At 38.6% G+C, this 50,592-nt stretch overlaps 1 protein-coding gene and 1 long non-coding RNA gene across 3 annotated transcripts; one reads left to right on the forward strand and one right to left on the reverse strand.

Annotated features, from left to right (window-relative positions):
• Positions 1-401: 401 nt before the first annotated feature.
• Positions 402-23,628, reverse strand: LOC113545541 (uncharacterized). 2 transcript variants are annotated; one of them, XR_008304122.1, is made up of 4 exons: positions 23,280-23,628; positions 11,021-11,094; positions 1,491-1,618; positions 402-854 (listed from the first exon to the last, which is right to left on the reverse strand). It is a non-coding gene; the product is annotated as an uncharacterized LOC113545541 (long non-coding RNA). The 2 variants fall into 2 exon arrangements; XR_008304123.1 differs by having other exon boundaries at positions 1,491-1,726.
• A 2,328-nt stretch (positions 23,629-25,956) lies between these two features.
• On the forward strand, positions 25,957-30,498 carry mafba (v-maf avian musculoaponeurotic fibrosarcoma oncogene homolog Ba). Its single transcript, XM_026945078.3, has 2 exons — positions 25,957-28,035; positions 28,617-30,498. Exons 1-2 carry the CDS (start codon positions 26,825-26,827, stop codon positions 28,675-28,677), a joined length of 1,272 nt encoding a protein of 423 aa, XP_026800879.2. The 5' UTR covers positions 25,957-26,824; the 3' UTR covers positions 28,678-30,498.
• Positions 30,499-50,592: the final 20,094 nt, after the last annotated feature.

The following is a 50,592-nucleotide window of genomic DNA, read 5'->3' on the forward strand; positions in this document are numbered from 1 at the left end:
TTAGGTGGCTAAGAACCTTTAATTATTCAGTGAACCCTCGAATGACCCTTGAAGAACTTTTTTTTTAATCAAGATGCTTGACAGATCATTTAGAGTTTGTACCTCACTTGACCAAATACTACATACAGTCTTAGAAAAAAAAGGTTCTTCAAGGTTTCACTGGATAATAATTAGTTCTTAGCATCCAAAAATGGTTCTACTTGGAAAACATTTTGTTGTAGGATTATACATAGAACCTTTAAGAGTGCCTTTGTACTATTTTTTAAGTTGTGAGCCCCAAAAGGTTCTATGTAAACCCTACAACAAAGTGTTTCCCTATGAGAACAGTTTCTAAGTAGAACCCTTTAAGAAAGCTAAGAACCCTTAATTATCAGAGAACCCTTAAACATCCTTTAAGAGTGTACCAAGTAGTAAGAGAAAAATGTTAAACTCCTGACAGGTTCTAGATATTGAGAAGTATAATGAATAATGAGCAATAATTTGGAGCTTGTACCACAAACTTACCCAGTTAGAAACAAAAGGTTCTTCAAGAGTTCTTTAAGGATTCATTGGATAATTAAAGGCTCTTATCTTCCAGAAAAGGTTCTACTTGGAACACAGATAAGAAATCACTAGGATGTAGGGTATTTACACAGAAACTTCCCTCAGATGGAAAACTGAAGAACTCTTAACGGTTCGAACGTTTTAACCGTGTGGTATTATTGCATCTCTAATTCCTACAAAGCCAGTCTGCCAGCTCGAGTCTTCTCAGCTCCAGCTCAGAGTGATCTCATGGTTCCTCATGGTTCCTAATGGTTCTTGATCTAAAGAACCTCCCAGCATGCCAGCAGTGTGTTCACCTCTGACAGCTTCCACTGGAAAGAGAGAAAGAGAAGTGAAACGGAAAATGCACAGTGACAGGAAGCAAATTGATGTGAAGTGGGCGGGGCAAGCAATGGAATAAATTAGCATAATTTGTAATAATGAGCATAAAAATATGAACTGCAACAAAGTTGAGACTACCAGAGAGAAGGCAAATCTTCGCCAGTCCACTCATCGCCCACATGGTTAGAGTCATGAGAACACTGTTGTTACGCAACAAACTAGCTAATAATTGAATTATTGAGGATAATGATTATTTAGCTAGCTAATATCTTTTATTTCCACAATGTAACTGCAGAAGGACTTTGGAAATGAGATCATCAGGAACATCAACATTTCTCTCAGATGTTTTGATAAATGACTAAGATACAATTTTGTAAGACTAAAATGACACTGTAGTCACACTTAGCGTCAACAGCAGCCCAACTTTTCAAATTCCAAAAAGGAGAATACCATAAGAGTGGAGCGTTTATGTATGAATTTTATTGTCTTTGGGATGACTGCTGCTTTGATCCATAATTCAACAACAACAACAACAACAACAACAACAGGGCATTAATTTGAATGTCTCAACAAAGACTCCATCATTGTCCCGTCAGAACACATACAGTCAAAAAGGGTTAACTTACAGCAATCATCCCCTCTGCCTTTCACATGTCTGCTTCTGCCATTTCTGCTCTGTTTCCTCCTCCTCCTCCTCCTCCTCCTGAGGTCGGTCTTTTCATTCCTGTTCCACGGCAAGGTCTTTTGAGGGAACCTAGAGCCAAAAATTACTCCTCTGGTTTAATTGGCATTATCATTTTAGCTTTCTGACAGAGATGGATCGCTGCTAGCCCACCAGACCGCCGCTGTCAGGAAGGGGGGTCTAAAGAGGTGTGAGGGAGAGACAGAAAGAGCGAAAGATGAGATGAATCTGTCTACAGGTGAGAGATTCAGGGAGCAACGAACCAGAAAGCAGAACTTTACTACAAAGTTTTAATTCAAAGTGAAATCTGTCGAATCGTCTACAGTTACACCATGTGTAGCTAAACATATAATATTTTCAAATTATTTGACAAATTTCCAAAATATTTACACATTCAGAGACAAAAAAAGTATTTTAATGTCATTAGAAACACGTTTCTTGATAACACCTTCTTAAAGTTAGTGTTCATAGAGCTACATAACACCTACATAAGCACTTCATAAACACTGACCTACATGTAAACACACATCTGCTGCATATCCAACAGGCATCAGCTGTCTTAAAGACTGCTTTTTGTGAATTTGTGATGTTTTGTGGATTTTGATGTTGATAATGCCTGAGTTAATGTTGACATAAGGCTGTTATGACACTTTCGGGGTTGACTTACGGTTGAACCTCATTCGTAGCTTCATTTTTTGGTCATGAAGCAGCCCAAGAGAAAGAGAACCACAGTGGAAGCTGAAGAGTGAATGAAGAGCAAACAAGTTAGGAAGGAAGAGAGAGTTAGTGAGAAAGATGGAGTGAAAGTGAAAGAGGCAGGGATTAAGCAAGGGAATTAAGAGAGAGATAGAGAACGATGTGAGAGGAACGAGAGAAACATGGCTTGAGAGAGAGAGAGAGAGAGAGATAAGGATGGACAGAGGGATGGTGAGTTGAATGGAGAGAGAGAAGAAACAAGAGATAGAAAAGAGAGGGACAGTGAGAAAAAGTAGAGACGGATGGATGGATAGGGAGAGAGATAGAGAGAGATGAAAAAGTCAGTATGATGGGGTAAAAGAAAATGGAGAGAGGGATGGAAAGATGAATGGTGGGAGAACTGGAAAGAGATAGAAGGGAGAACAGGAAGTGCTGCATTAACGTAGCACCATAGCGCCGTATCGTAGCGCAGTAGCATCGTAGCAGCGTGTGAAGCTTCAGTGAGTGCTAACGAGGCGACTCGACCGCACTCTGCTCTATAAGTCAGCGTGTGAGTGGAATAAACAGGACCCCGTTATAGCTGCCCTTCCTGCCGCCTGAGCTCAATTACAGCCATGCAGAGCAGCGAGCCTCCCCAGAGCCTCCGAGCCCAGGGACAACTTTACCACATCATCACTCAGAAAAGCTGCTTTTACTCACTTTCATTACACAAACCTGAATCTGTCGTCTGTCCCCCACCCCATCTGTCTCACCCCCCACACCTGTCTCACTCCCTCACCTGTCTCACCCCCTCACCTGCCCCACTCACTGCTCCCTGCCTTCACACTCGCTTACAGAGTCTGATTTCATTTCCCATGAGTCACAGTGCAGTACCAATGTACAAGTTAACTGTGATTTTACAGAACGTGAGAAGTGAGAGAGAGATAGGGAAGTCACAGAAAGAAAGAAAGAAAGAAAGACTGAAAAGTGAAAAGGGGATGGAGAGATGGAAAAAAATGCAGAAAGAAAGAAAGAAAGACAGAAGAGGAAACAAATGAAGAGAAAAGGAGAGATATGAAAAATGGAGTGAAAGTAAAAGAGAGTAAAAAAAATATTTTAAAAACCTGCCAAATTAAGATGTTTAGAAATAAAATGCAACAAAAAGAAAAGAAAGCCAATAAGAAAGAATAAAAGAGACAGAGAAACAAAAAGAAAGACAGAGAGAGAGAGAGAGAGAGAGGAAAGACAGCAAAGAAGTGAGGAAGAGGAAGGGAGAGATAGAGAAAAAATACTGAGTGAAAGTGAAAGAGAGTAAAAAACATCTGCTAAATGGACATCATTTAGTATCTCGTGATATTCTCCAGAGAGAGAGAGAGAGAGAGAGAGAATGAAAGAGAGAGTGCTTAGAGAATGAGCGACTGATACAGATGTGGACAAACAGGCCGAGTGTGAGAGATGACAGAAGGATGAGGGGAGACGAGAGAGAACGGAGAGAGAGAAAGATGGAGGGATGAGGAGAGAGATTTGCTCTGTTCATGTCCTCTACTCCTTTACACCCAGTCGTCATTTGTTTGTGTGAATGGAATAAGAAAAATGAAAGCTGTTTGAGAGAGAAAGAGAGAGGGAGATAGGAAGAGATGGATAATAAAAATAGCGGAGTGCAGAGTGGACAGCAGTGAGTCGGGCATTACTCACTGGCTCTCGGAAAAATGCGCTGCTCGCTGCAAGACCATGCATCACCACCGGCCCAAAACTAATGGGCTGTCTCTCGCGTATTTACCTCCGACTGTTCACACACACACACACACTCACATTTATACTCGCATACTGTATCTGAAATCAAACACTCTGAATCTGTCTGCAATCTCCTGGTGTAAAATTACTCAGAGAGAGAAAACGAATCTGAAACAAACCGCCCTGCAAACATCTTCTTACTCCAGGAGGCCCATTCTGAATCTGAAGACAAGCTCCAACTGGAAGGCTTTGATCTTGTCAGTTTCATGGTCCACAAGAAACATGGCATCGCCACAAACACTAAGCAAAGGCAAGGCATCCAACCTAAAGTTCTTAACCATGCTCCAGAGAACTCCATCATTCAACAGTTGATTATAGAAGCTCTGGACCTTTTGCAAAGTCTACAATCCCCCTCCTGTTGAACTGGAAATGCCATCTCTCCACTTCATTGCTGCAAAATATTTGTATGTGGGGCTACTCTAACATGGACCAGAATAATCTTGCCATGAGAAACTGGGCTGAGGCTCAAAACCTCCACCTGCTCTTTGACAACAAAAATCCTTGTACCTTCTATACTGGTAGACATGGCACCTGGACCTGCTCAGACCTATTCTTTGTGTCCAACAACATCAGCAACCATTGCTCAAGACTGGTTCCCACTAAGTGCATCACCAACTACATCACGGTTGCACATCATCTCCATCTTCTACATCTCCAACCTCTGCTAAGACGAGGTAACTTTAGGAAGGCCAACTGTTCACTGAACTTAGCTGCAAGCTCACATTACGCTTTTGCCCCATGATCCATCAGGCAGTGAAGAACTCCATTCCAAGAGGCTGAAGAAACCCATATGCCCCTTGCTGAGACAAAGACTGTGATGAGCTCTACGAAGTGTACGAGAGCATCAACCATCATCAACTGCACTCAACGATCATCAACTGATGCTCAGTGCCTGAACCTCTTAGGCCAAAACAGACAACAGAGATGGGAGGAAGAAGTCAACAATATGGATTTCACCCATTCTAGCTGAAAGACCTGGAACACACTCAATAGTCCTGCCAGCAGAAGCAGTCCAGCTAAGCCCTAGTCAGTCTCTGCCAACTCCATCAACTCAGTTATGGTCAACAATGGCAGGTGGAAAGACCACACCCCAGAGTCAAAGGCTTTCACCTGAGTCAACAAGTCAATGTTGTGATCAATGAGCTGATCAACACTCTACCAACACTCTAACCCAGCCCCCTGTCACAACCGTTATCTCTTGACAAGCTAGTGGAGATCATCAAGGCCTTCAAAAATGATAAAGCCTTACAGATCCATACTGACTTCCTGAAAAATATGAGCTCTGACACCATGAAGTGGCTTCAGACCTTCCTCAGCATTTGCCTTGAAACCAGCACTATTCCTTCAAGATGGAATAACATTATCATCACCTGACGATCCCAAGAGGTGCCGTCCCATCTCGCTCTTGATAGGAATTCCCACGCAGAGCCTGGGTCAACCTTAACCGCCTGAGATCCTGCACTGGCAGTACCCAGCAGTACCAATACCTTATGATTGGTACTGTCTTATCTTACTCTGACTCAGCTGTTTGGACATCTAGGGGAAGTTCTTTCCATCATCTAGGTGCCAGAACAGAGAAGAGCCTTGATGCAGGCCTTCCTTGTACCCTAATACTAGAAGATCAGAAGGAGTGTGCTGCAGTGTGGGGTGTGGTAAGTGCTTTAAGATAGGTGGGTACTGGTCCATTTTTTGCTTTGTAGGCAGTAGGTTGTCCATGGTTACCCCAAGGTTGCGTGCAGTGACAGAAGGTGAGATCTGAGAGTTGTCCAGGGAGATCACAAGATCCTGACATGGGGATGAATCACCTGGAATGAGCAGCAGTGCAGTTTTACTGGGATTAAGTTTCAGTTGATGAGCTGCCATCCATGATGAGATATCTGCCAGACATTCTGAGATCTGAGCGGAAACATGAGAGTCTGAGGGAGAGAATGAGTTGAGTGTCGTCTGCATAGCAGTGGTATGAAAACCCATGTGAGGATATGACCTCACAAAGAGATGGAGTTTAGAGGGAGAACAGAAGAGGAACAGGTACTGAGCCTTGTGGGACACCAGTGGAGATTCTGTATGGAGCAGATGTAGATCCCCTCCATGTCACCTGATAAGACCGACCCTCCAGGTAGGAAGCAAACCATTGCCATGCTGTGCCACCAATTCCAAGACTCACGAGGATGGACAAGACGGTCTTGTGGTTGACTTTGTCAAACACTGCTGAAAGGTCGAGGAGGATGAGAACTGATGACAGTCAAACAAAATTTAATAGAAGAAGGCTGAATAAAGACAAAACATTTTTAAATGAGGATTTCATTAATCGAAGGAAAAATGTTTTGCAGCACCTGTACCACCCATGTGAAAAACGAATTGCCCTTAAACTTAATAACTAGTTGTGACTTTAGCAGCAACAACTGAATAACCAAACGCTTCTGATAACCGGTAATCTCTCTAAGATGGAGAGATCGTTTATTAAGAAAATGTTTCCCCTTAATGCACTAGACGATGCTAATATTTAAATGTGGAACGCTAAAAACGTGGCCGCAACAGTGAGAAAGGAGGAGGGATGGAAAAAGAGAGAAAGAAAGAAAGAAAGTAGGAAAAAAAGAAAGAGAGGGAGCGAATGTTTAAAACAAGAGAGCACAGATAGAAGCGACTTGTCTAATTTATGTGGCCCGCAGGCGGAGGTGGCAGTGATACATGAGTTTGTTAGCCAATTGATAAAAGAGAGGAAATTTTTAAAAAGCATTCATCACAGCAGGATACGGGCGCCATACATCACCTATTTACAAATAACACAGCTAATATTTATCCTCAGAGCCGGGCAGTGTTCACTTCGAGCTAATTAGGACGACTGAAAAGCTTTCTTTAAAGAAAAAAAGAGCGAGAGAAAGAGAAAGAGAAAGAGAGAGAGTCTCAACTAAACAAAACATGCTAACACAAAGTAAAACAAAACGATGGCGATCTCTCTTCCTCCCTCGGCTCGCCGCTTTATTAAGTACTCGTCATGGATAAACGTTCTACTCTCGCAGGCCTTTTAGAGCTGCGCGTTCGCCGTAATGGACTCCTCCGAGCTGCAGGGGATTCTGGGTAATGCTAATGGGAAGCTTGCTGTTGAGTGCCGGCTTCCGAGAAAAGTGCAACGATCTCAGTGTTAATAAGTAGATAACAGTAATGAGCTGTGTGTGTGTGTGTTTACTGTTGTACGTTAAGTATTGATGTGTGTGTAGATGATGTAGGCAGTAATGTGAGATGTTGTCTGTTTATAATGTGTGTATGTGTGTGTGTGTGTGTGTGTGTGTGTGTGGTTGCACTTGCCTGGTGTAATACCTCACATTTAGTCTTTCAGGTTTGAAACATTGTGTGTCTTTTTTGTGCGACTTTCTTTACATATATAATCGTTTTTAGTATTGTAGGTAAAGATGTTTTTTGTTTGTTTAGTTGTTTTTATTGATTTTTTACAATTTCCTTACATATGGCATTTAGTCATTTTTGGGTTGTTGTTTTTTTTTAAATCTTTTTAATCTTGTACCCATAAGTTTTTTATTTGTTTGCTTGTTTTTTTAAATTTTATTTTATTTAATTGTTTTTTTTCACAAATTTCATTACATATTTAATTAGTTTTGGTGTTTAACCAACATGTTTGTAATTTTTAGTGTTGTACAAAGATATGATTTTTAATATAATTTAAATCTATTATTTTTTAAATTCCCTTTTTTGGAGTTTTACCGATATGTTGCACTTTTTTTCAATTTTCTTGCATCATTTTTTGTGTTGGAACCTGTTTTTTATTTTATTTTATTTTTCAGAATTTATATACATATTTAGTTGTTTGTTGTTTTTTTAATCACATATATTTTTGCTCAGGTTTTTTTTTGGCTTTGGAATTTCCTTGCATATTTATTAATCTTTTTCCTGTTGTACACATGCTGTCTTTTCTTTTCTTTTCTTTTCTTTTTTCCCCCTTACATAATCAGTTGTTTACATAATCAGTTTACCCACTTTTTTTTAACTTTTTTTTAGTTTTTAACATTTATTTACATTATTTAAATTTATTTACATATGTAATCTTTTTTAGTGTTGCACCTAGTGTGTGTGTTTTTTTTAAATGAATTTCCTTAAATAATTGAAAAATTACTCCGCTTGTATGTGGCATGTTAGTTAGCATTTTTATTAAACCATAAAACATTTTTCTAAACTAAACTGTTTTGAAACTTGCTTTATATTAATTAAGAAGAAGTGAAGAAGACAGAATTAATACGACACAAACGACTCGATCATCAGAACATTTAAACCCCTTCGAATACTTCACGTACTTGGTCTGTTATTCTTATTATCCTTTAATTAGTTCGTCTTTTTATCCATTGTTACCTGATTTTTCTAAAAACTTTTACAGTGAAATAAAAATGTTATTTTGTCTGGTGTGGAGTTGTTCCATTGTGTTTTAGTGTATTTAGACTTTTTCAGTTATACATTCAGGTATCTTTTCTTTTAAATTTTGTCTCCTCGAACAGGAATGTTTTTTCTTCTGCGGTATTTTATCTTCTCAGGCGTAACAACAAGTACTTTGTCTTACTTTGGTGTCATTTCCAGATGTTTTTGTCTTTTGTAATGATTATTCTGGCATTCTGTCATATATTTAGCTATTTTTTTGGTAGAAAATCTCAATCATTTTGTTATTTTTTAGATTTTATTCCCAGAGTAATAGCACATTTTATCTTATTTTGATCATATAACACCTCAGGCATGTTTGTCTTTTCAGCCTTATTTTTCTCTTTTTCCTCTGACGCTCCAGATATTTCCATTTTCTATTTTTTTTGGTGTTCTATCCAGACATTATGTCTATTTTGTGTCCCGAGTCTTCCGGAGGATTCCCTCTGTAATCCTGTGGAACGCCCAAACACCCCCCCCCCCCCCCCCACCACCCCTCCCTCCCTCCCTGTGATGCGGCGGTGCTTTAATTCATGCTTGCTTTAAGCAATCCTCATGTTTCACGGATCTTTTATCTTTTTCATTTTGCGTTAGCTACTCCGATCACACGTGTGGGACGTTTTGAACCGAGCGGTTGATATTTGATTATCAATTCCCATTTGAGCAGCTTTTACTCCTCACACCTCACACACTCCATCAACATGCTGCTTAAAAGTGAAAAAAAAAATCACCTTTCGTTTAGAAAACCAATAAAAAATTCCCATCAGTAAATTGTAAACAGCTTGCAAACAAATGAGTGTATAAGCGTAAGAAATGAGGAAATACAGAGGCTCGGGGTTGTGTGTGTGTGTGTGTGTGTGTGTGTGTGTGTGTGTGTGTGTGTGTGTGTGTGTAGCGATTGCTATCCCAGACGGATGGTCCGTACGGTGCTGTGTGTTTATTTAGCGACGGCAGCGACGCAGGAAGATTTGTTATCCCTCGGCGTTCCAGAGTTTTTCACATTGCTCCACATCCTGGGGAACATACTTCATCTCCGCATCCCGCAATTCCCAAACACATTTATTTACCGGCCTTATTCTCCGACAAGTCACACACACACACACACACACACACACACACACACACACACACACAAACATGCTCTTTCATTCTCATACAGTTCATAGTTATGGTAGAATACATAATATCACCATACATGAAGATGTTTTCTGTTTTCATTTGTTCCTTCTGTTTTTCTTTCTTTCTTTCTTTCTCATCTTCTCTCTATATTCTATTTCTTCCTTTTTAATGTCTTGAATTTTTTATTCTTTCTTTCTTTCTTCTGTTTCTCTGACTCTTTTTTACTCTTGCTTTCTCTCTTTCATGTTCTCTCTTCTTTTTTCTCTCAGTTTTTCTGTCTGTTTTTCCAATTTTTTCATTCTCTTCTTTGTTTCATTTGTTCTGTTTTTGTTTGTTTGTTTCTTTCTTTCTTTCTTATGTCACTCACTTATTCTCCATCTCTCCCTCTCCGTTTACTTTTCTGTCTCTCTCATATGTTCCCCATCTCTCTTTCTTTCTTTCTTTCTCTCATTCCCTTTATTAGATAGATAATATCACGATACACAATATGACAATATTTAGTTTGGAGCAAAAAGCTCACACATAAAATGATTATTCAAATCTGTTTGGTCTTTTTAATTATGATCATCATAATTATTATGATTAATTAATTAATTATTATGATTCTTGTATAATTATTTGCCGCCTCTTTGTGGTTTGTCTGAATCTCTTTTATAAATCTTAGATGAACTTTAAGGAATAAAACACTCGGTGTCGGGATGTTTCAGTAAAGCACTGAGTGGTGTGATGGGGCGGAGTTACTCTTACCACCCTGAGGTTGATTATTTTCCTGTAACAGCACGTCCCCAAGTGTTTTATTCCTCTTACACCGCAGCAGTTATCATTTTTAATAATTAAAGAATATGTTTAACGTTGTGTGAGTTTTATAAATTGAAAATTAATCAACATTTTCTGACCAATCACTATCCAGAATTCAACACTCCACCTCTCTCTCTCTCTCTCTCTCTCTCTCTATCTTTCTCTCTGTCTCTCTCTCTCTCTCTCTTTCTCTCTGTCTCTCTCTCTCTCTTACTCTTTCTCTCTCTCTCTCTGTCTCTCGCTCTCCCGTTCTGTTATTCTTCAAATCTAAATTGAGCTTGGCAGAAACTCAGCTACTTAAAGTAAACTGAGAGCTCTGTTCGCACCCTAACCTCACTTGTCAAAGTGTTAATGTCCCCACACACACACACACACACACACACACACACACACACACACACACACACACGCATCCATCCTGTCGACTTCCATCTCCCTGTGTGTATATGTGTATTATAATTCTGTCAGGCGTGTTAGGGCAGTTTGCAGACGTGAGCAGTTAGTGTGACTCGCACGTCCTCAGGGCTTCTGTTCGTCACACCTCGTGGCAGTGTGTGTTTGTGTGTATGTGTGTGTGTGTTTGTGTATGTGTATATGTGTGTGTGTGTGTGTGTGTGTGTGTATGACAGGGAGAAAGAGAGAGAAACAGACGTAATTCACTTCCCCTACCTTCTTCTCTAAGATGTCTTCTTGTGTCTTCTTGAGACGGATGAAGGAGAGAAGACAGAGAGATAACGGTGTCTCTGAGAGAGAGAGAGAGAGAGAGAGAGAGAGAGAGATCCCAGTGTCAGCATTCACATCACTCTTTAGGTTGCATTTCTTTCTTTCTTTCTTTCTTTCTTTCTTTCTTTCTCCCTATATTCTATATCTTCCCTTTTTGTCATTATCTTGCCATTTTCATTCCTACTTTTGTCATTCTTTCTCTTTCTTTCTCTTTATCTTTCTTTATTTTATTTCTCTGACATTCACTCTCTTTTTCACTCTTTCTTATGTTCTTATTACTATTCTCTTTTCTCTCATTTTTTTCACTGTTTTTGTCTTTCTCCTTTCTATTTTCTCATTCCTTCTGTTTTTTTTTCTTTATTTCTTTCTGTCTTTCTTTGTATTTTTATTTCTTTATCTTCCATTCATAACGTCTTGCGATTTTTCATTCTTTCTATCTACTTTTGTCCGTCTTTCTTTTTCTTTGTTTTTCATTTGTTCTTAATGTTTTTGTTTGTTTGATTGTTCCCTTCTTTCTTTCTTTCTTTCTTTCTTTCTCTCTATGTGGCAATTAAACACAGAAATCACATATATTTTTAGTTAAAAATAGAGGAGGGCTCAGACAGCGATATCTTCCCTGCAGAGATGAAAGAAAGAAACTCGTCTGACTGTCTGCGTCTGACTTGCACACAACACGCACGCACGCACACAACACACACACACACACACACACACAGTGAACATGAGTATGAGTATGAGAAGTATCCGTGCCAGTGAGGACTCAGTGGAGTGGATTGTGTAAGAGCAGCGATATGAAGAATGAAACCACTGAAGTCATTAAATAAACAGCTAACATCCATGCATCAGAGACTCTTTTAACTGTAAAATACATTTCAACAACCCCTTCCGAACATAATCCAGTATTTCAAATATAAATTCAAATGTATAAAGACAACGATTCAATATTTGACGTTACTACTATTATGATACAATACAAAACAATTTTTGATTATTAAGGCAATGAATCGACATTAATATCACTGAATCTGCTACAGTACAATCCAATATGATATGACACAATGTGATACGTTATGATATGATATGATACGATAAGATACAATACAGTACAATGCGATATGATAGAGTACGATATGATACAATTTGATATGATACAATACGATATGTTACGATATGATACAATGTGATACGATACAATGTGATACGATACAATACAATACGATAAAATATGGTATGATATGATACGATACAATACGATATGATTGCAATACGATATAGTATGATATGATAAAATATAATATGATACAATATGATACGTTACAATATGATATAATGCGATATGATACAAGATGATACAATACGATACAGTACGATATGATAAAATATTATACGATACGTTACGATACGATCCAATACAATATGATACAATTTGATATGATAAAATATAATATGATACGATACGATACGTTACGTTACAATACGATCCAATACGATACAATACGATATGATATAAAACGATATAATACGATATGATACAATACGTTACAATTTGATATGATAAAATATGATATGATACAATATGATACGTTAAAATACGATACAATACGATATGATATAAAACGATATGATATAAAGCGATATGATGTGATACACTACGATACGATACAATGCGATACGACACAAAACGTTTTTGATTATTAAGGCAATGAATCGACATTTGACATCGCTGAATCTGCTAAGACATGACATGTGACCAACTAAGCTCAGAATCAGAGGTACCATTAATTCATGAATGATGATGGCGTAGAGCAGGATTATTTTATAGTCGCAGAGTTACGGCCAAATCAGTTTACTGGCCTGTTAAATTATTTACATATTTACATATAAAAATATTTTTCACACACCAGTTATCTGTTCGTTTCCAATAATAATCTGATTATAATTAATTATATTGAATAATAATTGATTAATGATTGTTGCCTATTAAATCGTCGGACCGTGTCATTTATACGCGACTTGTATTTGAGTTATCGAGTTTTGGATTAAACTTATTCAACTCAAGTAACCAGTCAAACAAGCTAATCGTATAATAAATATAACAACTCAGTAAATACACATTATAAGTTTGATAATAACGGGTTGTGATTTTCACCGCGGTTCCTCAAACAGCAGATCGACCAAACCACAAATACCCCACAACATCCCCCCGACCCTCAAACTCCCCACCTCCTCCACCTCCTCCTCCTCCTCCACCCCCAGCCTGGGGTCATCCATCATGGCCGCCGTGGAGCCCGAGGCCTGCAGGACGCCAGCGGCTCTTTGTGCGAACGAGTGTCGGATCAGCAAAAGTCTATTAAAGGCTGGTGGGCTTTTCACCAGCTATTGGCAGCGGGTCAGTGACTCGGGCTCTGTGCTCTCCTCCACTCTCCCTCGCTCTCCTCCGCTCTCCCTCGCTCCACTCTTTGTGCCCTGACACAGATCCCAGCAAGATTAATGATTTTTAGCAGCCATTCTCCCTCTCCCTCTCTCTCTCTGTCTCTCTCTCTCCCTCTATCTCACTCTCTCTCTCTATAACCTCCATTTCACATCTGTTATCAGCCAACTCGCTGTTTATCCCTCCGTCTGTTTTTTTTTTATCGCCATATTTCACTTACGCTCTTCCAGAATGTTTGGTGCTCATTTATTTTGCTCTATATCCTTTCTTCCTTTCTTTCTTTCTTTCTTTCTTTTCAGACATGTTATGAGCTCACTTGTCATACCTGCACCCTTTTGGCTGTTCTCACACCTATTTGTCTGAATTAGAGGGAAATTTAGCGCAGTTTGGGTTTCGAGCTGCACGTAATTCAGTGAATGAAAAACCAAGAAAGTGATCTGAGATGTGTGTAGGGCTGAAAACATCTTCTTAAAACTCTTTACCAAAACAAACCTTTACCAACGAAGTGTGTAGAAATCATTAAATTCAGCTGAGCATGTAACCGACGTTCAATAAATGAGTAGATTTTATATCAATATATTTTTAAAAAGATTTTATGTATCACATACAGAGTTTATTTACTCAACTCTCCAGAACACACAGCATTTCTGCAGCGCTACAGATCTGTCCTCTGGCTCAGTTTAGCAGGAAAGTTTCACTTGGAAAACAATCAACAAAAAATCAACGCAACGAAAAACACACATCATGTTTGATTTACTTCCTGTACTCGAGTTGGAATCACTTTCTCACTACAGTTCGCTTGTGTGGCCACCTCGCTCAGACGCTCTCGGACCCGAGTGTGTTGTCACCTGCCTATAGAACCGCACTGTGTGAGGGAACACACCAGGGTTCTGTATACACACACACTAAACACGGCATCTGCAAAAGCAACATACAAACCCTTTATCTCGCTTGGTGTGTTTTAATTGTATGTATATAATTGTTATATAATTGCAAGGCATCTCACTACATAGGCAGCACTTTTGGTCACAAATTGTATTTTCTCACAGTTAAAACTTTCAGAAGCCAGTTATCCCTTATTTGATGATATCATTTGTGACACGGAAAATCAAACCATCGGTCCAACCAAAGCTCTTAGCTAAGTAACAGTTATACTTGTTTTTATAGATCACATAATGCCGAACCAATTTAAAACTTGACCAACTAATTTAAGTTTCTAATTTAACTCTCACAGTATCATAGCTTATGTAGCTACAAGTAGCAATAATACGAGCTAATTTTTTTTAGTAGCTACATTTTTAATTAAAGCTCATAACTCCGATTTTCCGAACTTCAAACCAAGAAAACATCCCCTCATTTTGAACTTCCTACGCAGAAAGTCTCCTCCACCCTGAGTTCAGTACATGAAATCATATCAACATGGCCGTTCACATCATCAATAGTTAAAAATAAAAAAAAAAAAAATCACTTCACTATTTTAAATGGGTTTATCGTAGTATTTACTTTAGATCAGTTAACATAGACGTAGTAGTGGTTAAATCTATAACACGGATTATGCAGTTCACTGTCTGAGAAATTAAACGTACGTTAGCTGGCTAGCTTGTAGCTAACAAACACACGTTTTTATTGATGCTCCATGTTTTTCCTCTACTTCATTGTTTGAAAACGCAGAGCTTGAAACTTCCCACTTCTGAGTTAAAGTCAAATGCAGCATAAATAGCATGACAGTAGCTGAGCTATTTCTTTTGTAGAAAAAAATAAAGCAGCTTGTATAGTTGATAGCTACATATTTTTAAAAACCCAACAGCAGTGTAGCATGACAAAAATAGCTAGCTAGATATTTTCAGAAATTAACTGAAGAGTAGTGAAGTGAGTCTCTGTATCTGTCTTTTTTTAACAATATTCTTTTAACGATGTTCTTTGTTTCTAAAGGCATACACTTTAGAAAACATGTACCTATTCATTTTGTGTAATAAAGTAGCTGCACAATAAAATTTAAATATCACAGTTGCTCAGTTTGACAAACTAGCTTCCTTGTAGTTAGCTACTTTTTTTTAGTAGCTTTTAGCATAGCTAGCTGCATATTCCAAGCTAATTTGGCTGTAGTTTAGCTACTTTATTTTATAGCTTGACAAGTTATAATTTCAAAGTAGCAATTGCTCAAAGTTGTACCATGTTTAAACTTGACCAACTAATACAGTTGTGACATCACAGCTTATAGCGAGCCACTAATGCTAACTTGCTAGTTTAATTAGGCTTAATTTAGTTAGCTATGTTAACCAGGAAATAGCTACCACTGGTTCAGAAACCATCATCTGAAACTTCTAGACTGTGAGATCGAAGACTACTTTCTCCATCCTAGATCACATTAAAGAGAACCATTTTAATCAAAATCTATAAATAATATTGCTCTGTCTCTTCTTTGCTAATCCATTCGCTAATGTTTATGTGACGTGACACAAAAACCATGCCTTTAGTTTCCCTTTAATCTTGAGCCAAAAAATTTATTCTCTGAAACACAAGCTTCTGAGCAGACGTCCACCATAAACTCAAAAATAATTTCTGCACCATAAAAGGGATGTTTTTCTCCCAAATAACTTCCACTACATGATGTACAACCAGAGATAGCAGCAGGACTGTTTTCATGTTTTCATGATTCCAAGCATTCATGAGTTATTTCTTTAATTTCTTATTAATCTGTATCTATAAAGCAAATAAAGAGATTGTTGTCTCTTTGCAACGTCGAGAGCATATGACTCTTATTCCAGCACCACAGAGGGAAACACTAACGGCAGCTTAATGTTGCGCTACATCATCGCTGAGTTGCGTGATGCAGAGGTTCTCATGTGAAATTCCACCGAGCTCAGGCAATGGAAAACTGGGCCATGTGTAGAGAAAATGCGTTTTAGATGAGCTAAGGTAAAGTAATGGAAAACTGGGTCATGTAAAGTAGAGATTTAAAGTGGTAGTGTGTCGAAAAATGAAATGTACGCGTGTGGATTTCCCGATTAGCTCAAATGAACAAGCGCTAAATCACACGTCTAACTCACAACACACTCGTCTAGAAGTGGTTCAGTACCTTAAACAAATATTTATGAAATGTTTTTCTTCTTCAGAAGATTATTCAGACAGGGGGCGTGGCCTGACGTTTGAAGGCGTAACCATATTAGTAATTTGATTCACACATTTATCATTAATACAGATTAATTCGGTTATTCCGAGGCATGTGTTTCTCGAGGTTTGTTTCTTGTTGCTGAATTCTTACTGCCACATTCGCATCTTGTTCATTTGTGTGTGTTTTAAAACAGTTTATTGTAAAATGGAAACCCGACTACTTAGTGTATAAGGAAGCTGGTTCGCTCTGGGGTTGATTCCATTTAATTACGTTTCTCTGCTTGGGGGCGGAGCTACAAGAGCCTTGCGGTAAAATAGTGAATTTTCCAGGCCTTGGTCTTCCAGCCTGGTCGCACTTGCTGTGTGTTTGTTCTCGGCTCTTGGCGCTGTGTGTTCCGCTGCTGCTGTTGAGACTTCCTTGCCAATCACAATGCCCAGTGGCATTATGTATGGGTGTAGATTGTGGATGGGGCAGTGACATCAGCATAGTGGCATCAGTTTGGTGGTTGTATCACCATTGTGGCTTTCGCTTGGTTTCATCAATGTAGTGGGATTAGCTTGGTGGCTTCAGCTTAGTGGCATTGGAGTGGTAGCATTGGGTCAGTGGCATTGGCATGATAACACTGGATTGGTGGCATCACTGTGGTACCAAGAGTTTGGTGGCATCGGCTTGCTGGCATCAACATGGTGACATCAGCGTGGTGGCATCGGCTTGGCGGTATCAACTTGGTAATATCACCATGGTGGCATTGTGTAATGGTATCGGCTTGGCGGTATCAGCTTGGTAGTATCGGCTTGGTGGCATTGTGTGGAGGCATCAGCTTAGCAGTATTTGCTTGGTGGCATTGTATAGTGGCATCGGCTTGGTAGTATTGGCTTGGTGGCATTAGTGTGACATCAGTCAGGTGGCATTGGCTTGGTGGCATTAGTGTGACATTAGTGTGGTGGCATCGGATTTGTGGCATCAACATGGTGACATCACTGTGGTGGCATTGGCTTGGCGGTATCACCTTGGTAATATCACCATGGTGGCATTGTGTAATGGTATCGGCTTGGCGGTATCAGCTTGGTAGTATCGGCTTGGTGGCATTGTGTGGTGGCATCAGCTTGGTAGTATTTTCTTTGTGGCATTGTATAGTGGCATCGGCTTGGTAGTATTGGCTTGGTGGCATCAACATGGTGACATCACTGTGGTGGTATCACCTTGGTAATATCACCATGGTGGCATTGTGTAATGGTATCGGCTTGGAGGCCTCTGTTGATGGCATCAGCTTGGCATCAGTGTGGTGGTATTGTCTTGATGGCATTGATGTAGAGGCATTGTTGTGGTGGTATGAGTGTGGTGACATTGGCATGTTGGCATCTTCTTGATGGCATCCACTTAGTGGTGTTGGCTTGGTAGTACTGGCTGGTGGCATCAGTGCGGTGGCCTTTTGGAATCTCTACTAACATTTCTGTCTTCGTTGGTTGCATTTGTGTTGTTTTTGTGTTGACTCAAATCAATAAAACTCATAATTATTACCAGTACATGCAGCTGTTTATGCACAAATAGTGTGTGATTGTTCCAGCATGCAGATTACGCAATGCTAACCTCAAGGCTTGATCTTGTCTCAGCTGTTAGCTACACTAGCTTTGTGTTAGCTCCAGAGCAAAACCACAGAAGCGAACTTCAGACGCTGAACATGTCTCGGCTGCTAGATTACATTTGTGGCTAAGAGGAAAGCGATTCTAGAAACATGAAAGTGATTTTGAAAGGGACTCATATTGAGTTTGTGTTTTCCATTTAGAAAAAGCTAAACTGCTCCTGGTTTATACGTGCATAATCGGCCGCTCGTTTTTTCATCCATTTGTTCAGCATGTGTGTGTTTAACGCATTGCACAGATCGAGATGCTCTGATGTGGCCATTTCTGTTCCTGAGCCTCTCGCTGCATGTGAAAGTTGTGGCTTCAAAGTTAGCGAGTGTAAAATGAATAGAGGACAGATGTGAGGAAAAACCCACGAAATGTTCTCGCTCTCCGTCTCTCGACTTATTCATCGACCTTTGTCTTTCTCAAGGAAATGTACTGAAATAATAGTCCTTATTTTTAATATGATAATAATTCTTTTTGAGTAAACTCTAATAAAGGCTTGTTAAGCTCCAATAAAATGCTGTAATTATCTGCTCAGAAAAATTGCATATTTATTCGTAAATCATTCGCAGGAGCGCTTACGCAAGAAACATGGTGTTCATGAACATCCAGTTAGCTGGGAAAAACCTTCCTATCCCACATTTCGCTCCTGTGTTTGTGTTAATTGTGTAAATTTGTTTAAAGTCTCACTAACATCGATAAATCGCCCGCAAATCGTATAATTGTTGGTGAGTTACTGCGATTTTATATACGGCTTAAGCTGTCCAGTTACTTATCATTTATTTATTTACATTACAAACCAATTTAATGATCAATTGCTTCATGTTAATGACGTGTCATTGAAGAAATCAATTCAATATCATTGGAGAAAGCAATTCCAAAACAAATCTTTACATTAAGACAAATAAGACTAAAAGTAATGGCGCCCTATAAAGTTAGTGTGTGTCTATGGTAGCTGATTCGCTGCAGTGGATGAGCTGCATTACTGGAAGCTTTAGTTCACACACCGTGCTCAGGAGGCGCTGTTTCTCCATTTAGTCGCCATTTTGTCGTTTTCAGCTCTCTTTGCCTTTTATGGAGGTTTGTAGATGTGGCTAAATAAGTAAATGCTGTAAACACGCTTGGTGATTTACAGCTGATCGGCATTTATCATCTAACAACATACAACATACAGCATACGCAGGTGTGTATGAAGAAAATCAGCTAAACGTTCTGTAAATCTGACAGGATCTGACAGAAATGTCAATGCCACTACATGAATAGCAACAAAGCAGCTTTACTGAAAACATGTAATGAGACGGTGATGTGAAAAATCCCGTGTAAGAGTGTTAAGAAAAAAAACAAAACAAAACGATGTGAGGCTCAAAAAATGGAAACCCAACCTGTTCTGGTGAACTCCATTAATATTCAATTTCTCTAGAAGGAGTTTGGAGTAGAGGACGAGTGTTAAGACTTTGAATAAAACTGTTTTGACATAAACAGAATAATAGATGAATACGAGAACGTTGAAGATAAGTATCACTGTCACATCCTCTGGCATCTGAACTGTGTGTTTTACACAAAATGACCACTAGGGGCGCTGGACTCTAGCAAATACCATTCAACATACACTTGTCCTGTGTTTTGGGTTTATGTGTGTGTGTGTGTGTGTGTGTGTGTGTGTTTTGGTCTCTTATTGATTTCCTTTTTTCATATTTATGAGGCGCTTTATTTGCACTTATCTTAGCCCCGGTTTTAAACACTTCCTGATCGATCCATGCCTGTTCGATGCTCTTAAAGGTAGATGCAGTTTACGCAATATTTTAATAATGGATGATTCAGCTGGAAGATCGATCCTATTCGAGTAAACAAGAATGTCTGAGCTGGCCGGTAAATATTCAGGCGCAAATTAAAGACTGTTCTGGATGGTTTATGGGAGGGATTTGTGTTTATTTTAACCTTCAGGATGAACTTTAAGAGTCGACATGAAGTTTGTTGGCACAGTCATTTCATCATTGTATTCAATCAGTGTTTTATTTTCCTTTCTTTTCTTTCTTTTCTAATTATTTAACATATGTATCAGTCTTTATACTTGCAGAATGAAAAGCTGCTCCGTGCATCCACTTTAACTCTATAAACACTCCATTATCCATATTATCACCTCAATATCTTAATTAAATTTAATATTAATCATTTCTCGTTCCTAGCTCATGGAGACGGCAGAGAAATATCCTCAGTAAGTTGATTCTCCTTTCACATTCACTCGATCCTGCATCTATGTTCGTATTTTTAAGCTAATTTATTAAAATTGTAAAAGATATCTGTGTTGCGTGTTTTCATTTGATCACACGTTTGTGTTTGTAAGTTACATCCAGGAGGAAAAATTCTTAATGTCTGTTCTTTCTGAAGAGACAAAAAAACAAGTAAAATCTTGTGGTTTAAACAGCTCCAATTGAATAAAAATATGAAAATGCATCTTGAAATGATTTTAATAAAATATTTCATGCACATTGAAACATCAGTCGTGTTTATAGTTCAGTTTAGTGTCGAAGAAATTGTGCTTTTTGAGCTAAATTGATCAAGAAAACCTCCAGAAAGGTCTAAGGCCTATTAAATGTTGTTGATTTATTGAACTCGAGTGCTTTTTGTGATTATTAATATCTTTAAAAAGCTTTTTTCTTGCCAATAAAGTGTAACTGAATTCTTTGCTTTTATTACAAATTGTACGTTATTTATTAAAGATTCATACACTGACATAAAGTTATTCACGAAAACCCAATTCTTGCATTTTTAATTATTTATATTTAGAAATATCCGTTCTTGTGCCCTTTGACCTCATCACTGAAAAACACTTCAGGAAAATAGACATAATCCTTCTTTTGTAATAATTTTATAAAAAATAAAACGTGCATGTTTGTTGTTTGTCTTTGTATTTGAAAGTATCTGTTTGGTTTAACTGGAATAAAATATAAAATATGAGAAAAACAAACAAACAAACAAACAAATATGAGAACAGAAAATAGGCCAGAAAACCTAAACCTCAACCATTTACATGAAATTTTAAAAATAAATTTATTATTTAAGTAACTCGACACAACAAGACGACTCGATTAACTCGATTAAATCATGTTTAACTTGCATTAAGCAGATTTATCTTGTGCTTTTTTTTTTTTTTTTTTTTTTTTTACATTTGTATAAACATCATTATGACATCATTAAACTCCTCTCGGTGTTAAAAACTCTCTTTTTCCTATTTACAGTAAAAAAAAAAAACATTTATTAATGAGAGGAAAGAGAAATTTTCAGTCTTACTTTTTAAACATCTCATTTTTTAAAAAAAAAAAAGAATGAAAGCATTACACATTATTTAGCTTTTTAAAAACCTTTCCATGAGTAAATCCAGCTAGCGGAGTGTGTCTGATCTGACGACAGCGCAGATTCTCCTGAGAGATGAAATACGTAGCGATCTGTGCATAATTTATGATTACAGTTATTCACATGCTTTTATCCAAAGTGAATTATACGTGAGGCAGAAGCGTATGCGTTGGAGCTCGGGGCTGTTAAAGGAGCAACGGTGAGACAAAAAGAAATAAATAAATAAAAATAAACGACACTAATAAGTGCTTGTAGTAAATAATTCAATTAATTTACTTCTTGTTGTGGGAAATAAGCTGAAATAAACGTTACGGTACTGATGTATGTTCTGTTTTTATATATGTTTTGTATATATTTTCCTATTTGCTTATATATATTTTAAACTATTACTTAAAATTACTTAATTTTTTTTTCTTTTGTAAACATTAATGCCACTTTATATCAAAGCACACAGAAATTTTATTGATTTCAGATATTTCATGTTTTCAATAAAAAATATATATATAAATAAAAATATTTTATTTTGCTACAGAGATTATTTGTATATTATTCAGCTTCAGGGATATCAGTGTTTCAAACACTTAATGTTGCCATAAATTGATAAAAACAAACAAACAAACAAACAAACAAACAGAAACGATATATTGTGCAAACTGAAGTCTGGAGGAACCTGAGCTCTGGGTGATGAGGATAAAAAAATTTATAAAAGAAATAATAATAATATAAAATCATAAAAATAAATAGATCACAAATTTGGAGTTCTAAAAGTGCTGAAAGTATTTAAAAAAATATTAGAAGCAATATCAAGAGAAAAAAATCTGACTCATGTGTAAGCAAGCAAACAAACAAACAAACAAATAAATAAAAATAAACAAATAAATAAGTGATGAAATATATAAATAAATAAAAAACAAATAAAAAGATAGATAATTAAATAAATAAATGTATTATCTAATGATTAAACAAATAATTAGACAACCAAACAACAAAACAACAAATAAACAGATAGATAAATAAATTTGTGAATAAATAAAGGAGTTGTTAACAAGCAAACAAAAAAATAAACAAATGATTAAATAGAGAAATAAACAAAGAAGCAAACAAACAGATCAGTAGATAAATGGATAAATACATAAATGAATGAGTAAATGAGTGAATAAATGAACATAAATAAACAAAATAAAGCAAATATGGTTAAATAATAGAAAAGAAGAAGAATTATTTTAATTAGGGGTTTTTAAAGGGAAAAAAAATAGATGCAGGAGAGATTAAAAATATAGATTGTATATGCAAATTTCAATTTTAATCTCTTATTTTTATTTTATTTTATTTTATTTTGAATATTTTTGGCACGAAACAAGACACTAACTGTAGCTCTGTTGTTCTCTCTCTCTCTCTCTTTCTCTCTCTCTCTCTCTCTCTCTCACACACACACACACACACACACACTCCTCTCATCTCCCTACGGTTTGATGAATGATCTGCTGAAGCTGTTCCTGTTAATCATTAGGCCTCTCTAAAGGGACACAAAGGGAAAAGGAGGAAAAGGAGGAAGCACTACATGATGTCAATCAGCTTTAAAAAAAAAAAAAATCTAATAAACACTTTGACGTTGCAGAAAGACGAATAAACTTTTTTTTTTTTTTTGTAGATCTTGAGAAAGTCTCTGGTTCTTACCTTCATGTCCAGGATTTAAACTGCTATATCCAACATTCAGGGGGGAAAAAAATCCACAATCCAGCGTCCTGTCCTGCGTGTGTTATAAATGAGTGAATAAAGAGAGTGTATGTGAGTGAGTGTGTGAGTGTGTGTGTGTGAGCGTGTGTGTGTGTGTGTGTGTGTGTGTATAAGGCCCGAGCCTGTACGCTGACGCCGCTGCAGTAACACAGCGCTACGTCGTCCTGCAGCAGGTCCACCCGGCGAGCGACTGCTCCATGCAGAAGTGCTGCAGCCGATTTTATTCCCGTTATCCATTCCTAAAAATTCGTAGGATGTGGAATCTCATTAGGAGAAGAAGCAACATCAACACTTTTCCTGCCCTGTCCATAAGCAACGCTAAGCAACGCACGCATCACTTAATAGATCATTAACCAGCAACGTGCTGCTGACACAGGGCTTTCCTTTACACATCTCCTCTCTCTGCTCCAGCCGACGCAGGACAATACCGACCCCGCGGTAATGCGTTCCTTTATTACTGCACTATTATTATCGCATTTATTACTGCACTATTATTATCTCATTTATTACTGCACTATTATTATCTCATTTATTACTGCACTATTATTATCGCGTTTATTACTGCACTATTATCGCATTTATTACTGTGTTATTATTATCGCATTTATTACTGTGTTATTATTATCACATTTATTACTCCACTATTATTATCTCGTTTATTACGGCACTATTATTATTGCATTTATTACTGTTATTATTATCGCATTTATTACTGTGTTATTATTATCACGTTTATTACTGCATTATTATTATCGCATTTATTACTGCATCACGCCTGCATTTATTACTACATTATTTTATCTCATTTATTACTGCACTATTATTATCGCATTTATTACTGCATCACTACTGTGATTATTCCTGGATTACACCTTCAGCATTGCTGCCTTTATTACTGCATTATTATGACATTATTCCTCCATCACTACTGTGTTTATTACTGCGTTATTATTGCGTTACTCCTACTACACTATACTGTATATTACTGTTATTACCACATGATTTCTGCATCTATTACTGTGTTTATTACTGCGTTTATTACTGCGTTACTCCTACTACACAGCTGCATTTATTACTAATCCTGTATTTGACAGAGTTAGTGTGAATAGATATAAACAATAAATAGTTAATCATTTGGAATAAATATGTGATTAACTTTTGATAATCATCACTCTGCATAATTAATGAAAATAATAACGATGGAGATTTATGAAGAACGCCTTTTATGGACGCTACATTTTCCTTCTGAAGGTTTGGAGTAAATTATTCTGTAATTTATTCGCTTTGTCTTTCTCGTTGATCTGTTAATCCTTATAAGGAAATGTTGGTTAACGTGTAGCGCGCACACACACACACACACACACACACACACTCACACACTAACACACACACATCCAACAACATATTTATCAGTTCGTATTAAAATTATTGTTGTGATTATTTTTTGTCCTTTTTAGTGTGCAGCTATGAAATGTAATAGCTATAACTTACTTTCTGACTTAATAACAGATTTTATTTATTTTCTCTTATAACTTTATTGCATAATGGAACCCGAACATTCCTATAGATACACACATTAAAAGAGAGAGAGAGAGAGAGAGAGAGAGAGAGAGAGGCTGAAAGTGTCCACATGGGGGCAGAGTGTGGTGTGTTTTCGCCTTTTTCAGACCTCTTTAAAGCTCCGATAATAAACAAGGCGCGCGCGTGCACACACACACACACACACACACACACACACACACACACACGCACACACACACACACACACACGCACACACACACGCACACACACACACACACACACACACACACACACAGCGTGCCATCATCATGAAACGGAGCTTGTAGCGCTTTTACACATGCAAAGAGGTAAAGAAGACAAAAACATAATAATAATAATAATAATAATAATAATAATAATAATAATAATAATAATAGCACGTGCACGCTTATTAATTACCTTAATTATAGATAACATATAAAAATAATAAATCAAATGAACATTCAGGCGACTTTGTAGGTATAGCTCATAAATCTTAGACTAGTTGGTGCTTGTGTGTGTGTGTGTGTGTGTGTGTGTGTGTTGATTGTGATCTGATGATTAATTATTTATTCATGTTGTTATTTTATCACCTACAGGCATGAAAGAATGTAAAAAGCTGCTGAATGCGAAAGGAAAGGTCTTCATTTAGGGGGGGAAACTAATATTTTTTAATCATTTCTATCCTTCTTGTACATTTTTTTTTACTTTTTAGTGGAAAAGCAAAACGTGCAGCTACAGAGAGACAGAAAGGTAAATAAATATGCATTATATATTTAGATTGTAGTCTAGTGCCTAAAGTGTGTTTAGAAATCTTTTTTTCTCGACAGTACAAAGTAAAACCAGTCCCGTTAAAGCCGAGAGAAAGAGAGAGAGAGAAAGAAAGAGAGAGAGAGAAAGAGAGAAAGAAAGAGAGAAGCTCTGAAGCAGGAGCCGTAAGCACACAGAGAGAGGGAAAAGTGGGAGTGGTTATGTAAATCAGGCGCTGTGTCGTGTCTCTGATAGGTCTGGAACGCGCTCTGGGGACACGCCTACCGCGCTGACGTCACAGGCACTGTGAGTATAAAAAGCGGGGCCAGCATTCGGGCCGAACAAGAGTCTCGCGCACGAGAGCGCACAGAGCTGACACAGGAGTAACAGCAGCAGCAGGAGGAGGAGGAGGAGGAGGAGCGCGCGCGCGCGAACGAGAGCCAGAGAGCGAGAGCGCGAGAGCCCCGTTCCAAATAACACACACACACACACTAGAGCACGCGACATCATCAGCAGCAGAAGCAGCAGCAGCAGGAGGAGGAGGAGGAGGAGGAGGAGCGCGCGAGCCGAGTTCAGCTCATAAGCAGGCACGCGGAGGAGGAGCAGGCGCGCGCCCGCCGAGTTCTCCCTCTGTCTCTCTGCGGTGCAGAGCTGGAACACAAGAAGAACTGCTTCTTCTTTTTTTAAATCCTTTTCATTTTTTCTTTCTTTCTTTCTTTTCGGATTCGCTGGCACACCGGAGGGACTGGAGCCCTTTGTGTTTTTTGCTGTTGTTGTTTGTTTTTTTTTTTCCCCGCGCGCATTTTTTTTTTTTTTTTAATTTTTAAAAAAAATCCTATTTATGATTCAAGTTCAACTTTGCGAAAGGACCTGAGATTTGTGCACTGACTTTTTTTTTTTTTTTTCCTCTACCTCTGTTTTTTTTCTTTCTTTTCTTTCTCCTTTCTCCTTTTTCTCGCCGCCCTGCTGTAATAGCAGACTGTAAATGCGAAAAGAAAGTCGGCAAACCATGCAACTCGTGCACCTCGCGACGTCTGGTCTCGTGCATTAATCTCTGAAACAAACAAACAAAGTTTATTCGTGCTGTTTTTTTTTTTTTTTTTTAAGCAAAAGTTTTTTTTTCTTCTGAAACATTCCCCCGTGTCGGTGCACGCTGCACGGTGTAAAGTGGAGGACTTAGACAGACTCTTCTTGCATGCGATTTGAGAAGGAAGAAGAGCAGAAGCAGCAGCAGAAGCAGCAGCAGAAGCAGAGGTGCGTTTTTGCCACGCTCACGTACGCGCACAGCAGCGGAGACGCGATGAGCGCCGAGGTGCTGCCCACAAGCCCGCTCGCCCTGGTGGACTACGTCAACGACTTCGACCTGCTCAAGTTCGACGTGAAGAAAGAGGCGCTTCACGGAGTAGTGAACGGCGGCGGCGGCGCGCGCGCGTGCCCCTCGCGCGTGCAGCAGCCCCAGGGCTCGGTGTCGTCGACTCCGCTCAGCACGCCGTGCAGCTCCGTGCCCTCGTCGCCCAGCTTCAGCCCCACGGAGGAGCACAAGAGCAACCTGGAGGAGCTCTACTGGATGCCCGGTGGCGGCTACCCGCAGCACGTCGACCCTCACGCGCTCGGCCTGACGCCCGAGGACGCCGTGGAGGCCCTGATCGGGCATGCTCCGCCACCGCACGTGCAGCAACAGCAGCAACAGCAGTTGCAGCAAGGAGGCGGTTTTGAGGGTTACCGACCTGCCATGCCTCATCACCATCATCACCACCATCCTCACGCGCAGCACCATCCTCATGCGTACGCTGCGCTTCAGCAGCACGCGGATGACCTGCACCCTCACACGCAGCAGCAGCAGCAGCAGCAGCATCCTCATCAGCACCACAGCCAAGATCCGGACAGCCCGTCTCCGACCTCTCCTCAGCTCCATCACCACCGCCATCACGCGCAACACACCAACCATCACGGCCACCACGCTCACCAACACCACCACCATCACGCGCAGCAGCAGCAGCATCACGGCAGCGCGCTGAGCATCCTGGGCATGGAGGAGCGCTTCTCCGACGAGCAGCTCGTCTCCATGTCCGTACGCGAGCTCAACCGGCACCTGCGCGGCTTCTCCAAGGACGAGGTGGTGCGCCTGAAGCAGAAGAGGCGCACGCTCAAGAACCGTGGCTACGCGCAGTCCTGCCGCTTCAAGCGCGTACAGCAGAAGCACGTCCTCGAGAGCGAGAAGACGCAGCTCCTCAACCAGGTGGAGCAGCTCAAGCAGGAGATCGGACGCCTGGCGCGAGAGCGGGACGCCTACAAACTCAAGTGCGAGAAGCTGACATCAGCGGCTGCGGGTTCGAGCGCCGGAGCGGGCGGGTTCCGCGAGGCGGGTTCCACCAGCGACAACCCGTCTTCACCAGAGTTCTTCATGTGAGTTCCTTCTCCACTTCCGTCTCCGTCCTCTCCTGTGCTGAAGAGACTACGATACTAATCGACATTATATCATTATTATACTAATAACTTACAACAGCAGCTGTATTCTTCATATTAGAAAGAAAAATAACCCAAAATAATAATAATAATAATAATAACAACAATAATAATAATAATAATAATATTACTATTCTAATCATCTCCATCCATGAGCAAGTTTTTAAAAAAATGACATTGTTTTTGTTTTAGATCAGAATTAGAGGTAGAGGGGTTTTTAAAAACGTGTGGATTTGTTTTGTTTTTAAACCAGAATTGTGCAAGTACAATGCAAGTTTTTTGTTTCTTCTTTCTTTGGAAAGTAGCGGCTTTTAGATAAACAGCACACACACACACACACAAGCCCCGATTTTTCTGATAGCAAAAAAAAACCAAACAAAACAACAAAAAAAAAAAAACAAAACCTCATCACCATGTTGAATCGAGACCCACAGAATCCGGACTCGTAACACGCTGCGTGTTTGTTCACACTGTAACACAGTTTTGCAGTGATTTATTTCTTTTGTCTCTTTGCTTTTTAGAGCGTTAACACACTTCTCAACTGTTCAGGACGGGAAAAAAAGACGTTCGAATCAATACTGATGCTAAGAAGAGAGAGCAAGAAAGAGAGTGAGAGAAAGAAAGGGAGAGAGAGAGAAAGAGAGAGAGGGAGGGAGAGAGAGAGAGGACCTTCGGACTTTGTTGTTTTCTTTGGACTTCTCCCTCTTGGGTCCAATATGTCAATTTTTTGAGAACAAGACAGTATGCAAAACTTTTATGCAACATCTCATCGGTTTATTGCCTGCTTGGTTAAATAAAAGAAAAAACATGATAAATATACTGCATTAAAATATTAATCCTGCATGCTGGACATGTACGGTAATAATTTCTATTTTGTACTTCCTTGTTTATTTTTTCTTCTCCGTGTATCTTAAATAGCATGTTGTTGATCTTTTTTTCCCTTTCTTCCCATCGATGATGTTTCTGGGACTTTAGACATGAACCGGTGGCCACATCACCAGTTACGACGCCGTTCGTTCGGGGCTTGTAAATACATGCAACGGCAAAAAAATTTGCAAGATTGAAAAAAAATTAAATAATGAATGAGTTGAGCAGAGCTTTGGGAACTTTTTAATGATTAGATTTTTTTTTTTTGTAATATTTTGGGGCATTTTTTTTGCAGTTGCATCAAAAGTCGGCCGAGTTTGTATATTAAGTGCACTTTTCTTTGGATTTTCTTTTCATTTTGAGTCTTTTTTTTTTTTTTTTTTTTTTGCAGACCGCCCTCAAGGAAGACATAACAAAGATACACTCTGTGTTAGACTCGATACACTTTGCATTTGTGTTGCAAGGTCATGCAATGAAAAAAAAAAAAGAAAACAAAATGCACATTTTACACACACACACACACACACACACACACACACACACACACACACGATGCAATTCCTTGAGGAGCAGTTTCCCGCTCTGCAGACGCCGGAGTAAAGCGCTGCGTGTTTTCCAGCGTGTTTTATGCACCAGAGCTGCTCGTGTTTCCTTTTTCATTTCGACTCGTAGCAGGAAATGCAGTTTTGTCCCGTTGCATAATCCATGCCTGTTATATAATCCGAACAAATATCTACAAGTCTCATCATTTTTCACTTTCAATTTGTTTCTTTTTTAATTATTATTATTATTTTCCTGTCAGTTTCATGAGCTGAAAATTTCTAGAATTTAAAAAAAATCAAAGCAATTATAATTCTAACAATTTCCTAAAATCAGGGTTTTTAAATTTTTTTTTTTAATTATTGTTTTCATTTTCTTGTACCGAGTTTGAGTGATCATTGTTTAATGTTTTCCTGTATTTTTTTTCTGCCGGTCAGTAAAAAAAAGGGATTCAGGTTTTGCAAAATCTCAAAATGAAAAAAATGTTATGTTCTTATTCATGTTATTATTTGTATTGTTTTTTTTTCTCTCTGTTTTCTGAGATTCTGGTTCTGCTGGCCAGATGCATTATAGTTATAGTTATGGTTTTATTTTTTAATGATTAAATTAACAGAACTTGTCAGATCATATTGAATAAGAGCATGGTGCTTGCATTTAAGAATTATTGTTAAAAAAAATGAAACAAACAAACAAAAAAAAAAGAAAGTCATGCATTTAATCTTGTTTTTGTTTTTATTTCGTTACTGATTCAACTGTGTTGAAATCAAATCTGAAACTGCAGCAGCGGGTTGTTGTTCTGTTGGTTAATTTCCTGTCTTAATGCAAGGGGATCAATTTTCAATCCTGTTTATATATAAAATAAATGAGAGAGAGAAAAGTTGTTAAATTTGAACTTCCATTCAGGCTGGTTTCTGTTTCATCTTATTTTTTTTTGGTTGTCGTTTTATGGAAGAAAATGGTTTCCTATTTTGCTTATTAAAGTCATTGAAATGGCAATTTTTTTGTTCTTGTTGTTCTTTTTTTTGGAAGAATTGTTTGCATGCAGCCACTTAATTATTGAAAGGGAAAAAAAAACAGAGTCACAATCCAGTACAAACAAACAGAGAGAGAGACAGAGAGAGAGAGAGAGAGAGAGAGATGTTTGAGGAACTGAGAATGAGAGCAGAAACAAAACAACCAAAAAAAAACAAGCTAACTTTCATGAGTAATATAATTGATTAGTAAGAATTAATTGCCACTGAGATCATCATAAAAGCGAAAGTGCAAGAGAGAGAACTGAACTTTATTCATTTAATTAATTAATCCATTGTTACAGATGTGTAGCTTATAAAGTCCTCTTCTAGCAACACTAGAAAAAAATGAATAACACACCAGATTTTGTGTGTGTGTGTGTGTGTGTCAGTGAGGACCAGAGGTCCCCACAAGGACAGGAATACCTGACAGTTTTTAATTAAAATATATATATATATAAATACAGAAGCTTTCTTTTGGCTACTGAGGTTAGGTTTAGAGTTTAGAGTTTAGATCGTGACAAGGATAACAAGACAAATGTGTGAGTGTGTGTGAGATTGTGTGAGTGTGTGTGTGTGTGTGTGTGTGTGTGAGTGTGTGTGAGAGTGTGTGAGTGTGTGTGTGTGTGTGTGTGTGTGTGTGTGTGTGTGTAGCCAGCTCGAGACGAGGCCCTTTCGGTTTTGTCCTGACCTGCCCTTTGTGCGCTGACTTGTGCACAAATCCAGCTAAGCGCGTGTGTTCAGTGAAAGGAGATCTTTGACCTCTGCGGCAGCGCGAGGCTTCGCTGTGGGAATGCCGTGATTAACCCTTTCATTACCGCACGCTCACGTTCACACACTGTTACAGAGAGACTCGCTCGCGTCTCGGGACCGATCGTTCGCTCGGAACACGCGGAATTAATTCAGCTTTATAACTAACATTGCGCTGTGTTTGACTCACCCTCGAGCTGATATCTGGGAATTCTCTTGTGTTCAATACAGTTAAGTCATAGGAATAAAATACACACTGTGTATGTGTGTGTGTGTGTGTGTATGTGTGTGTGTGGGGTGCTGGTGTAGTAAAATAATCAACGACAGGGTGGTGTGATGAAACAGCGTCGCTTGTTAGCATCTTAAAGTGAAATTTTTTATCCTACAGTCAACGATTATAATTTTGAATGCATTAAAAGACGACACGTCAGACACGTCGGCGACGTTAAAGTTACAGCTTTACCTCTGACTGTTACGAAGCGCTGACGCTGGAGACTCCTTCCTTACACGTTAAATAAACATCTCCTTCCATGTATGTGGAGCGTCCGCCCTGTGAATGAGCCGTTACTATAGAAACGATAACCTTCTGACCAATCAGAATGAAGAACTCAACAGAGCGCAGATAGGTATACGTGCTGTCTGGGTGGGAGGGGCATACTCTCTCTCCCCTGTCAATCACAGCGACACTAACCAATCAGAGCGTGTGTGAGCTCAGGTATGTGGAAGAAGGCAGACAGCGCTCTCCTCTGAGTGTGTTACGCCGCTCTGTGACGCAGCGTGAGCAGCGGCGAAGCACGTGTTAGCGTTCACACTGAGAATATCAGAGCTGCCATGATGTAAAGGACTAGTGGAAGATCAACTGAAATCTGCAGAAGAAGCAGTGTCTTTCTTTCTTTCTTTCTTTCTTTCTTCATGCTCTTTTATTTTTTCCTTTCTTTTCATTTATTTTCTTTCACTTTCTTTTTCTTGATATTCTCTCTTTTTATTCTCAGTTCATTTCTTTCTGTCTTCCTTTTGACACTCTCTACCGTCTTTCTTTCTTTCTTTCTTTCTTTCTCATATGCTCTTCTTTTTCTCTTTTATCTTTCTCTCATCCCATCTCTTACTTATATCATTTGGGAGTTTTTAAAATATATTTGTAAAGACAGAAAGAGAGAGAGAAACAGAGAGACAGACAGAGAGAGACAGACAGAGCAAGAGAAACAGAGAGACAGACAGAGAGAAAGAGATAGATAGAAAGAGAGAGACAGACAGAGAGAGAGAGATAGACACAGAGAGAGACAGAGAGACAGATAGACACAGAGAGAGAGACAGAGAGAGAGAGAGAGAAAGAGAGAGAGAGAGAGAGATGCAGTGTGTTCCCGTTGGTGTTCAGTTTCAGGTGTTAGAACATTATCTGCTGTGTGTCTGCACATTCTCAAGGGCAGACCAGCGATCACACACCGTACACCAGCAGTGCGCATTACACTTCAGTGTGCTACACACACACACTCACACACACACACTCTCTCTCTCTCTCTCTCTCTCACACACACACACACACACACACACACACTCACACACACACAGAACTTGTTTGTGTCCTTACCAGGTCCTTACCAGGATGCTAATCTTTATAATGTAGCTAATCAGTGCTAATCAATGTTTCGGACTGAAACACTAATTGAATTTTTAGAAGTTTAATATCAACTTCCAGCTGATGATGTCACTACAGCCGACCAATCAGGAGCTTCGATTCAGCTCTCTCTCTCACACACACACACACACACACAGGCATGAAAGATACTCTTCCTCTCATCTATTTTATTATTTTAATTTTTACATTCTTACATTTTTATATTTTATATTTTTACCTGCTCATTTTTTTTTCTTTTATCAGTTTTTTCTGGGTGTTTTTTTTAATTTTTCCTTTATTTTTGTTCTCTTTCTTTTTTATTTCTCACTTTTAATTTCAGTTAATTTTTCTTTCTTTCTTTTATGTATCGTTTTTATTATGTTCTCTTCTTTTCTTTTTTCTCTTCTTTTTTGTCTTTTCTCATTTCGTCTCTTACTTTAAACCTTTTGAAAGCTTTTTAAAATATTATTTAAGTATCTTTTATCTTCTCTCACTTCCAGCTGTGTGTGTTTGGGTGTGTGTGTGTTTGTGTGTGTGTGTGTGTAGTTGCTGTAGTTGTTATTATTATTGATGCACGCTGCAGGTGTGTAGTGGTGTGTGGAGGGAAATCGTCCGTGTTCGCGTCGCTCACGGTGATAAACATTTCAGTCATTAGCGCTAATTAAACAATTGAACAGCACAATTATCATCATTATTTATTCAATTATATCATTACTGTACACGTGCTGTTTATAAAACTCTTCATCTGTGAATGTAGTTAAGCCTAGAGTGCTGTCAGACTTCGTGTGTGTGTGTGTGTGTGTGTGTGTGTGTATAAAGGTAAGGGCTCACTGTTGACTCTTGGGTCAAAGGTCAAGCTGTTTGAAGCTCTGTAGATGTGGAAAACAACTCCGTCAATACAAGCTATCAACAGCCATGTAGTACAAGTGTGTGTGTGTGTTAATGTGTCTGTGTTAATGTTTGTGTGTTTGTGTTTGTGTGTGGCTATATACTATACTATACTATACTATACTATACTATACTATACTATACTATGCTATTCTATGCTATGCTATAATCCACCTTGCTGTACTACAGTTTAGCATATTGCACCTTACTATCATACTTTACTATGCTATGCTGCACCATACAATACTTGACTACACTAGAGGTTAGTATGCTACACTTTACTATAGTATATTATACTTCACTATACTGCACTATACTTAACTATACAATATTGTACTGTAGTATATTGTAGTATATTATACTTAACTATACTGCGCTATACGTAACTATACAATACTGCCGTTTAGTATGCTACACTTTACTATAGTCTACTGAAGTAGATTATACTTAACTATACTGTACTATACTTAAGTATACAATACAGTAGTTTAGTATGCTACGCTTTACTATAGTATATTATTGTATATTATACTTCACTAAACTGCGCTATACTTAACTATACAATACTTTATTGTAGTTTAGTATGCTACACTTAACTATAGTATATTGTAGTATATTATACTTCACTGTAGTTTAGTATGCTACGCTTTACTATAGTATATTATTGTATATTATACTTCACTATACTGCGCTATACTTAACTATACAATACTGTGCTGTCATTTAGTATGCTAAGCTTTACTGTAGTATATTGTAGTATATTATACTTCACTATACTGCTCTATATGTAACTATACAATACTTTACTGTAGTTTAGCATGCTACCCTTAACTATCGTCTATTGTAGTATATTATACTTCACTATACTGCGCTATACTCAGCTATACAGTACTTTATTGTAGTTTAGTATGCGACGCTTTACTATAGTACATTATTGTATATTATACTTCACTGTACCGCGCTATACTTAACTATACAATACTTTACTGTAGTTTAGTATGCTAAGCTTTACTGTAGTATATTGTAGTATATTATACTTCACTATACTGTGCTATACTTAACTATACAATACCGTGCTGTCATTTAGTATGCTACACTTAACTATAGTATATTGTAGTATATTATACTTCACTATACTGCTCTATATGTAACTATACAATACTTTACTGTAGTTTAGCATGCTACGCTTAACTATCGTCTATTGTAGTATATTATACTTCACTATACTGCTCTATATGTAACTATACAATACTTTACTGTAGTTTAGCATGCTATGCTTAACTATCGTCTATTGTAGTATATTATACTTCACTATACTGTGCTATACTTAACTATACGATACTTTACTATAGCTAGTATGCTATGCTTTACTATAGTATATGGTAGCATATGTCTATTGTAGTATATTATACTTTACTATACTGCGCTATACTTAACTATACAATACTGTGCTGTCATTTAGTATGCTACACTTAACTATAGTATATTGTAGTATATTATACTTCACTATACTGCTCTATATGTAACTATACAATACTTTACTGTAGTTTAGCATGCTACGCTTAACTATCGTCTATTGTAGTATATTATACTTCACTATACTGTGCTATACTTAACTATATGATACTTTACTATAGCTAGTATGCTATGCTTTACTATAGTATATGGTAGCATATGTCTATTGTAGTATATTATACTTCAATATACTTCGCTATACTTAACTATACAATACAGTAGTTTAGTATGCTACGCTTTACTATAGTCTATTGTATATTATACTTCACTATACTGTGATATACTTAACTATACAGTACTTTATTGTAGTTTAGTATGCTACACTTTACTATAGTCTATTGTAGTATATTATCCTTCACTTTACTGCACTATATGTAACTATGCTGTACTTTACTGTAGTTTAGTATGCTACGTTTTACTATAGTCTATTATAGGATATTATACTTCACTAAACTCCGCTATACTTAACTATTGAATCCTTTACTGTAGATTAGTATGCTACACTTTGCTATACTTTACTATATTATTGTTTAGTATATTATATTTTACCATATGTTATTTTTACTATACTATATTTTACTATACTATACCACAGTAATCCCTGCAGTTATACTATACTATACTATACTGTACCATACTATACTGTACTATACTATACTATACTATACTATACTATACTATACTATAGTAATTCCTGCAGTAATACAAAATTATACACTTTGGGCCATATCACAGCAATATATTTAATATATAAACAGCATGCTCCATCATGTGTTATACCTTACATAGTATACCTTATTATGCTATACTTTACTACTATATGATAATTTGCTATACTTTACTACTTTACTATACCTTAGTTTAGTATGCTATATGATACCAAACCTTACTTTGCTATACTTCACTATTTGATATTTTACTATAATATAGTTTAGTGTGTTATATTTAACTATACCTTACTTTACTCTAGTTTTGTATGCTATACTTTACTATTTGATACTTTACTACAATATAGTTTAGTGTGTTATATTTAACTATAGCTTACTTTACTCTAATTTTGTATGCTATATTTCACTATTTGATACTTTACTACAATATAGTTTAGTGTGTTATATTTAACTATACCTTACTTTACTCTAGTTTTGTATGCTATACTTTACTATTTGATACTTTACAATAATATAGTTTAGTGTGTTATATTTAACTATACCTTACTTTACTCTACTTTTGTATGCTATACTTTACTATATGATACTTTACTATACTATAGTTTTGTATGCTACATTGTACTATTCTATACTTTGTTATACCGTAGTATAGCGTGGTATCTTTAGTATCTTTAAGAGATCTGAAGCAGGTGGTGAAATTTATTAGATGGAATTGATACTAAGACTTAAACTTAAAAATTTTTTTAAGATATTTAATATATTAGGGAAATACCCAAATTTCTGACTTGTAATTTTCAGTTGACTTGAGTTTGATTTATTTTCCTCCAGTCATAAGATGGGAATTACAGTCAGTTACATACAAGAACTGGAACGATCATTCACACGAATCTGTAAATCAAAGAACGTTGCAGGTTTCCTGCCTTTTTAGCGCCGTAGCGGTTTATAGAATGTGAACATCGATGGGAGAAAATCAATTAGACTCACTGCTGCTTTTGTTTAATCAGCCTTCAAATTAGTATCGATCCGCCGGAGCTGTATCCTCCGCTTCCTCATTACAGCCGCGCTCAGCTCTCGGCTCTCGACTCTCAGATCTGCCTGAGGTGATCGTAGCCATCTCTAGTTCTCTATACACACACACAGCTCAGTTAGGGGGCGTGGCCTAAAGTTCAAACGTTTTAACTGTTTAAAAATTGTATGCAGAAGTGATCCGGATGATAACATAGTTCCAATTTAATTTACGTATTTGTTTTCACATAATTTTCACATAATGACGCTAATTTGAGTCGTCCTTCACAGACTTGAAGTCAACTGTTTCTATGGCAACACACTAAATTAATACACTAATGGCTAGAATAGCTAGCAGGTAGCTAAATCTTATCATATCACTGGTTTGTTTTAAAATAGTAACCTAAAATTCTACTTAGTTACGACTAAGGATACTTATGTGTGTTTCTATGGCAACACAGAATAGCTAGTAGTGAGCTAAACTTTATTTACTCCCACAAGTTTGTTGTAAAATAGTAACCTGAAGTTCTACAACTGTACACAAGTTGTGATGGTAGAAAATCAGAGCGAAAGTTTGCTGGATGTGCATAAAGTTTAATTGAGTAAAATTCCGACACTAAACTGCCTTTAGCTGATGAAGTGGATTTTTTTTTCAATTGTGTAACGTGACATAAAAACAGTCTTTTCAGAAAATTTTATGATTACAAATTTGACATGTTTTTATAGGTCATAATTGCTATACTTCCAACATCCCATTTTATGAAAATTCTGATGATGACTGGTGATGGAGATTCGCTTTTGCATCTGATAGCATCATTAGCTCGATAACTTGTTTAAAAGCCGATATGAAATGGTAGAGTTTGTTCACAGCGTTTAAATTTAGCATTCAGGATTAGATAACATGTACACCAACATGTTTTTCTTGCAGAATGCAGTCTAATATCATCCAAAGTGTGCGTCAGAAATCAGCTCGCTAGCTCACTAACTCCTGAATCGGTAGATCGTGTACACGAGTTCGGGCACTAGGACCCTGGCTCACTACACATCACTACATGACACCGATGACACAACTTCCGGCGCCATGACGACGTACTCGCATTTATCAACAACAGCAACACCGATATCTTTCTGATATTACATATCTTTAAATTTATTAGCTTAATCAGACGCGTTTCTGTCATTGTGCTTCAAGCAGGATCGTAGGCTAGCTAGCTAATTTTTAAAATCATTAAACACTTAAAAGCCATTACACTCAAACAAACCGTATATAGAACGTCAAATAAAGTTTAAAATCACTAATCATTTGAGAGCTACGACAACGATAACAAGCTACTTACATTTTTGTGGTGCATTGTGGGATTTTTTTAGGAAGCGATCGTTCCGGTGCACTGGAATGATTTAGCGATTGAGACGGAACTTAAAATGGCCGCCTTCCTGATCAGCGCCCTGAGTACTGAGCTAGCGAGCTGATTGAGACACAGCCGAAGAAAAGTGCTCTCAGGGTAATAGCTTAGCTGGTGCAGGCTAACGTTCAAGCTATCTGGCTAACGCTGGAGGATTTTATACACAGACGGCTAAACAGGAAGTGCTGCTTTTTGATGCACCTCACAGGATGCTAGCATTAGTCATGCTAATGGCTTCGGTTGTGTGTTGGAAAGTGAATTATTGAATGACGCCATTAATAAATAATAAATAATAAAGTGCGTTGAGAGGACGGGGGATGCATTTCATCTCTCTCTCTCTCTCACACACACACACACATTAAACAAAGTGCACTAATTGAGCATCCACTTTTTCTTTACAGCAGTGTGTTGCGTGTGTTTAGCTACCAAACACAACTCGACTGCTGACTACAGCGATAACGTTAATGTTAGCTTAGCAGCTTAGCAGTTCATTCAGTTAGCCTAATAAGCTATAGTAAGCTTATATGAGCTGTGATGTTGTGATATGTTAGCTAGGCCAATTTTAGCAACATTATATTATGCTAAAAACGTTCTACAAGAAGAAATGATAGTTAATGTTTTAGATTAGCATTGTGTGTTAGGTTAGCATGCTGTGTGTTAGGTTAGCATGTTGTGTATTAGGTTAAAGTGTTAGGGTCTTAAGTTGCCCTTAGCGTAATGTGTTGTGTATTAGCGTAATGTGTTGTGTATTAGCATAATGTATTGTGTATTAGCGTAATGTATTGTTTATTAGTGTAATGTGTTGTGTATTAGATTAATGTGTACGGTTTGCATGTTGTGTGTTAGGAAAATGGGTGAAGTTAGCATGTGTTGTGTTGTGTATTGGGATTATTTTCAGTTTATTTTAGCATTTGTGTTTTAGGTTAGCATATTGTGTTTTAGGTTAATGTGTTAGCTTTTCGGGTTGTGTGTTAGTAAATGTGTTTTGTGTTACTTTATTATGCTGTGTGTTAGGTTAGCATGTTATGTGCTACATTAGTGTGTTGTGTGTTAGGTTAATGTGTTAGGTTAGCACGTTGTGTGTTAGTCTAGCATGTTGTGTGATAAACTTTCATCTTGTGTGTTAGGATAATGTGTTCTGTGTTAGGTTAATGTGTAATGTTGTGTGTTACGTTAGCATGTTGTGTGTTATTATAGCATGTTGTGTGTCTGGCTAATGTGTTACTTTAGCATGTTGTGTGTCTGGCTAATGTGTTACTTTAGCATGTTGTGTGTCTGGTTAATGTGTGAAGTTAGCATATTGTATGTTGCGTTAGCATGTTGAGTGTCTGGCTAATGTGTTACTTTAGCATTCTGTGTGTCTGGTAATGTGTTAAGTTAGCATGTTGTGTGTCTGGCTAATGTGTTGCATTAGCATGTTGTGTGTCTGGCTAATGTGTTACTTTAGCATGTTGTGTGTCTGGTTAATGTTTGAAGTTAGCATATTGTATGTTGCGATAGCATACTGTGTGTCTGGCTAATGTGTTAAATTAGCATGTTGTGTGTGTTGCATTAGCATGTTGTTTGTCTGGCTAATGTGCTACTTTAGCATGTTGTGTTTCTGGCTAATGTGTTACTTTAGCATGTTGTGTGTCTGGCTAATGTGTGAAGTTAGCATATTGTGTGTTACTTTAGCATGTTGTGTGTCTGGCTAATGTGTTACTTTAGCATGTTGTGTGTCTGGTAATGTGTTAAGTTAGCATGTTGTGTGTTATGTTAGCATGTTGTGTGTCTGGCTAATGTGTGAAGTTAACATGTTGTGTGTTACTTTAGCATGTTGTGTTTCCAGGTGCCTGTTGTATCGAATGTTCGTCCACTCCCTCAGCGCTAACCACTGTGTGAACCTGGCACACACTCACAGGAAGTTTAGGAATTCGAACACGAACTCCAAACACACACACACAAACACACACACACACTATTTGTCAGGGGTTATGATGAACCGCCATTTTATTCTCCTCAATCAAATAGCTGCGTAGAAAAACTGGGCCTGAGGGATGGACTGCAGCTGTGAGATGGATATGTGTGTGTGTGTGTGTGTGTGTGTGTCCGGTTCTGCATTTTATTTTGGAGCTGTTTTTAGATTTCCTCATTCGGAGTTGCCACAGTCGTTCTCTCTGCCAACATCTGCAAGCGGTTTGGAGACGTGAAGCGGTGAGATTGAATAAAGAGAGAGAAACTCTCACATGGACAGCAGAGATTCACCAAAAAAAATCCTGAGGACTCCCTCCTGCTTTAACTCTCTCTCTCTCTCTCTCTCTTTATGTCCTCTAATGATGTTTATCTCTCTCCCTTTCCTTTCATCCTATTTTTATCCACCTCTTTTTCTCTTTTCTCTTTTCCATGTTAGCCTGTTTCTGATTCTACTTCTGCTTTTCCCGTTTTTATAGCTTCCAATTTTAGCAGCCAATCCAAACTCCTTGGGACTGACAGTAAGAGAGGAGAGGCCACGCCTCCTTCACTAAGACTGACAGAAAGAGAAGAGAGGCCACGCCTCCTTCACTAAGACTGACAGGAAGAGAGGAGAGGCCAAGCCTCCTTCACTAAGACTGACAGAAATACAGAGAGGCCACGCCTCCTTCACTAAGACTGACAGGAAGAGAAGAGAGGCCACGCCTCCTTCACTAAGACTGACAGAAAGAGAAGAGAGGCCACACCTCCTTCACTAAGACTGACAGGAAGAGAAGAGAGGCCACGCCTCCTTCACTAAGACTGACAGAAAGACAGAGAGGCCACGCCTCCTTCACTAAGACTGACAGAAAGAGAAGAGAGGCCACGCCTCCTTCACTAAGACTGACAGGAAGACAGAGAGGCCACGCCTCCTTCAATAAGACTGACAGGAAGAGAAGACAGGCCACGCCTCCTTCACTAAGACTGACAGGAAGACAGAGAGGCCACACCTCCTTCACTAAGACTGACAGGAAGACAGAGAGGCCACGCCTCCTTCACTAAGACTGACAGGAAGAGAAGAGAAGCCACACCTCCTTCACTAAGACTGACAGGAAGACAGAGAGGCCACGCCTCCTTCACTAAGACTGACAGGAAGAGAAGAGAAGCCACTCCTCCTTCACTAAGACTGACAGAAAGACAGAGAGGCCACGCCTCCTTCACTAAGGCTGACAGAAAGAGAAGAGAGGCCACGCCTCCTTCACTAAGACTGACAGGAAGATAATAGAAGCCACGCCTCCTTTACTAAGACTGACAGAAAGACAGAGAGGCCACGCCTCCTTCACTAAGACTGACAGGAAGATAACAGAGGCCACGCCTCTTTTACTGGGGCTCATAAGCATACAGGCCACACCCCTTAACTGAAATTAGACCAGGGTTCATGCCTCCTTTAGCATGTTAAAGCAAGCGTGTGTGTGTTTAGGCCTGTAGTTAGCAGGCACGACGCTAAACTGGTAGCTATTAGCTACATTAGCTTCGAAGCTTCAGTGCAACACAGCATTTGTTAATACTCTCGGTGACACATGGCCACCTATGTAGCATATGTGTGTGTGTGTGTGTGTGCGCCCACTCCTGAGTAATTGAGCTAACGGTTAGCATCAGTGGATTGACCCAGATTGTGTAAGTGGCATCACAAAGGAGGAGGTTTGAAGGGATTACACTGTTTATGGGGATTATGAAACGTACACACACTCCCTGTTTGAGCTAATGAGGTGCAGCCCGCTGTGAGCTTTACACATGGCTAAATGCTAACAGGTGTCAGAGCTAAGCTCCAATCCTAGCCTTGGTGCTTTTCTTTACAGCTGTTTAAAGGAACAGTGCGGCCATTTTGTTCAATGTTCCTATTAAAACAAATGTATTTGGTTTGCTAAGATGTTAGCTTCCTTTACTTTTATACTGGAATAAAGCTAATGTTGCTAACAAGTAATGAAAGTTGGCCAGTACAAAAGAACTACTGCAGTACACGTTTGTTGATAAAATATAACTAAAAATTATGTTTTTACTGACACAAAATGGTGGTTTATCAAGCTGTATCTCTGTTATATCATTAGCATTTTGCTAATATTGTTATTTACTGCATGAAATGGCAGTTAGATTTAAAAACCTGAGGTAAAAGCTAATGCTAATGTCACTCTGACAGTAAAACATGAAGGTACACATTGTTAAATGTCATAAAAAGTTTGTTTACATGTACGATTTTTTTCCACGTATTAGCTTATTCACGTCTTTTATCAAGCTGGGTTGATTTTAAAATAAATGATTTTGTACAATTAGCAGGGAGAATTCTGTGTTTACACATTTCTGTATAACGTGTTATCAGTTAGTCTGCTATTAGCTGTCATTAGTGCATGTTAGCTAAACATAAATGGGCTAGTTAGCTTGCTAATACATAAGCGTAGCTAGCTAGTTAGCATTTAATCAAGGTGTTATCACTGGAGTAACTAAATAGCTCGTTATTCCTGTGTAGTGCTGTGTTGTGTGTGTGTGTGTGTGTGTGTGTGTGTGTGTCGTAAAGCTCTTAATGACAATGATTACACTTCACATTAAGCTGTACGTGGTCAGAGTGCAGGCAACACACACACACACACACACACACACACACACACGACAAAACATGTTGTGTCTCTGTCTCTCTTTCTATCTGTACATCCTTCTCTCTTTACCTCTTTTTCTTTCTTTCCTTCTTTCTCTTTTCTCATTACATTTTGTTTTACCCCTTTTCTTTCATTCTTTTTCTCTCTATTTTTTCTTTTACTGTCTATTTTTTCTTTTTCTATCTTTCACGCTTCCTTTCTTCTCTCTCTCTCTCTCTCTCTCTCTCACTCATTCTGTCTCTCTCTGAAAGATAAAGAATCTCTCTATCTTTCTTTCTCTCTCGTTTTCTTTCTTTCTCTCGTTACCCTTTCTCTTACCCTTTTTCTTTCATTCTTTTTCTCTGTATTTTTTCTTTTCCTCTTCTTACTTTCTATCTTTCATTCTTTCTTTCTTCTAACTCTCTCTCTCTCTCTCTCTCTCTCTCTCTCTCCCCATCTCATTCTGTCTCTTTCGTTCTCTCTATCTTTCTGTCTCTGTCATTTTCTTTCTTTCTTTCTTTCTTGCTTTCCATATTACATCTCTTTCTTTCTTTTTTCTCTCTCTCTCTATCTTGCCCTCTTTACCTCTTTATCTCTTTGTCTCTTTCTTTTCCTCCTTTTTCTTACTTGCACTTTTCATCCCTCTGTCCCCCTCTCTCTCCATGTTTCTTTCTTTTGCTCCTCCTCATGCCCTCTTTCCTATGTTTTTTCTTTTCTTTCTCTCTCTCCTTCCTTCTTTGGCCTCTCTTCACCTCTTTCACTCTTGTCTCTCTCTATCTCTCTACGTTTGTTTTTCACGTTCATCTATTTCATCTCTTCTATCTCTTCTTACCTTCTTTTAGCTTTCTTTTTTACCTTTACCTCTCTTTCTCACACTTTCTCTCTGCCTCTTTATCTTTCTTTCTCAATCGCTCTGTCCCTTTCTTACCTCATTTTATCTTTCTTTCACTCTCTCATTCTCTCTACCTCTCACACTTTCCTCATATCTCTTTTTCTTTCTTTCTTTTTATCCTTCTGTCTCTCATTACATCTCTCTTTATCTCCCTTACTCCCTTACTACTATCTCCCTTGCTATCTCTCTTTTCCTCACACTCTTACTTTGCTCTATTTTTCTTCATCCCTCTTTACCCCTCTCTATTTTCTCTCTTTCTCTCCTTCTTTGGCCTCTTTCTCTCTATCTCTCTACTTTTGGATTTCACTGTTATCAAATCTCTCCTCTGTCTTTTCTTACCTTTTCTTACCTCTTTCACTTTCTCTCTCTTTTCCCTCCCCCCTTTTCACCGTTCTCTACTTCTACCTTTCTTTCTTTATCCCTATCTCCCTCACAAATTACCTCATTTTACCTCTTTCTCTCCCTTTCACACTCTCTTTCCCTCTCTTCAGTTCACTTTACCTACCTTTACCTCATTTTACCTCTCTCTCTCTCTCTCTCTCTCTCTACCCCCCTCTCCATGTCCTTGGTGTCCAGCTGTGGACGAGAAAAAAGGAGAAACAGAGATGGATGGAGACACAACAGGACTAGAGGAGAATGAACGAGTGTCAGGCCTCTCTCTCTCTCTCTCTCTCTCTCTCTCTGTCTTTCGGATGGATAGCAGAGGGATGAGTGGAGGCAGAAGGGGGTCGTCAGCACCCAGCAAGGCTCTAATTGAATAGGGGAGAAGAGAAAGGTGGGGTAAAAATATCCACCTATTTATACTGCAGTGTCTTTAGGCTCAGAGGGAGAACTACGTCACACACTCTCTCACACACACACTCTCTCACACACACACACACACACACTCACACACACTCTCACACACACACACACACAGAGAGAGGAGACACACTGCTCGCATCAACCTCCTCTCTCTAACATTAAAGGAGAAGTCCAGTGTTTTCCAGCCTGATCTCTGTTCACTGTATCTATAGTGTGTGTGTGTGTGTGTGTGTGTGTGTGTGTGTATGTGAGAGTAGGTGTGTGTGTGATCACCACGGATGGGAATTCCGACACAGGAAGTCTGTTTTCTTTGAAATCAGCTGTAATGGACATCGCAGGGCAGCTGTTTAACTGTGTTTTGTAAGGAATAAAACACTGCATGTGGTGCTGTTAGAGGAAAATAATCAACGACGTGGAGGTGTGATGAAGCGGAGTTACTGTTTCCACCCTAAAGTTGATTACTTTCCTATAACAGTATTTTATAAACTATTTTAATCCACTTAAACCACAGCGATTTTCCAACACTGACACTTTTTTATTTATTAAAGACCATCATACTTTTTATCCATTTATAGTTATGTTAATGTTAACGCAACAAGTTACTTCCTGTTCTTACTTATTTTATAGCAGCTATAGACCGGCTACTTAACGTTACAGCTTTACCTCTGACACTGGAGACTCCTTCCATAAAGAAAACCTCACCATATCAATGATTTTTAAAATTCGTTTATTATCAGTACAAGTCCTGTGAATGAGCAGTTGCTATAGAAACGATAACGTATTAGAACGAGCGCATTAATATAAACCTGCACTACTGTCGGAGCTCCTGTTATAGAAAATGAATCAACGTCAATCTTTCTGACCAATCAGAATCCAGAATTCAACAGTGCTGTGATGTAATCCTGATTATTTCTTAATGAACTGTTTGTGATAATGGCTTGTGTGAGATACATTTGCATAGACTGTGTATTATTTAAGTAATTAATACGCCAATGTATTCAAACGCTCAACATTTTAGGTGATTAAAGTTTAAATGTAATGTTTAAAGAGACTTCACAGTTGTGGTTTGTTGTAAAACGTGATATTTAACACGTCTGCAACTTGACTTTGGTTTAAACAGGAAGTTCAGAATGACTTCTCTCTACTGCCTTCACTGTAAACTATGTGAGATTGGAACACGACCCAAATGAGCTCCAGTGAACTGGAAGGGAAAGTGTGTTATGAAAGAACAACAGAGAGGCCCTGAGAGTGGTCTCACACACACACACACACACACACACAGGGAGAGAAAGATGCGTACGTAATAACACACTGGTGTGAATGTGCCTCTGCATGTTACTGCTCTCATGGTGTGTGTGCGTGTGTGTGTGTATTTGTGGGTGTGTGTGTGACTGAGTCTGACTGACACTAAAGAGTCAAAGCACACACACACACACCTAACACACATACTGCCACTAACATTACATAATACATATAATATACACACACACACACACACACACACACACACACACCTATTGTATATAATACACACATTTATACCTACACACTTATGTAATATTTATGTAATCACTTGTATACAACACATACACACATACACACGCACATAGACGATAACATTCACCTGGACACATGTACATTTACACACCTGCAGTAAAAATAAACACACACTTATATAGGCATGTATTATGACATAAGAAGTCCAAGCACACACACACACACACACACACAGACACACACACAACCACGCACACAGAGGATTTCAGTGTGAGTAATAAATATAAACTTTGTGACTGCTCTTTTCTTCTTTTCTATTTCTTTTCTTCTCTCTCTCTTCTCGAGGGTTTTTAGCACAAGGGCACCTTTGTGCAGGACAGACAAGTGCACACACGCTGAGTCTCTCTCTCTCTCTCTCTCTCTCTCTCTCCCTCTCTCTCTCTCTCTCCCTCTCTCTCTCTCTCTCTCTGTTTGAAGGTGATCCAGCGCTCCATTCCCTCTCTGTGCCTCGGCCAATCAGCAGCAGCACGAATCCAGACCGCGGCTTCAAATCGGCCCTCACACACTGTCTTCACACACACTGTCCTGTCACTCTCAGAGCAGTCAGAATGATCTGAGGAAAAAGAAAAAGAGAGAAACTTTTTTTTGGAGTACCGATTAAAAGAAATAAATAAATGAACTCTAAAGAAATTCCTCAAGATCCATACAAAACAGAAAAAAGTACAAAGTGCCTCCACTTTTACTCATGTAATCTAAATTGCTTGATCTGAACCCTAAATGCCCCGCCCCTTCTCCTGGTAACCCAGTGTTCCGTGGTCCTACTTTGCATACTAAAACTTGATTGGCTGTTATATTTTATGATGCAGTAGGATTAGTCATTCAGTCACTCAGATTTTTCAAGATTTTCTAAGTTTCTTTCCTAATTTTCTTCAGTTTTATAATGCGCACAATTAAACATGCTAAAATACAAAAAATATTTGCTGAGGGACATGTGGGGAAGGGGGTGGAGCTATATAATGTAGTTGAGGGGTGTGTGGGAAGGGGGCGGAGCTATATAAGGGGGCTGGGCTACATAATGTACTCGAGAGATGTGTGGGAAGGGGCGGAGCTATGTAATGTAGTCGAGGGATGTGTGGGGAAAGGGGCGGGGCTACATAATGTACTCTAGGGATGTGTGAGAAGGGGCGGAGCTATATAATGTCGTCGAAGGATGTGTAGGAAGGGGGCGGAGCTATATAATGTAGTCGAGGGATGTATAGAAAGGGGCGGAGCTATATAATGTAGTCGAAGGATGTATAGAAAGGGGCGGAGCTATATAATGTAGTCGAAGGATGTGTGGGAAGGGGCGGAGCTATATAATATAGTCGAAGGATGTGTAGGAAGGGGGCGGAGCTATATAATGTAGTCGAGGGATGTATAGAAAGGGGCGGAGCTATATAATGTAGTCGAGGGATGTATAGAAAGGGGCGGAGCTATATAATGTAGTCGAAGGATGTGTGGGAAGGGGCGGAGCTATATAATATAGTCGAAGGATGTGTAGGAAGGGGGCGGAGCTATATAATGTAGTCAAGGGATGTGTAGAAAGGGGGCGGAGATATATAATGTAGTCGAGGGATGTGTTGTAAGGGGCGGAGCTACATAATGTAGTCAAGGAATGTGGGAAGGGGCGGAGCTATATAATATAGTCGAAGGATGTGTAGGAAGGGGGCGGAGCTATATAATGTAGTCAAGGGATGTGTAGAAAGGGGGCGGAGATATATAATGTAGTCAAGGGATGATGTGTAGAAAGGGGGCGGAGATATATAATGTAGTCGAGGGATGTGTTGTAAGGGGCGGGGCTATATAATGTAGTCAAGGAATGTGGGAAGGGGCGGAGCTACATAATGTAGTCAAGGGATGTGTGGGAAGGGGGCGTAGCTATATAATGTAGTCAAATGATGTGTACTTCTACTTTTATTTACAGTTGAGGTCAAAAGTTTACATCCCCCTTTCAGAATCTGCAAAATGTTTATTATTTTACCAAAATAAGAGGATTTATTGTTTATTTATTGCTGACCTGAATAAGATATTTCACATAAAAGATGTTTACATATGAGTCCACAAGAGAAAATAATAGTTGAATTTATAAAAATGACCCCGTTTAAAAGTTTACATCCCCTTGATTCTTAATACTGTGTTGCTACCTGAATGATCCACAGCTGTGTTTTTTTGTTTAGTGATAGTTGTTCCTGAGTCGCTTGTTTGTCCTGAACAGTTAAACTGCCTGCTGTTCTTCAGAAAAATCCTTCAGGTCCCACAAATTCTTTGGTTTTCCAGCATTTTTTGTGTATTTGAACCCTTTTCAACAATGACTGTATGATTTTGAGATCCATCTTTTCACACTGAGGACAACTGAGGGACTCATATGCAACTATTACAGAAGGTTCAAACGCTCACTGATGCTCCAGAAGGAAAAACCATGCATTAAGAGCCGGGGGGTGAAAACTTTTGAACAGAATGGAGATGTGTACATTTTTCTTATTTTGCCTAAATATCGTATTTTTTCATTTAGTACTGTCCTTCAGAGTATGTAAACATCTTTTATGTGAAATATCTTATTCAGGTCAGCACTAAATAAACAATAACATGCATTTTGTATGATCCTCTTATTTTGGTAAAGTAATAAACATTTTGCAGATTCTGAAAGGGGGATGTAAACTTTTGACCTCAACTGTATTTTTAATAGTTTTATTTCTTTTTCACTTCTTTTTCTTCCCTTCTCTTTTTTCTCTCCCTCTCAACACAGTGGTTTTAATAAGCCCTAAAAATGTAATTTTATATATTTCTAACAAAGTTCTTATTGTACTCCAAGGATAAAGTCAAATGGGGTGATGGGGGGGTTTATTAAAAATATGTGAACACACATATAAATGACAGAAATGAACTGAATGTGGAAAATAATAATAAAGAAAATTCAATAATAAATATTTTTTAATAATACTAATTAGATAAAAACATAATTTTCTGAAGTGTATGCAATTTTTTTTTTGGAGGAGGAGCTCAATCCTCCAGCTCTTTACCTTCTCGCCATCTGCAACCCAAAGTGGACCAAAACCACCAAGTGCAAGTGCTGTGTAACATCTGTCCACATCTGTCCAAACGGATCGTACCAAACAATAAACACACAGACGTTTAAGCAAATACTGCACAAGTAAAACTGTTGATAAAAGAATGTGGAAAACCTGTTTAAACACTTTGAGCTCTTTGCAAATTAAAATAAAATTAAAATAGATAAAAATCGCCAAAATATTTAATCAGTTTGCAGTCAAGCTTGCAGTTTTATAGACGCCATTTTCCATGTTTCATGAAAGTTTTTTTATTCTTTAATTTCTTCCAAACTTTATAACTTGATCTGTCAACACCAGAGAAGGAGAGACAGAGAGAGAGAGAGAGAGAGAGAGAGAGAGAGAGAGAGACATAAAGAGAGAATGAAAGAGGATAGAGCTCCAGAGACGGACAAAGAGATATAGAAAGAACAAGAGAGAGAAGGAGATAGAGACAGAGAGGGAGAGAGAGACAGAAACAGAGAAATATGACGAGATAGACAGACACGAATAGAGAAAAAGAGATGGAGAGAGACACAGAGACAGAGAGTGAACTAAAGAAAATGGAGGGAAAAAGAGGAAGAGAAAGGAAGAGTGAAATAACGAGAGAAGGGAAGGCGTAGGAGTAGGGTGTGGAGGAGAGTGCAAAAAAGCAGAGGGGGAAAGGGAAAGGGACAGAGAAAGTGAAAAAGTAGGGAGAAGAAGAAAGGGAAGCAGGGAGGAAGAGAATGAGAGAAAGTAAAGGGGAAAGGAGAAAAGGGGAAGAGAGGGAGAGAGACAGGAAGAGAAGAAGGGAGGAACAGGACGATGAAAAGAAGTGTAAAATAAACAGCGAAGAAAAGAGGGAGGTGTGTGACGTATGTAGAAAGAGAAGATTTTACACTGGATTGCTTCTCTTTCTCTCTCTCTCTCTCTCTCTCTCTCACTCTCTCACTCTCCCTTTTTTTTCTCCCTCAGGGCAACATCCTCAGTAACCTGCCTGACTTGTTCCTACAGTGCCCACATGTTCAGACACACACACACACACACACACACACACACACACACGCTGGAGCAGTACATTCCTCCACTGCTAAACAAACGCTCTGTTCCCAGTGTTGATTTTAGCAGCCAAAGGCTTTCAGTCTGTGTGTGTGTGTGTCTGCGTGTGTGTGTGTGTGCAGAGTCTGTGTAGTACACACACATTGAGAAAACATGATAAGAGGCAGAACAAGCTAAGAAACCCTGTCCCAGGCTGAGAGAAGCCCCATGATGGGCAAAAGAGGCCCCAGACTGGGCATGAGATGAAAGATCATGTCAGCTTGGGCATGAGAAGCATAAGAAGCCCCAGGCTGGGCATGAGAAGCTCCATTTTTGAAATGAGAAGCACCAGTTTGGGTAACAGAAGCCCCATGTTGAGCA

Source organism: Pangasianodon hypophthalmus, chromosome 16, assembly GCF_027358585.1.
Source record: "Pangasianodon hypophthalmus isolate fPanHyp1 chromosome 16, fPanHyp1.pri, whole genome shotgun sequence".
Taxonomy (NCBI): Eukaryota; Metazoa; Chordata; class Actinopteri; order Siluriformes; family Pangasiidae; genus Pangasianodon; species Pangasianodon hypophthalmus.

Excerpts from the sequence above, each read along its gene's own strand:
- mafba (XM_026945078.3), top strand. The coding sequence starts at position 26,825 with ATGCGATTTGAGAAGGAAGAAGAGCAGAAGCAGCAGCAGAAGCAGCAG. Across the intron at positions 28,036-28,616 it reads TCTTCACCAGAGTTCTTCAT|AGCGTTAACACACTTCTCAA; the intron begins GTGAGTTCCTTC and ends TTTGCTTTTTAG.